This window comes from Cervus elaphus, chromosome 19 (assembly GCF_910594005.1).
Source record: "Cervus elaphus chromosome 19, mCerEla1.1, whole genome shotgun sequence".
Classification (NCBI taxonomy): domain Eukaryota; kingdom Metazoa; phylum Chordata; class Mammalia; order Artiodactyla; family Cervidae; genus Cervus; species Cervus elaphus.
The window spans coordinates 114,930,331-115,000,050 of record NC_057833.1 but is presented as its reverse complement, the minus strand read 5'-3'; the positions used below and the strand labels follow the sequence as shown (position 1 = coordinate 115,000,050).

The window sequence follows — 69,720 nt, the reverse complement described above, 5'->3', positions numbered from 1 at the left end:
AAAAAAAAAAAGATGAGGAGCATGAAAAGGTGTGAAAAATGCGAGGAGCATGAAAAGGTGTGAAAAATGCGAGGAGCAAAAAAAAAAAAAAAGAAAGACCAGGAGCATGAAAAGGTGTGAAAAATGCGACGAGCATGAAAAGTTGTGAAAAATGCGAGGAGCATGAAGAGCTGTGAAAAATGCGAGGAGTATGAAAAGGTGTGAAAAATTTGAGGAGCAAAAAAAAAAATAAACCAGGAGCATGAAAAGGTGTGAAAAATGCGAGGAGCAAAAAAAAAAAAAAAAAAAGACCAGGAGCATGAAAAGGTGTGAAAAATGCGAGGAGCAAAAAAAAAAAAAAAAAAAAAAGACAAGGAAAAAGAAAAGATGTGAAAAAAGAAAGGAGAAAAAAAAAAAAAAAAAGAAAGAAAGAAAGACCAGGAGCATGAAAAGGTGTGAAAAATGCGAGGAGCAAAAAAAAAAAAAAAAGAAAGAAAGAAAGACCAGGAGCATGAAAAGGTGTGAAAAATGCGAGGAGCAAAAAAAAAAAAAAAGAAAGACCAGGAGCATGAAAAGGTGTGAAAAATGCGAGGAGCAAAAAAAAAAAAAAGACCAGGAGCATGAAAAGGTGTGAAAAATTCGAGGAGCAAAAAAAAAAAAAAAAAAAGACCAGGAGCATGAAAAGGTGTGAAAAATGCGAGGAGAAAAAAAAAAAAAAAAAAAGACCAGGAAAATGAAAAGGTGTGAAAAATGCGAGGAGCAAAAAAAAAAAAAAAAGAAAGAAAGAAAGACCAGGAGCATGAAAAGGTGTGAAAAATGCGAGGAGCAAAAAAAAAAAAAAAGACCAGGAGCGTGAAAAGGTGTGAAAAATGCGAAGAACAGAAAAAAAAAAAGAAAGACCAGGAGCATGAAAAGGTGTGAAAAATGCGAGGAGCATGAAGAGGTGTGAAAAATGCGAGGAGCAAAAAAAAAAAAAAAGACCAGGAGCATGAAAAGGTGTGAAAAATGCGAGGAGCAAAAAAAAAAAAAAAAAAAAGAAAGACCAGGAGCATGAAAAGGTGTGAAAAATGCGACGAGCATGAAAAGTTGTGAAAAATGCGAGGAGCATGAAGAGGTGTGAAAAATGCGAGGAGCATGAAAAGGTGTGAAAAATTCGAGGAGCAAAAAAAAAAAAAAAACCAGGAGAATGAAAAGGTGTGAAAAAAGCGAGGACAAAAAAAAAAAAAAAAAAAAAAAAAGACCAGGAACATGAAAAGGTGTGAAAAATGCGAGGAGCAAAAAAAAAAAAAGAAAGACCAGGAGCATGAAAAGGTGTGAAAAATGCGAGGAGCAAAAAAAAAAAAAAAAAAAAGAAAGAGCAGGAGCATGAAAAGGTGTGAAAAATGCGGGGAGCAAAAAAAAAAAAAAGAAAGACCAGGAGCATGAAAAGGTGTGAAAAATGCGACGAGCATGAAAAGTTGTGAAAAATCCGAGGAGCATGAAGAGGTGTGAAAAATGCGAGGAGCATGAAAAGGTGTGAAAAATTCGAGGAGCAAAAAAAAAAAAAAAAAAAAAAACCAGGAGCATGAAGAGGTGTGAAAAATGCGAGTAGAAAAAAAAAAAAAAAAAAAAAAGACCAGGAACATGAAAACGTGTGAAAAATGCGAGGAGCAAAAAAAAAAAAAAAAAAAAAACCAGGAACATGAAAAGGTTTGAAAAATGCGAGGAGCAAAAAAAAAAAAAAGAAAGACCAGGAGCATGAAAAGGTGTGAAAAAAGCGAGGAGCAAAAAAAAAAAAAAACCAGGAGCATGAAAAGGTGTGAAAAATGCGAGGGGCAAAAAAAAAAAAAAAAGAAAGAAAGAAAGACCAGGAGCATGACAAGGTGTGAAAAATGCGAGGAAAAAAAAAAAAAAAGACCAGGAACATGAAAAGGTGTGAAAAATGCGAGGAGCAAAAAAAAAAAAAAAAAGAAAGAAAGAAAGACCAGGAGCATGAAAAGGTGTGAAAAATGCGAGGAGCAAAAAAAAAAAAAAAAAAAAAAGAAGACCAGGAGGAAGAAAAGGTGTGAAAAAAGAGAGGAGTAAAAAAAAAAAAAAAAAAAAAGACCAGGAACATGAAAAGGTGTGAAAAATGCGAGGAGCAAAAAAAAAAAAAAAAGAAAGAAAAAAAGACCAGGAGCATGAAAAGGTGTGAAAAATGCAAGGAGCAAAAAAAAAAAAAAAGAAAGAAAGAAAGACCAGGAGCATGAAAAGGTGTGAAAAATGCAAGGAGCAAAAAAAAAAAAAAGAAAGACCAGGAGCATAAAAAGGTGTGAAAAATGGGAGGAGCAAAAAAAAAAAAAAAGTCCAGGAGCATGAAAAGGTGTGAAAAGTGTGAGGAGGATGAAAAGGTGTGAAAAATACGAGGAGGATGAAAAGGTGTGGAAAATTCGAGGAGCATGAAAAGGTGTAAAAAATGCAAGAAGCATTAAAAGGTGTGAAAAATGCGAGGAGCATGAAAAGGTGTGAAAAATGCGAAGAGTAAAAAAAAAAAGGCGAGGAGCATGAAAAGGTGTGAAAAATGCGAGGAGCAAAAAAAAAAAAAAAAAGAAAGAAAGAAAGACCAGGAGCATGACAAGGTGTGAAAAATGCGAGGAGCAAAAAAAAAAAAAAAAAAAAAAGAAAGACCAGGAGCATGAAAAGGTGTGAAAAATGCGAGGAGTAAAAAAAAAAAAAAAAAAAAAAGACCAGGAACATGAAAAGGTGTGAAAAATGCGAGGAGCAAAAAAAATATAAAAAAGAAAGAAAGAAAGACCAGGAGCATGAAAAGGTGTGAAAAATGCGAGGAGCATGAAGATGTGTGAAAAATGCGAGGAGCATGAAAAGGTGTGAAAAATTCGAGGAGCAAAAAAAAAAAAAAAAAAAAAGACCAGGAGCATGAAAAGGTGTGAAAAATGCGAGGAAAAAAAAAAAAAAAAGACCAGGAGCATGACAAGGTGTGAAAAATGCGAGGAGCAAAAAAAAAAAAAAAAAAAAAAGAAAGACCAGGAGAATGAAAAGGTATGAAAAATGCGAGGAGTAAAAAAAAAGAAAAAAAAAAGACCAGGAGCATGAAAAGGTGTGAAAAATGCGAGGAGCAAAAAAAAAAAAAAAAGAAAGAAAGAAAGACCAGGAGCATGAAAAGGTGTGAAAAATGCGAGGAGCATGAAAAGGTGTGAAAAATGCGAGGAGCATGAAAAGTTGTGAAAAATGCAAGGAGCATGAAAAGGTGTGAAAAATGCGAGGAGCAAAAAAAAAAAAAAAGAAAGAAAGAAAGACCAGGAGCATGAAAAGGTGTGAAAAATTCGAGGAGCAAAAAAAAAAAAAAAGAAAGAAAGACCAGGAGCATGAAAAGGTGTGAAAAATGCGACGAGCATGAAAAGTTGTGAAAAATCCGAGGAGCATGAAGAGGTGTGAAAAATGCGAGGAGCATGAAAAGGTGTGAAAAATTCGAGGAGCAAAAAAAAAAAAAAACCAGGAGCATGAAAAGGTGTGAAAAATGCGAGGAAAAAAAAAAAAAAAAGACAAGGAACATGAAAAGGTGTGAAAAATGCGAGGAGCAAAAAAAAAAAAAAAAGACCAGGAGCATGAAAAGGTGTGAAAAATGCGAGGAGGAAAAAAAAAAAAAAAAAAAGAAAGACCAGGAGCATGAAAAGGTGTGAAAAATGCGGGGAGCAAAAAAAAAAAAAAGAAAGACCAGGAGCACGAAAAGGTGTGAAAAATGCGACGAGCATGAAAAGCTGTGAAAAATGCGAGGAGCATGAAGAGGTGTGAAAAATGCGAGGAGCATGAAAAGGTGTGAAAAATTCGAGGAGCAAAAAAAAAAAAAAAAGACCAGGAGCATGAAAAGGTGTGAAAAATGCGAGGAAAAAAAAAAAAAAAAGACCAGGAGCAAGAAAAGATGTGAAAAAAGCGAGGAGCAAAAAAAAAAAAAAAAGAAAGAAAGAAAGACCAGGAGCATGAAAAGGTGTGAAAAATGCGAGGAGCAAAAAAAAAAAAAAAAAAAGAAAGACCAGGAGCATGAAAAGGTGTGAAAAATGCGACGAGCATGAAAAGTTGTGAAAAATGCGAGGAGCATGAAGAGGTGTGAAAAATGCGAGGAGCATGAAAAGGTGTGAAAAATTCGAGGAGCAAAAAAAAAAAAAAAAACCAGGAGAATGAAAAGGTGTGAAAAATGCGAGGACAAAAAAAAAAAAAAAAAAAAAAAGACCAGGAACATGAAAAGGTGTGAAAAATGCGAGGAGCGAAAAAAAAAAAAGAAAGACCAGGAGCAAGAAAAGGGGGGAAAAAAGCGAGGAGAAAAAAAAAAAAAAAAAAAAGAAAGAGCAGGAGCATGAAAAGGTGTGAAAAATGCGGGGAGCATGAAAAGGTGTGAAAAATGCGAGGAGCATGAAAAGGTGTGAAAAATGCGAGGAGCAAAAAAAAAAAAAAGAAAGACCAGGAGCATGAAAAGGTGTGAAAAATGCGACGAGCATGAAAAGTTGTGAAAAATGCGAGGAGCATGAAGAGCTGTGAAAAATGCGAGGAGTATGAAAAGGTGTGAAAAATTTGAGGAGCAAAAAAAAAAAATAAACCAGGAGCATGAAAAGGTGTGAAAAATGCGAGGAGCAGAAAAAAAAAAAAAAAAGACCAGGAGCATGAAAAGGTGTGAAAAATGCGAGGAGCAAAAAAAAAAAAAAAAAAAAAGACAAGGAACAAGAAAAGATGTAAAAAATGTGAGGAGAAAAAAAAAAAAAAAAGAAAGAAAGAAAGACCAGGAGCATGAAAAGGTGTGAAAAATGCGAGGAGCAAAAAAAAAAAAAAAGAAAGAAAGAAAGACCAGGAGCATGAAAAGGTGTGAAAAATGCGAGGAGCAAAAAAAAAAAAAAGAAAGACCAGGAGCATGAAAAGGTGTGAAAAATGCGAGGAGCAAAAAAAAAAAAAAGACCAGGAGCATGAAAAGGTGTGAAAAATTCGAGGAGCAAAAAAAAAAAAAAAAAAAGACCAGGAGCATGAAAAGGTGTGAAAAATGCGAGGAGAAAAAAAAAAAAAAAAAAAGACCAGGAACATGAAAAGGTGTGAAAAATGCGAGGAGCAAAAAAAAAAAAAAAGAAAGAAAGAAAGACCAGGAGCATGAAAAGGTGTGAAAAATGCGAGGAGCAAAAAAAAAAAAAAAAGACCAGGAGCGTGAAAAGGTGTGAAAAATGCGAAGAACAGAAAAAAAAAAAGAAAGACCAGGAGCATGAAAAGGTGTGAAAAATGCGAGGAGCATGAAGAGGTGTGAAAAATGCGAGGAGCATGAAAAGGTGTGAAAAATTCGAGGAGCAAAAAAAAAAAAAAAGACCAGGAGCATGAAAAGGTGTGAAAAATGCGAGGAGCAAAAAAAAAAAAAAAAAAAGAAAGACCAGGAGCATGAAAAGGTGTGAAAAATGCGATGAGCATGAAAAGTTGTGAAAAATGCGAGGAGCATGAAGAGGTGTGAAAAATGCGAGGAGCATGAAAAGGTGTGAAAAATTCGAGGAGCAAAAAAAAAAAAAAAACCAGGAGAATGAAAAGGTGTGAAAAATGCGAGGACAAAAAAAAAAAAAAAAAAAAAAAAGACCAGGAACATGAAAAGGTGTGAAAAATGCGAGGAGCAAAAAAAAAAAAAGAAAGACCAGGAGCATGAAAAGGTGTGAAAAATGCGAGGAGCAAAAAAAAAAAAAAAAAAAAAGAAAGAGCAGGAGCATGAAAAGGTGTGAAAAATGCGGGGAGCAAAAAAAAAAAAAAGAAAGACCAGGAGCATGAAAAGGTGTGAAAAATGCGACGAGCATGAAAAGTTGTGAAAAATCCGAGGAGCATGAAGAGGTGTGAAAAATGCGAGGAGCATGAAAAGGTGTGAAAAATTCGAGGAGCAAAAAAAAAAAAAAAAAAAAAAACCAGGAGCATGAAGAGGTGTGAAAAATGCGAGTAGAAAAAAAAAAAAAAAAAAAAAAAGACCAGGAACATGAAAACGTGTGAAAAATGCGAGGAGCAAAAAAAAAAAAAAAAAAAAAACCAGGAACATGAAAAGGTTTGAAAAATGCGAGGAGCAAAAAAAAAAAAAAGAAAGACCAGGAGCATGAAAAGGTGTGAAAAATGCGAGGAGCAAAAAAAAAAAAAAAACCAGGAGCATGAAAAGGTGTGAAAAATGCGAGGAGCAAAAAAAAAAAAAAAAGAAAGAAAGAAAGAACAGGAGCATGACAAGGTGTGAAAAATGCGAGGAAAAAAAAAAAAAAAGACCAGGAACATGAAAAGGTGTGAAAAATGCGAGGAGCAAAAAAAAAAAAAAAAGAAAGAAAGAAAGACCAGGAGCATGACAAGGTGTGAAAAATGCGAGGAGCAAAAAAAAAAAAAAAAAAAAAGAAGACCAGGAGCATGAAAAGGTGTGAAAAATGCGAGGAGTAAAAAAAAAAAAAAAAAAAAAGACCAGGAAAATGAAAAGGTGTGAAAAATGCGAGGAGCAAAAAAAAAAAAAAAAGAAAGAAAGAAAGACCAGGAGCATGAAAAGGTGTGAAAAATGCAAGGAGCAAAAAAAAAAAAAAAGAAAGAAAGAAAGACCAGGAGCATGAAAAGGTGTGAAAAATGCAAGGAGCAAAAAAAAAAAAAAGAAAGACCAGGAGCATAAAAAGGTGTGAAAAATGGGAGGAGCAAAAAAAAAAAAAAAGTCCAGGAGCATGAAAAGGTGTGAAAAGTGTGAGGAGGATGAAAAGGTGTGAAAAATACGAGGAGGATGAAAAGGTGTGGAAAATTCGAGGAGCATGAAAAGGTGTAAAAAATGCAAGAAGCATTAAAAGGTGTGAAAAATGCGAGGAGCATGAAAAGGTGTGAAAAATGCGAAGAGTAAAAAAAAAAAGGCGAGGAGCATGAAAAGGTGTGAAAAATGCGAGGAGCAAAAAAAAAAAAAAAAGAAAGAAAGAAAGACCAGGAGCATGACAAGGTGTGAAAAATGCGAGGAGCAAAAAAAAAAAAAAAAAAAAAAAAAAAACCAGAAGAATGAAAAGGTGTGAAAAATGCGAGGAGTAAAAAAAAAAAAAAAAAAAAAGACCAGGAACATGAAAAGGTGTGAAAAATGCGAGGAGCAAAAAAAATATAAAAAAGAAAGAAAGAAAGACCAGGAGCATGAAAAGGTGTGAAAAATGCGAGGAGCATGAAGATGTGTGAAAAATGCGAGGAGCATGAAAAGGTGTGAAAAATTCGAGGAGCAAAAAAAAAAAAAAAAAAAAGACCAGGAGCATGAAAAGGAGTGAAAAATGCGAGGAAAAAAAAAAAAAAAAAAGACCAGGAGCATGACAAGGTGTGAAAAATGCGAGGAGCAAAAAAAAAAAAAAAAAAAAAAGAAAGACCAGGAGCATGAAAAGGTGTGAAAAATGCGAGGAGTAAAAAAAAAGAAAAAAAAAAGACCAGGAGCATGAAAAGGTGTGAAAAATGCGAGGAGCAAAAAAAAAAAAAAAAAAGAAAGAAAGAAAGACCAGGAGCATGAAAAGGTGTGAAAAATGCGAGGAGCATGAAAAGGTGTGAAAAATGCGAGGAGCATGAAAAGTTGTGAAAAATGCAAGGAGCATGAAAAGGTGTGAAAAATGCGAGGAGCAAAAAAAAAAAAAAAGAAAGAAAGAAAGACCAGGAGCATGAAAAGGTGTGAAAAATTCGAGGAGCAAAAAAAAAAAAAAAGAAAGAAAGACCAGGAGCATGAAAAGGTGTGAAAAATGCGACGAGCATGAAAAGTTGTGAAAAATCCGAGGAGCATGAAGAGGTGTGAAAAATGCGAGGAGCATGAAAAGGTGTGAAAAATTCGAGGAGCAAAAAAAAAAAAAAACCAGGAGCATGAAAAGGTGTGAAAAATGCGAGGAAAAAAAAAAAAAAAAAGACCAGGAACATGAAAAGGTGTGAAAAATGCGAGGAGCAAAAAAAAAAAAAAAAGACCAGGAGCATGAAAAGGTGTGAAAAATGCGAGGAGGAAAAAAAAAAAAAAAAAAAAGAAAGACCAGGAGCATGAAAAGGTGTGAAAAATGCGGGGAGCAAAAAAAAAAAAAAGAAAGACCAGGAGCACGAAAAGGTGTGAAAAATGCGACGAGCATGAAAAGCTGTGAAAAATGCGAGGAGCATGAAGAGGTGTGAAAAATGCGAGGAGCATGAAAAGGTGTGAAAAATTCGAGGAGCAAAAAAAAAAAAAAAAGACCAGGAGCATGAAAAGGTGTGAAAAATGCGAGGAAAAAAAAAAAAAAAAAAACAGGAGAAAGAAAAAATGTGAAAAAAGCGAGGAGCAAAAAAAAAAAAAAAAGAAAGAAAGAAAGACCAGGAGCATGAAAAGGTGTGAAAAATGCGAGGAGCAAAAAAAAAAAAAAAAAAAGAAAGACCAGGAGCATGAAAAGGTGTGAAAAATGCGACGAGCATGAAAAGTTGTGAAAAATGCGAGGAGCATGAAGAGGTGTGAAAAATGCGAGGAGCATGAAAAGGTGTGAAAAATTCGAGGAGCAAAAAAAAAAAAAAAAACCAGGAGAATGAAAAGGGGTGAAAAAAGCGAGGACAAAAAAAAAAAAAAAAAAAAAAAAGACCAGGAACATGAAAAGGTGTGAAAAATGCGAGGAGCGAAAAAAAAAAAAGAAAGACCAGGAGCATGAAAAGGTGTGAAAAATGCGAGGAGCAAAAAAAAAAAAAAAAAAAAGAAAGAGCAGGAGCATGAAAAGGTGTGAAAAATGCGGGGAGCATGAAAAGGTGTGAAAAATGCGAGGAGCATGAAAAGGTGTGAAAAATGCGAGGAGCAAAAAAAAAAAAAAAGAAAGACCAGGAGCATGAAAAGGTGTGAAAAATGCGACGAGCATGAAAAGTTGTGAAAAATGCGAGGAGCATGAAGAGCTGTGAAAAATGCGAGGAGCATGAAAAGGTGTGAAAAATGCGAGGAGAAAAAAAAAAAAAAAAAAAAGACCAGGAACATGAAAAGGTGTGAAAAATGCGAGGAGCAAAAAAAAAAAAAAAGAAAGAAAGAAAGACCAGGAGCATGAAAAGGTGTGAAAAATGCGAGGAGCAAAAAAAAAAAAAAAGACCAGGAGCGTGAAAAGGTGTGAAAAATGCGAAGAACAGAAAAAAAAAAAGAAAGACCAGGAGCATGAAAAGGTGTGAAAAATGCGAGGAGCATGAAGAGGTGTGAAAAATGCGAGGAGCATGAAAAGGTGTGAAAAATTCGAGGAGCAAAAAAAAAAAAAAAGACCAGGAGCATGAAAAGGTGTGAAAAATGCGAGGAGCAAAAAAAAAAAAAAAAAAAGAAAGACCAGGAGCATGAAAAGGTGTGAAAAATGCGACGAGCATGAAAAGTTGTGAAAAATGCGAGGAGCATGAAGAGGTGTGAAAAATGCGAGGAGCATGAAAAGGTGTGAAAAATTCGAGGAGCAAAAAAAAAAAAAAAAAAAGACCAGGAGCATGAAAAGCTGTGAAAAATGCCAGGAGCATGAAAAGGTGTGAAAAATGCGGGGAGCAAAAAAAAAAAAAAGAAAGACCAGGAGCATGAAAAGGTGTGAAAAATGCGAGGAGCAAAAAAAAAAAAAAAAAAAAGAAAGACAAGGAGCATGAAAAGCTGTGAAAAATACGGGGAGCAAAAAAAAAAAAAAAAAAAAAAAAAAGACCAGGAGCATGAAAAGGTGTGAAAAATGCGAGGAGCAAAAAAAAAAAAAAGAAAGACCAGGAGCATGAAAAGGTGTGAAAAATGCGAGGAGCAAAAAAAAAAAAAAAGACCAGGAGCATGAAAAGGTGTGAAAAATGCGAGGAGCAAAAAAAAAAAAAAAAAGAAAGAAAGAAAGACCAGGAGCATGAAAAGGTGTGAAAAATGCGAGGAGCAAAAAAAAAAAAAAGAAAGACCAGGAGCATGAAAAGGTGTGAAAAATGCGAGGAGCAAAAAAAAAAAAAAAGACCAGGAGCATGAAAAGGTGTGAAAAATTCGAGGAGCAAAAAAAAAAAAAAAAAAAAAAAGACCAGGAACATGAAAAGGTGTGAAAAATGCGAGGAGAAAAAAAAAAAAAAAAAAAGACCAGGAACATGAAAAGGTGTGAAAAATGCGAGGAGCAAAAAAAAAAAAAAAGAAAGAAAGAAAGACCAGGAGCATGAAAAGGTGTGAAAAATGCGAGGAGCAAAAAAAAAAAAAGAACAGGAGCATGAGAAGGTGTGAAAAATGCGAGGAGCAAAAAAAAAAAAAAAAAGACGAGGAGCATGAAAACGGGTGAAAAATGCGAGGAGCAAAAAAAAAAAAAAAAAAAAAAACCAGGAACAAGAAAAGGTGTGAAAAAGGCGAGGAGCAAAAAAAAAAAAAAAAAAAGACCAGGAGCATGAAAAGCTGTGAAAAATGCCAGGAGCATGAAAAGGTGTGAAAAATGCGGGGAGCAAAAAAAAAAAAAAGAAAGACCAGGAGCATGAAAAGGTGTGAAAAATGCGACGAGCATGAAAAGTTGTGAAAAATGCGAGGAGCATGAAGAGGTGTGAAAAATGCGAGGAGCATGAAAAGGTGTGAAAAATTCGAGGAGCAAAAAAAAAAAAAAAAAAAAAGACCAGGAGCATGAAAAGGTGTGAAAAATGCCAGGAGCAAGAAAAGGTGTGAAAAATGCGAAGAGCAAAAAAAAAAAAAAAAAAAAGAAAGACCAGGAGCATGAAAAGGTGTGAAAAATGCGAGGAGGAAAAAAAAAAAAAAGAAAGACCAGGAGCATGAAAAGATGTGAAAAATGAGAGGAGCATGAAAAGGTGTGAAAATTGTGTGGAGCATAATAAGGTGAGAAAAATGCAAGGAACATAAAAAGGTGTGAAAAATGCAAGGAGCATGAAACAGAGTGAAAAATGCGAGGAGCAAAAAAAAAAAAGATGAGGAGCATGAAAAGGTGTGAAAAATGCGAGGAGCATGAAAAGGTGTGAAAAATGCGAGGAGCAAAAAAAAAAAAAAGAAAGACCAGGAGCATGAAAAGGTGTGAAAAATGCGACGAGCATGAAAAGTTGTGAAAAATGCGAGGAGCATGAAGAGCTGTGAAAAATGCGAGGAGTATGAAAAGGTGTGAAAAATTTGAGGAGCAAAAAAAAAAATAAACCAGGAGCATGAAAAGGTGTGAAAAATGCGAGGAGCAAAAAAAAAAAAAAAAAAAAACCAGGAGCATGAAAAGGTGTGAAAAAAGCGAGGAGAAAAAAAAAAAAAAAAAAAAAAAAACAAGGAACATGAAAAGAGGTGAAAAATGCGAGGAGAAAAAAAAAAAAAAAAGAAAGAAAGAAAGACCAGGAGCATGAAAAGGTGTGAAAAATGCGAGGAGCAAAAAAAAAAAAAAAGAAAGAAAGAAAGACCAGGAGCATGAAAAGGTGTGAAAAATGCGAGGAGCAAAAAAAAAAAAAAAGAAAGACCAGGAGCATGAAAAGGTGTGAAAAATGCGAGGAGCAAAAAAAAAAAAAAGACCAGGAGCATGAAAAGGTGTGAAAAATTCGAGGAGCAAAAAAAAAAAAAAAAAAAAGACCAGGAGCAAGAAAAGGTGTGAAAAATGCGAGGAGAAAAAAAAAAAAAAAAAAAGACCAGGAACAAGAAAAGGTGTGAAAAATGCGAGGAGCAAAAAAAAAAAAAAAGAAAGAAAGAAAGACCAGGAGCATGAAAAGGTGTGAAAAATGCGAGGAGCAAAAAAAAAAAAAAAAGACCAGGAGCGTGAAAAGGTGTGAAAAATGCGAAGAACAGAAAAAAAAAAAGAAAGACCAGGAGCATGAAAAGGTGTGAAAAATGCGAGGAGCATGAAGAGGTGTGAAAAATGCGAGGAGCATGAAAAGGTGTGAAAAATTCGAGGAGCAAAAAAAAAAAAAAAGACCAGGAGCATGAAAAGGTGTGAAAAATGCGAGGAGCAAAAAAAAAAAAAAAAAAAAGAAAGACCAGGAGCATGAAAAGGTGTGAAAAATGCGACGAGCATGAAAAGTTGTGAAAAATGCGAGGAGCATGAAGAGGTGTGAAAAATGCGAGGAGCATGAAAAGGTGTGAAAAATTCGAGGAGCAAAAAAAAAAAAAAAACCAGGAGAATGAAAAGGTGTGAAAAATGCGAGGACAAAAAAAAAAAAAAAAAAAAAAAGACCAGGAACATGAAAAGGTGTGAAAAATGCGAGGAGCAAAAAAAAAAAAAAGAAAGACCAGGAGCATGAAAAGGTGTGAAAAATGCGAGGAGCAAAAAAAAAAAAAAAAAAAAAGAAAGAGCAGGAGCAGGAAAAGGTGTGAAAAATGCGGGGAGCAAAAAAAAAAAAAAGAAAGACCAGGAGCATGAAAAGGTGTGAAAAATGCGACGAGCATGAAAAGTTGTGAAAAATCCGAGGAGCATGAAGAGGTGTGAAAAATGCGAGGAGCATGAAAAGGTGTGAAAAATTCGAGGAGCAAAAAAAAAAAAAAAAAAAAAAACCAGGAGCATGAAGAGGTGTGAAAAATGCGAGTAGAAAAAAAAAAAAAAAAAAAAAAAGACCAGGAACATGAAAACGTGTGAAAAATGCGAGGAGCAAAAAAAAAAAAAAAAAAAAACCAGGAACATGAAAAGGTGTGAAAAATGCGAGGAGCAAAAAAAAAAAAAAGAAAGACCAGGAGCATGAAAAGGTGTGAAAAATGCGAGGAGGATGAAAAGGTGTGGAAAATTCGAGGAGCATGAAAAGGTGTAAAAAATGCAAGAAGCATTAAAAGGTGTGAAAAATGCGAGGAGCATGAAAAGGTGTGAAAAATGCGAAGAGTAAAAAAAAAAAGGCGAGGAGCATGAAAAGGTGTGAAAAATGCGAGGAGCAAAAAAAAAAAAAAAAGAAAGAAAGAAAGACCAGGAGCATGACAAGGTGTGAAAAATGCGAGGAGCAAAAAAAAAAAAAAAAAAAAAGAAAAACCAGGAGCATGAAAAGGTGTGAAAAATGCGAGGAGTAAAAAAAAAAAAAAAAAAAAAGACCAGGAACATGAAAAGGTGTGAAAAATGCGAGGAGCAAAAAAAATATAAAAAAGAAAGAAAGAAAGACCAGGAGCATGAAAAGGTGTGAAAAATGCGAGGAGCATGAAGATGTGTGAAAAATGCGAGGAGCATGAAAAGGTGTGAAAAATTCGAGGAGCAAAAAAAAAAAAAAAAAAAAAGACCAGGAGCATGAAAAGGTGTGAAAAATGCGAGGAAAAAAAAAAAAAAAAGACCAGGAGCATGACAAGGTGTGAAAAATGCGAGGAGCAAAAAAAAAAAAAAAAAAAAAAGAAAGACCAGGAGCATGAAAAGGTGTGAAAAATGCGAGGAAAAAAAGAAAAAAAAAAGACCAGGAGCATGAAAAGGTGTGAAAAATGCGAGGAGCAAAAAAAAAAAAAAAAAGAAAGAAAGAAAGACCAGGAGCATGAAAAGGTGTGAAAAATGCGAGGAGCATGAAAAGGTGTGAAAAATGCGAGGAGCATGAAAAGTTGTGAAAAATGCAAGGAGCATGAAAAGGTGTGAAAAATGCGAGGAGCAAAAAAAAAAAAAAAGAAAGAAAGAAAGACCAGGAGCATGAAAAGGTGTGAAAAATTCGAGGAGCAAAAAAAAAAAAAAAGAAAGAAAGACCAGGAGCATGAAAAGGTGTGAAAAATGCGACGAGCATGAAAAGTTGTGAAAAATCCGAGGAGCATGAAGAGGTGTGAAAAATGCGAGGAGCATGAAAAGGTGTGAAAAATTCGAGGAGCAAAAAAAAAAAAAAAACCAGGAGCATGAAAAGGTGTGAAAAATGCGAGGAAAAAAAAAAAAAAAAGACCAGGAACATGAAAAGGTGTGAAAAATGCGAGGAGCAAAAAAAAAAAAAAAAGACCAGGAGCATGAAAAGGTGTGAAAAATGCGAGGAGGAAAAAAAAAAAAAAAAAAAGAAAGACCAGGAGCATGAAAAGGTGTGAAAAATGCGGGGAGCAAAAAAAAAAAAAAGAAAGACCAGGAGCACGAAAAGGTGTGAAAAATGCGACGAGCAAGAAAAGCTGTGAAAAATGCGAGGAGCATGAAGAGGTGTGAAAAATGCGAGGAGCATGAAAAGGTGTGAAAAATTCGAGGAGCAAAAAAAAAAAAAAAGACCAGGAGCATGAAAAGGTGTGAAAAATGCGAGGAAAAAAAAAAAAAAAGACCAGGAGCAAGAAAAGATGTGAAAAAAGCGAGGAGCAAAAAAAAAAAAAAAAGAAAGAAAGAAAGACCAGGAGCATGAAAAGGTGTGAAAAATGCGAGGAGCAAAAAAAAAAAAAAAAAAAAGAAAGACCAGGAGCATGAAAAGGTGTGAAAAATGCGACGAGCATGAAAAGTTGTGAAAAATGCGAGGAGCATGAAGAGGTGTGAAAAATGCGAGGAGCATGAAAAGGTGTGAAAAATTCGAGGAGCAAAAAAAAAAAAAAAACCAGGAGAATGAAAAGGTGTGAAAAATGCGAGGACAAAAAAAAAAAAAAAAAGACCAGGAACATGAAAAGGTGTGAAAAATGCGAGGAGCGAAAAAAAAAAAAGAAAGACCAGGAGCAAGAAAAGGTGTGAAAAATGCGAGGAGCAAAAAAAAAAAAAAAAAAAGAAAGAGCAGGAGCATGAAAAGGTGTGAAAAATGCGGGGAGCAAAAAAAAAAAAAAGAAAGACCAGGAGCATGAAAAGGTGTGAAAAATGCGACGAGCATGAAAAGTTGTGAAAAATCCGAGGAGCATGAAGAGGTGTGAAAAATGCGAGGAGCATGAAAAGGTGTGAAAAATGCGAGGAGCAAAAAAAAAAAAAAACCAGGAGCATGAAAAGGTGTGAAAAATGCGAGGAAAAAAAAAAAAAAAAAAAAAAAGACCAGGAACATGAAAAGGTGTGAAAAATGCGAGGAGCAAAAAAAAAAAAAGAAAGACCAGGAGCATGAAAAGGTGTGAAAAATGCGAGGAGCAAAAAAAAAAAAAAAGAAAGACCAGGAGCATGAAAAGGTGTGAAAATGCGGGGAGCAAAAAAAAAAAAAAGAAAGACCAGGAGCATGAAAAGGTGTGAAAAATGCGACGAGCATGAAAAGTTGTGAAAAATGCGAGGAGCATGAAGAGGTGTGAAAAATGCGAGGAGCATGAAAAGGTGTGAAAAATTCGAGGAGCAAAAAAAAAAAAAGAAAGACCAGGAGCATGAAAAGGTGTGAAAAATGCGAGGAGCATGAAAAGGTGTGAAAAATTCGAGGAGAAAAAAAAAAAAAAAAACCAGGAGCATGAAGAGGTGTGAAAAATGCGAGGAGCATGAAAAGGTGTGAAAAATTCGAGGAGCAAAAAAAAAAAAAGACAGACCAGGAGCATGAAAAGGTGAGAAAAATACGAGGAGCAAAAAAAAAAAAAAAAAAAAAAAGACCAGGAGCAAGAAAAGGTGTGAAAAATGCGAGTAGAAAAAAAAAAAAAAAAAAAAAAAAGACCAGGAACATGAAAACGTGTGAAAAATGCGAGGAGCAAAAAAAAAAAAAAAAAAAAAACCAGGAACATGAAAAGGTTTGAAAAATGCGAGGAGCAAAAAAAAAAAAAAAGAAAGACCAGGAGCATGACAAGGTGTGAAAAATGCGAGGAGCAAAAAAAAAAAAAAAAAAAAAGAAAGACCAGGAGCATGAAAAGGTGTGAAAAATGCGAGGAGTAAAAAAAAAAAAAAAAAAAAAAGACCAGGAACATGAAAAGGTGTGAAAAATGCGAGGAGCAAAAAAAATAAAAAAAAGAAAGAAAGAAAGACCAGGAGCATGAAAAGGTGTGAAAAATGCGAGGAGCATGAAGATGTGTGAAAAATGCGAGGAGCATGAAAAGGTGTGAAAAATTCGAGGAGCAAAAAAAAAAAAAAAAAAAGACCAGGAGCATGAAAAGGTGTGAAAAATGCGAGGAAAAAAAAAAAAAAAGACCAGGAGCATGACAAGGTGTGAAAAATGCGAGGAGCAAAAAAAAAAAAAAAAAAAAAGAAAGACCAGGAGCATGACAAGGTGTGAAAAATGCGAGGAGCATGAAAAGGTGTGAAAAATGCGAGGAGCATGAAAAGTTGTGAAAAATGCAAGGAGCATGAAAAGGTGTGAAAAATGCGAGGAGCAAAAAAAAAAAAAAAGAAAGAAAGAAAGACCAGGAGCATGAAAAGGTGTGAAAAATTCGAGGAGCAAAAAAAAAAAAAAAGAAAGAAAGACCAGGAGCATGAAAAGGTGTGAAAAATGCGACGAGCATGAAAAGTTGTGAAAAATCCGAGGAGCATGAAGAGGTGTGAAAAATGCGAGGAGCATGAAAAGGTGTGAAAAATTCGAGGAGCAAAAAAAAAAAAAAAACCAGGAGCATGAAAAGGTGTGAAAAATGCGAGGAAAAAAAAAAAAAAAAGACCAGGAACATGAAAAGGTGTGAAAAATGCGAGGAGCAAAAAAAAAAAAAAAAGACCAGGAGCATGAAAAGGTGTGAAAAATGCGAGGAGGAAAAAAAAAAAAAAAAAAAAAAGAAAGACCAGGAGCATGAAAAGGTGTGAAAAATGCGGGGAGCAAAAAAAAAAAAAAGAAAGACCAGGAGCACGAAAAGGTGTGAAAAATGCGACGAGCATGAAAAGCTGTGAAAAATGCGAGGAGCATGAAGAGGTGTGAAAAATGCGAGGAGCATGAAAAGGTGTGAAAAATTCGAGGAGCAAAAAAAAAAAAAAAGACCAGGAGCATGAAAAGGTGTGAAAAATGCGAGGAAAAAAAAAAAAAAAGACCAGGAGCATGAAAACATGTGAAAAAAGCGAGGAGCAAAAAAAAAAAAAAAAGAAAGAAAGAAAGACCAGGAGCATGAAAAGGTGTGAAAAATGCGAGGAGCAAAAAAAAAAAAAAAAAAAGAAAGACCAGGAGCATGAAAAGGTGTGAAAAATGCGACGAGCATGAAAAGTTGTGAAAAATGCGAGGAGCATGAAGAGGTGTGAAAAATGCGAGGAGCATGAAAAGGTGTGAAAAATTCGAGGAGCAAAAAAAAAAAAAAAAACCAGGAGAAGGAAAAGGTGTGAAAAATGCGAGGAGAAAAAAAAAAAAAAAAAAAAAAAAAGACCAGGAACATGAAAAGTTGTGAAAAATGCGAGGAGCAAAAAAAAAAAAAGAAAGACCAGGAGCATGAAAAGGTTTGAAAAATGCGAGGAGCAAAAAAAAAAAAAAAAAAAAGAAAGAGCAAGAGAAAGAAAAGGTGTGAAAAATGCGAGGAGCAAAAAAAAAAAAAAAAAAAAGAAAGACCAGGAGCATGAAAAGGTGTGAAAAATGCGACGAGCATGAAAAGTTGTGAAAAATGCGAGGAGCATGAAGAGGTGTGAAAAATGCGAGGAGCATGAAAAGGTGTGAAAAATTCGAGGAGCAAAAAAAAAAAAAAAAACCAGGAGAATGAAAAGGTGTGAAAAATGCGAGGACAAAAAAAAAAAAAAAAAAAAAAGACCAGGAACATGAAAAGGTGTGAAAAATGCGGGGAGCAAAAAAAAAAAAAAGAAAGACCAGGAGCATGAAAAGGTGTGAAAAATGCGACGAGCATGAAAAGTTGTGAAAAATCCGAGGAGCATGAAGAGGTGTGAAAAATGCGAGGAGCATGAAAAGGTGTGAAAAATTCGAGGAGCAAAAAAAAAAAAAAAAACCAGGAGCAAGAAAAGGTGTGAAAAAAGCGAGGAAAAAAAAAAAAAAAAAAAAAAAAAGACCAGGAACATGAAAAGGTGTGAAAAATGCGAGGAGCAAAAAAAAAAAAAGAAAGACCAGGAGCATGAAAAGGTGTGAAAAATGCGAGGAGCAAAAAAAAAAAAAAAAAAAAGAAAGACCAGGAGCATGAAAAGGTGTGAAAATGCGGGGAGCAAAAAAAAAAAAAAGAAAGACCAGGAGCATGAAAAGGTGTGAAAAATGCGACGAGCATGAAAAGTTGTGAAAAATGCGAGGAGCATGAAGAGGTGTGAAAAATGCGAGGAGCATGAAAAGGTGTGAAAAATTCGAGGAGCAAAAAAAAAAAAAGAAAGACCAGGAGCATGAAAAGGTGTGAAAAATACGAGGAGCAAAAAAAAAAAAAAAAAAAAAGACCAGGAGCAAGAAAAAGGGGGAAAAAAGCGAGTAGAAAAAAAAAAAAAAAAAAAAAAAAACCAGGAACAAAAAAACGGGTAAAAAATGGGAGGAGCAAAAAAAAAAAAAAAAAAAAAAACCAGGAACATGAAAAGGTTTGAAAAATGCGAGGAGAAAAAAAAAAAAAAGAAAGACCAGGAGCATGAAAAGGTGTGAAAAATGCGACGAGCATGAAAAGTTGTGAAAAATGCGAGGAGCATGAAACGGTGTGAAAAATTTGAGGAGCAAAAAAAAAAAAAAACCAGGAGCATGAAAAGGTGTGAAAAATGAGAGGAGCAAAAAAAAAAAAAAAAAAAAGAAAGAAAGACCAGGAGCATGACAAGGTGTGAAAAATGCGAGGAAAAAAAAAAAAAAAAACCAGGAACATGAAAAGGTGTGAAAAATGCGAGGAGCAAAAAAAAAAAAAAAAAGAAAGAAAGAAAGACCAGGAGCATGACAAGGTGTGAAAAATGCGATGAGCAAAAAAAAAAAAAAAAAAAAAGAAAGACCAGGAGCATGAAAAGGTGTGAAAAATGCGAGGAGCAAAAAAAAAAAAAAAAAAAAAAAGACCAGGAACATGAAAAGGTGTGAAAAATGCGAGGAACAAAAAAAATAAAAAAAAGAAAGAAAGAAAGACCAGGAGCATGAAAAGGTGTGAAAAATGCGAGGAGCAAAAAAAAAAAAAAAAGAAAGAAAGAAAGACCAGGAGCATGAAAAGGTGTGAAAAATTCGAGGAGCAAAAAAAAAAAAAAAGAAAGAAAGACCAGGAGCATGAAAAGGTGTGAAAAATGCGACGAGCATGAAAAGTTGTGAAAAATCCGAGGAGCATGAAGAGGTGTGAAAAATGCGAGGAGCATGAAAAGGTGTGAAAAATTCGAGGAGCAAAAAAAAAAAAAAAACCAGGAGCATGAAAAGGTGTGAAAAATGCGAGGAAAAAAAAAAAAAAAAGACCAGGAACATGAAAAGGTGTGAAAAATGCGAGGAGCAAAAAAAAAAAAAAAAGACCAGGAGCATGAAAAGGTGTGAAAAATGCGAGGAGGGAAAAAAAAAAAAAAAAAAAGAAAGACCAGGAGCATGAAAAGGTGTGAAAAATGCGGGGAGCAAAAAAAAAAAAAAGAAAGACCAGGAGCACGAAAAGGTGTGAAAAATGCGACGAGCATGAAAAGCTGTGAAAAATGCGAGGAGCATGAAGAGGTGTGAAAAATGCGAGGAGCATGAAAAGGTGTGAAAAATTCGAGGAGCAAAAAAAAAAAAAAAGACCAGGAGCATGAAAAGGTGTGAAAAATGCGAGGAAAAAAAAAAAAAAAGACCAGGAGCATGAAAAGATGTGAAAAAAGCGAGGAGCAAAAAAAAAAAAAAAAGAAAGAAAGAAAGACCAGGAGCATGAAAAGGTGTGAAAAATGCGAAGAGCATGAAAAGTTGTGAAAAATGCGAGGAGCATGAAGAGGTGTGAAAAATGCGAGGAGCATGAAAAGGTGTGAAAAATTCGAGGAGCAAAAAAAAAAAAAAAACCAGGAGAATGAAAAGGTGTGAAAAATGCGAGGACAAAAAAAAAAAAAAAAAAAAAAAAGACCAGGAACATGAAAAGGTGTGAAAAATGCGAGGAGCGAAAAAAAAAAAAGAAAGACCAGGAGCATGAAAAGGTGTGAAAAATGCGAGGAGCAAAAAAAAAAAAAAAAAAAGAAAGAGCAGGAGCATGAAAAGGTGTGAAAAATGCGGGGAGCAAAAAAAAAAAAAAGAAAGACCAGGAGCATGAAAAGGTGTGAAAAATGCGACGAGCATGAAAAGTTGTGAAAAATCCGAGGAGCATGAAGAGGTGTGAAAAATGCGAGGAGCATGAAAAGGTGTGAAAAATGCGAGGAGCAAAAAAAAAAAAAAACCAGGAGCATGAAAAGGTGTGAAAAATGCGAGGAAAAAAAAAAAAAAAAAAAAAAAAGACCAGGAACATGAAAAGGTGTGAAAAATGCGAGGAGCAAAAAAAAAAAAAGAAAGACCAGGAGCATGAAAAGGTGTGAAAAATGCGAGGAGCAAAAAAAAAAAAAAAAAAAAGAAAGACCAGGAGCATGAAAAGGTGTGAAAAATGCGACGAGCATGAAAAGTTGTGAAAAATGCGAGGAGCATGAAGAGGTGTGAAAAATGCGAGGAGCATGAAAAGGTGTGAAAAATTCGAGGAGCAAAAAAAAAAAAAGAAAGACCAGGAGCATGAAAAGGTGTGAAAAATGCGAGGAGCATGAAAAGGTGTGAAAAATTCGAGGAGCAAAAAAAAAAAAAAAACCAGGAGCATGAAGAGGTGTGAAAAATGCGAGGAGCATGAAAAGGTGTGAAAAATTCGAGGAGCAAAAAAAAAAAAAGACAGACCAGGAGCATGAAAAGGTGTGAAAAATACGAGGAGCAAAAAAAAAAAAAAAAAAAAAAGACCAGGAGCATGAAAAGGTGTGAAAAATGCGAGTAGAAAAAAAAAAAAAAAAAAAAAAAGACCAGGAACATGAAAACGTGTGAAAAATGCGAGGAGCAAAAAAAAAAAAAAAAAAAAAACCAGGAACATGAAAAGGTTTGAAAAATGCGAGGAGCAAAAAAAAAAAAAAGAAAGACCAGGAGCATGAAAAGGTGTGAAAAATGCGAGGAGCAAAAAAAAAAAAAAACCAGGAGCATGAAAAGGTGTGAAAAATGCGAGGAGCAAAAAAAAAAAAAAAAAGAAAGAAAGAAAGACCAGGAGCATGACAAGGTGTGAAAAATGCGAGGAAAAAAAAAAAAAAAGACCAGGAACATGAAAAGGTGAGAAAAATGCGAGGAGCAAAAAAAAAAAAAAAAGAAAGAAAGAAAGACCAGGAGCATGACAAGGTGTGAAAAATGCGAGGAGCAAAAAAAAAAAAAAAAAAAAAGAAAGACCAGGAGCATGAAAAGGTGTGAAAAATGCGAGGAGTAAAAAAAATAAAAAAAAGAAAGAAAGAAAGACCAGGAGCATGAAAAGGTGTGAAAAATGCGAGGAGCATGAAGATGTGTGAAAAATGCGAGGAGCATGAAAAGGTGTGAAAAATTCGAGGAGCAAAAAAAAAAAAAAAAAAAGACCAGGAGCATGAAAAGGTGTGAAAAATGCGAGGAAAAAAAAAAAAAAAAAAAAAAGACCAGGAGCATGAAAAGGTGTGAAAAATGCGAGGAAAAAAAAAAAAAAAAAGACCAGGAGCATGACCAGGTGTGAAAAATGCGAGGAGCAAAAAAAAAAAAAAAAAAAAAGAAAGACCAGGAGCATGAAAAGGTGTGAAAAATGCGAGGAGTAAAAAAAAAAAAAAAAAAAAAAAGACCAGGAGCATGAAAAGGTGTGAAAAATGCGAGGAGCAAAAAAAAAAAAAAAGAAAGAAAGACCAGGAGCATGAAAAGGTGTGAAAAATGCGAGGAGCATGAAAAGGTGTGAAAAATGCGAGGAGCATGAAAAGTTGTGAAAAATGCAAGGAGCATGAAAAGGTGTGAAAAATGCGAGGAGCAAAAAAAAAAAAAAAAGAAAGAAAGAAAGACCAGGAGCATGAAAAGGTGTGAAAAATTCGAGGACCAAAAAAAAAAAAAAAGAAAGAAAGACCAGGAGCATGAAAAGGTGTGAAAAATGCGACGAGCATGAAAAGTTGTGAAAAATCCGAGGAGCATGAAGAGGTGTGAAAAATGCGAGGAGCATGAAAAGGTGTGAAAAATTCGAGGAGCAAAAAAAAAAAAAAAACCAGGAGCATGAAAAGGTGTGAAAAATGCGAGGAAAAAAAAAAAAAAAAAAAAAAGACCAGGAACATGAAAAGGTGTGAAAAATGCGAGGAGCAAAAAAAAAAAAAAAAGACCAGGAGCATGAAAAGGTGTGAAAAATGCGAGGAGGAAAAAAAAAAAAAAAAAAAAAGAAAGACCAGGAGCATGAAAAGGTGTGAAAAATGCGGGGAGCAAAAAAAAAAAAAAGAAAGACCAGGAGCACGAAAAGGTGTGAAAAATGCGACGAGCATGAAAAGCTGTGAAAAATGCGAGGAGCATGAAGAGGTGTGAAAAATGCGAGGAGCATGAAAAGGTGTGAAAAATTCGAGGAGCAAAAAAAAAAAAAAAAGACCAGGAGCATGAAAAGGTGTGAAAAATGCGAGGAAAAAAAAAAAAAAAGACCAGGAGCATGAAAAGATGTGAAAAAAGCGAGGAGCAAAAAAAAAAAAAAAAGAAAGAAAGAAAGACCAGGAGCATGAAAAGGTGTGAAAAATGCGAGGAGCAAAAAAAAAAAAAAAAAAAGAAAGACCAGGAGCATGAAAAGGTGTGAAAAATGCGACGAGCATGAAAAGTTGTGAAAAATGCGAGGAGCATGAAGAGGTGTGAAAAATGCGAGGAGCATGAAAAGGTGTGAAAAATTCGAGGAGCAAAAAAAAAAAAAAAACCAGGAGAATGAAAAGGTGTGAAAAATGCGAGGACAAAAAAAAAAAAAAAAAAAAAAAGACCAGGAACATGAAAAGTTGTGAAAAATGCGAGGAGCAAAAAAAAAAAAAGAAAGACCAGGAGCATGAAAAGGTGTGAAAAATGCGAGGAGCAAAAAAAAAAAAAAAAAAGGAAGAGCAGGAGCATGAAAAGGTGTGAAAAATGCGAGGAGCAAAAAAAAAAAAAAAAAAAAGAAAGACCAGGAGCATGAAAAGGTGTGAAAAATGCGACGAGCATGAAAAGTTGTGAAAAATGCGAGGAGCATGAAGAGGTGTGAAAAATGCGAGGAGCATGAAAAGGTGTGAAAAATTCGAGGAGCAAAAAAAAAAAAAAAACCAGGAGAATGAAAAGGTGTGAAAAATGCGAGGACAAAAAAAAAAAAAAAAAAAAAAAAGACCAGGAGCATGAAAAGGTGTGAAAAATGCGACGAGCATGAAAAGTTGTGAAAAATCCGAGGAGCATGAAGAGGTGTGAAAAATGCGAGGAGCATGAAAAGGTGTGAAAAATTCGAGGAGCAAAAAAAAAAAAAAAACCAGGAGCATGAAAAGGTGTGAAAAATGCGAGGAAAAAAAAAAAAAAAAAAAAAAAAGACCAGGAACATGAAAAGGTGTAAAAAATGCGAGGAGCAAAAAAAAAAAAAGAAAGACCAGGAGCATGAAAAGGTGTGAAAAATGCGAGGAGCAAAAAAAAAAAAAAAAAAAGAAAGACCAGGAGCATGAAAAGGTGTGAAAATGCGGGGAGCAAAAAAAAAAAAAAGAAAGACCAGGAGCATGAAAAGGTGTGAAAAATGCGACGAGCATGAAAAGTTGTGAAAAATATGAGGAGCATGAAGAGGTGTGAAAAATGCGAGGAGCATGAAAAGGTGTGAAAAATTCGAGGAGCAAAAAAAAAAAAAGAAAGACCAGGAGCATGAAAAGGTGTGAAAAATACGAGGAGCAAAAAAAAAAAAAAAAAAAAAAAGACCAGGAGCATGAAAAGGTGTGAAAAATGCGAGTAGAAAAAAAAAAAAAAAAAAAAAAAGACCAGGAACATGAAAACGTGTGAAAAATTCGAGGAGCAAAAAAAAAAAAAAAAAAAAACCAGGAACATGAAAAGGTTTGAAAAATGCGAGGAGCAAAAAAAAAAAAAAGAAAGACCAGGAGCATGAAAAGGTGTGAAAAATGCGACGAGCATGAAAAGTTGTGAAAAATGCGAGGAGCATGAAACGGTGTGAAAAATTTGAGGAGCAAAAAAAAAAAAAAACCAGGAGCATGAAAAGGTGTGAAAAATGCGAGGAGCAAAAAAAAAAAAAAAAGAAAGAAAGAAAGACCAGGAGCATGACAAGGTGTGAAAAATGCGAGGAAAAAAAAAAAAAAAGACCAGGAACATGAAAAGGTGTGAAAAATGCGAGGAGCAAAAAAAAAAAAAAAAAGAAAGAAAGAAAGACCAGGAGCATGACAAGGTGTGAAAAATGCGAGGAGCAAAAAAAAAAAAAAAAAAAAAGAAAGACCAGGAGCATGAAAAGGTGTGAAAAATGCGAGGAGTAAAAAAAAAAAAAAAAAAAAAGACCAGGAACATGAAAAGGTGTGAAAAATGCGAGGAGCAAAAAAAAAAAAAAAAAGAAAGAAAGAAAGACCAGGAGCATGAAAAGGTGTGAAAAATGCGAGGAGCAAAAAAAAAGAAAGACCAGGAGCATGAAAAGGTGTGAAAAATGCGAGGAGTAAAAAAAAAAAAAAAAAAAAAAGACCAGGAAAATGAAAAGGTGTGAAAAATGCGAGGAGCAAAAAAAAAAAAAAAGAAAGAAAGAAAGACCAGGAGCATGAAAAGGTGTGAAAAATGCGAGGAGCATGAAAAGGTGTGAAAAATGCGAGGAGCATGAAAAGTTGTGAAAAATGCAAGGAGCATGAAAAGGTGTGAAAAATGCGAGGAGCAAAAAAAAAAAAAAAAAAAAAGAAAGACCAGGAGCAGGAAAAGGGGTGAAAAAAGCGAGGAGCAAAAAAAAAAAAAAAAAAAAAAGACCAGGAACAAGAAAAGGTGTGAAAAATGCGAGGAGCAAAAAAAAAAAAAAAAAGAAAGAAAGAAAGACCAGGAGCATGAAAAGGTGTGAAAAATTCGAGGAGCAAAAAAAAAAAAAAAAAAAAGACCAGGAGCATGAAAAGGTGTGAAAAATGCGAGGAGAAAAAAAAAAAAAAAGACCAGGAGCATGAAAAGGTGTGAAAAATGCGAGGAGCAAAAAAAAAAAAAAAGAAAGAAAGAAAGACCAGGAGCATGAAAAGGGGTGAAAAATGCGAGGAGCATGAAAAGGTGTGAAAAATGCGAGGAGCATGAAAAGTTGTGAAAAATGCAAGGAGCATGAAAAGGTGTGAAAAATGCGAGGAGCAAAAAAAAAAAAAAAGAAAGAAAGACCAGGAGCATGAAAAGGTGTGAAAAATTCGAGGAGCAAAAAAAAAAAAAAAAAAAGACCAGGAGCATGAAAATGGGTGAAAAATGCGAGGAGCAAAAAAAAAAAAAAAAAAAAAAAAGACGAGGAACATGAAAAGGTGTGAAAAATGCGAGGAGCAAAAAAAAAAAAAAAAGAAGACCAGGAACATGAAAAGCTGTGAAAAATGCGAGGAGCAAAAAAAAAAAAACAAAGACCAGGAGCATGAAAAGGTGTGAAAAATGCAAGGAGCATGAAAACGTGTGAAAAATGCGAGGAGCATGAAAAGTTGTGAAAAATGCAAGTAGCATGAAAAGGTGTGAAAAATGCGAGGAGCAAAAAAAAAAAAAAAAAAAAGAAAGAAAGACCAGGAGCATGAAAAGGTGTGAAAAATTCGAGGAGCAAAAAAAAAAAAAGAAAGACCAGGAGCATGAAAAGGTGTGAAAAATGCGACGAGCATGAAAAGTTGTGAAAAATGCGAGGAGCATTAAGAGGTGTGAAAAATGCGAGGAGCATGAAAACGTTTGAAAAATGCAAGGAGCATGCAAAGGTGTGAAAAATGCGAGGAGCAAAAAAAAAATACAAGGAGCATGAAAAGGTGTGAAAAATGCGAGGAGCAAAAAAAAAAAAAAAAAAAAAGACCAGGAACATGAAAAGGTGTGAAAAATGCGAGGAGCAAAAAAAAAAAAAAAAGAAAGAAAGAAAGACCAGGAGCATGAAAAGGTGTGAAAAATTCGAGGAGCAAAAAAAAAAAAAAAAAAAGACCAGGAGCATGAAAAGGTGTGAAAAATGCGAGGAGAAAAAAAAAAAAAAAGACCAGGAGCATGAAAAGGTGTGAAAAATGCGAGGAGCAAAAAAAAAAAAAAAGAAAGAAAGAAAGACCAGGAGCATGAAAAGGTGTGAAAAATGCGAGGAGCATGAAAAGGTGTGAAAAATGTGAAGGCTCTTGGTCTCGGGTGGTGATTGCATTACTATCCTTTCAGGCACTCCCCAGGTCCGAGCCTCCCTCCCTGGGGTCCACTGTGAGCAGACACCACGACCATCTTCTTGGGGGTGGCGGTGGGGGATTCAAGGCCCAGAGAGGCCACCCCAGCTCCACCTCCACTGCACTCTGACATGTAAACATGGATGGGCTCCTGCAGGAAAAATCAGATGTGACCATGGAATTCTTTGAGTCTAGAGAGTGCTGTGGGCTGTGGAGATCATGGCAGCATGCTGGGCCCCTGGAACTTATTTCTGATTTTGCCAAGTGCTGGTGAGAAATGAAGAGACCAGCTCCTGCCCACTACTGCCGGGGGGCAAGTATATGTGGGGGACATACCCCAGCCTCTGCCCCTGAAACCTGAGTAGGCCAGATGGGTGCAAGGGTCCAGTGAAGCCGGACATTAACATGAATCAGCCATGGATTTACATGTATTCCGCATCCCGATCCCCCCTCCCACCTCCCTCTCTACCTGTCCCACTCCTTGTGTCCCCATGGACTGAAGCTCACCAAGCTCCTCTGCCCGTGGGATTCTCCAGGCAAGAATATTGGAGTGGGTTGAGATTGTTTTTATTTTTTCTTACTGATTTTTTAAGTTGCTAGTTCTCAGTTTGCTGTATGTTGGTTGCTTCTTATTGAAGCAACATCTTTTCTCTGTTGGTTACTTTTCTTATTGAATTGTTTTTGAAGCATAACACCACATAGTGACAGCATAGCTCAAATGTGTAGCTCCATGAATTCTCCAGAGTGCCTACGTCGGTGTCACCCACCCAGGTCAGAGCACTGCTGGGTCCTAAAGTCCCTTTGCACCCCTCCAAACACTGTCCACCATCTGACCAATTAAAGAGTGGACTCTGTTAATACCCTTTCTACCAGTGTATTGCCTTGCTTACCAGAGGGATGGGCCTCCTGGTTGTGGCATATTATTTTATTTGCTAATAATTTAAGGTTTTTTGCATCTGTCTTCATAGAGGAGAGTGGTCTATGGTCTGGTGATCTCCATTGTTTTTTTTTGCTGTTTATTGAGTTATGGTATTCATGTTGGGCTGGCTCTGTAACTACCTTTCAAATATGACTTTGTATTGATAATTAATCCCAGAAGCTGTGTTAGGGATAAGAAAAAGCAGCAAAGAAATGCCCGTTTAACTCTGGGCATCGAGTGAAGGATCCATCCCATAAGCAGAAGCCTGCAGCCTAGGGCAGGTCAGGCTAGGAGCTCAGGGACTAGGGATGTCCGAGAACAGAGTGACAGATGCATCCTGCCCATTGGCTCATGCACTGACTCGTCCCCAGGCAGAGGCCCAGAGCTTGGCCCATGGGATGGAACCTGTGATTCTGACTTCATCACTACGTCTGTGGTCCACTGGTCCAGCTGGGTAGGGCTCTGGAGGGATGGTGACCTGGTTACTGGACCCTTTTTCATCCCACCTCCCAGCAGGGCCTAGGGGAGGGGCAGGTAATGCATAGCCCCTCCCTGGAGCAGAATAGCCTAGAGACTCAGAGAGGCAGGGGACTGGCCCTGTCCCCAGCCCTGCCATCACAGGAGGTGTCACAGAGGAGGCTCACCTGGGGACATAGAAGGGACAGTGCTGATGGTGCCTAGGGCCTGGGTACATGTGAGGCTCAGAGAATGGGGTGCCCCGGAATTGCAATGGGAGGGGCCAGGGTCATGGGTTGGCCAGTGGGTAGGGACTTTGTGTGGCATGATGGGGTGGCCTCCCCAGGGTCTTCATCCTGCCTGTGTGATGACAGTCCTTCTGTGCAGGAGCACTGGGCCTCAGAGGTGGTGGGAAGCACAAGGCCTCTGTCCAATGCTCTGTGGTGCAAGAGGAGGAGGATTCAGAGGCTGGTGCTAGTCTATGGCCCAGGCTTTCCCTCAAGGAGTCCCACCAAGCAGAAGGCATGGCCAGGCAGCCTCAGTTTGGCAGCTGGGTTGTCTCATGCTCTGAGGGGATATGCCCAGGTCATGGGAAACATGGGGTACTAGGTGCAGTGTTCTCCAGCTTCCATCCCCTTAGATGGCATATGCACGTGAAGAGCTAGAACAATCCATGATCAGGGAAAGCCAGCTTGGACAGATGCCAGAAAACACAGGAAAAACCCAGCCCAACTCCGGAGGAGGAGAGCACAGAGGTAACCCCGTGCTGGCACCGCGAATCAGAGGGGAAACTGAGTTAGAGGGCAAGGCTCCGGGGCTGCCCACTGGGCACAGATTGCAGTGCTGCAGGCTGAATTTCTGGTTGGCTACACACAAAGGAATAAACTGTTCATCATCTCATTACAGGGAGGCATTCAGCTCAGCCCAGAGCCAGGGGAGTTAGCAGAACTAGGACATGGAGGGTAAAATAACAACCTGTGCTGGCTTGTGTTCATTATTTTTATTACTTCCATCCTTTCACACAGCACTGTCACTTGGACTTCAGGTGGCCCTGGAGCAGGCAGGGCAGACCAGCTCCCATGACATGGCTGAGGCCTGGGAGGTACAGGGGGCTTCCCCCACCCAAAGGTCCCCACCCTGGGTGGCTGGAGAGCGTTTTCTGACACTGCTCTTGTTTTTTGTTTGTTTAATAGAGTGTAATTGATTTACAATGTTTTGTTAGTTTTGGGTATACAGCAAAGTTATATAAACAATCAGTTATATGTATCTTTGTTTTAGACTTTTTTTCCCACGTAGATCATTACAGAGTGTTGAGTGGACTTCCCTGTGTTATATAGGAGTTCCTTATTAGTTATCTATGTTATATATAGTTGATTGGGATTGGTCTTCCCTGGTGGCTCAGATGGTAAAGAAACCGCTTACAATGCAGGAGACCTGGATTCGATCCCTGGGTTGGGAAGGTCCCCTGAAGGAGGGAATGGCAACCCACTCCAATATTCTTGGGGAATTCTATGGACAGAGGAGCCTGGCGAGCTATAGTCCGTGGGGCAGCAAAGAATTGGACATGACTGAATGATTAACACAAAGATGCAGATTGGGATTAACTGCTCTTGTTTTTAATCCTCTCCACATCCCAAATCTGGCTGCTGAAGGAGAGCACCTTGGAGAGCAACATGGACCCTGAACCTCCAGAGGACTTGCCCTGGAGGCCTGAGACAAGAGGTGACAGGAGGTGAATCCTACGAGAAGGAGGGTGTGTGGCCTCAGCTACCCCATCTCTGCCCCAACAGCCCCAGAAAACCCACAAACCTGGCTGGAGGAGTGGGTGCACCCTCCCTGTGTGGTAGAGCACAGGTGCTGAAGCTTCTTGCCCCTTGCCAGCTTCCACGGAACCCCTGGGAATCCCCAAGGGCTGGCACTCTTCATCTTCCCAGGCTGGAAGATCTCAGGAGGCTCCAGAGGAAAAAGCAGAGTCCCCAAATAGGCCCACACCCAGCAGTGGAGGCCTGAACAGAGCTCAGATTTCAGTCATGAGCGTGACGGTCTCTCTAGCTCCTGTCACCCGGGCCGGCTTTCTTGGGCCTATATCCTCTCATGGACCTTCCCAGCTACCTCCTGAGTAGTCAGGAACAAGGTCGCCTTTGAGGTTCCCGGCTTCCCCAAGGTCCTGCCACTAAGTGTGCTGGACCCCAAGGTCTCCCTCCCGCCCCACCCCAGTCCTCTCCATGACACTTCCCAGCACCTACTCGGGGTGGGACGGGCCTTCAGCACTTGTCCTGCATTTTCATCCTCATGGTGAGCCTGAGGGTGAGGTAGAACTGTTGCCCTGTTTTATAGATAAGTATACTGAGACCCTTGAGAGGTTGAAAGGGGTGGAGCATCAGGAAGTGTGGCCTCTGAGATTCCAAAGCCTTTAGACATCCCATGACACTATCTCTTTAAAAAGCAGACCCAACTGTGCTACGTCTCCACCCCAGACCTCTCAGTCCCCGAGGAGCGACTCTACACACTCACATGCACATGCATACATGCATGCACACACACACACACACACACACACACACACATACACACAGGCGCACGTGCCCGCACACACGTACCTGCAGGGAAGCCCACCTTCTGCCCACCTGCAGCCGACCACTCCCCAGGCTCTGGGGAGCTAATTACGTCACAGGGAATTGCAGTGTGAGTCTCACATCACCAGGGGTGTCCCCAGTGCAGGGTCTGAGACAGAACACATGTGGCAGAGCTGCAGGCCAGGCCCAGCTGCAGCAGATGTCCGCTGCAGCTGGAGGGCCACCAGGCGTTGGGCCATGTGTGGCTGGTCAGGGTCAGGGCCTCGCCTGAGGGTCAGCACAGGCCTTCCAGCCAGTGCTGGCCCAGCTGCTGCTCTGCTCACTGGGGAGCGCCCCTCCAGGGCACGGGGTATGGGAGGCAGTGTTTCCTCGTCTGTACAGAGGGAAGAAGATCAGCACCATGACCCAGTGAACGGAGCCCATGCAGGTCAGGGCATCACACCGTGTACCCGGCTTGGAGGCAGAAGGAGTACTGCCCTCAGTAAGCTGACAGCCTGCGGGGCAGAGGGGGGCACTCTTGTGCCTGAAGCAGCAACCATTCAGAGCATGGGCCAGAGAGGTGAGTCCCCTACTTCTGTTAGCAGAGAGAAGGCCAACAGGTCAATAAGGAACATGCTTGCCAACTCTGACCAGCAGGTCCGTGAAGGGGGCAGATGGGCCAAGGGGACAGGGTTTGCTGGGAGGTGATTCACGCAGGATGGCTGGGAGTGCTCAGGAAGGACCTCTCCTGAGAAACGACAGTTGAGCTTGAGAGAGACAAAAAGCCAGACAGGTGAGGAGACAGGGAGCCCAACAGAAATATAAATGCAGGGACCTGAGGCTGGAAGGATGGATAGGTGGCAGCGTGGTCCCAGGGAAGTAAGTGGCTGAAGAAGGAGAGGAGTCAAGAGGCCATGAAGGGCCCTGAGGGCCATCAGAAAGGATGTGGAATTTATTCTGCTGGCAACAGGAAGCTGCTGGGAGGTTTGCATGAAGGAGTTTCAGGGTCTGACTGTCATTTGGAAAGCTCACTCTGGCTAATGCTTGTGTGAAGGAGGGTGTTGGGGGACCCGAGGGGAGCAGGGAGGCCAGTGAGAGGCATCTGCTCTGGTCTAGGACCCAGATGCTGCTGCTATCCCCTCCCCCCTTTCCCCTGCCCTCTTCCCTCTGTGTCCCCTCCCTTTCCCTTTCTTCCCCCTCCCAACCCACCCCTCCCCGCAACTCACCACCCCCTGTGAGGAGGCCCAGGCCTGACCCCTCAGATAGGCTCTCAGCATCCGGGACTCTGCTCACCCCTATATGCTGACAAGACTAATACTTGACCCACAGGGGCTTCCTGGCAGGTGGGATCATCCACACCTCCAGTAAGTAGAATCTGGGCTCCCCCACCCCCACTCCCACCTGCTCAGCCCCACCCACTGGGCCACTCTAGGCCTGGCGGCTCAGTCTCCTCTCAGGAGGAAGGCAGTTGTACTCTCCTAATCCACAGATGTGCAGCCCTTTCATGATGAATTAGGCCAAGGATCCCTAATTGTCGGTAGTTGATTTTGGTTAAAATGGAAACACCTCCTGTGGTTTGCAGGCGGGAGCTGAAGTGGAGGTTGTGGGGTTGTTTGCATAGACATGGAAGGTTGATGCTTGAAATGGGTCCATGGGCGTGATAGCAATTTATAACTATGAGCTGGGCTGAGGGTGATTTAATTAAGGCCAAACCAGCCCCGTGTCACTGGAAGACAGTGCCGAGCCTGTCCTTCTTCTCTTTTCTCCAGGACAGGTAAGAACACAGTGTTGGAGTGCACCAGTGTTCCATCTGCTTGCAAAGCCAGGTTCCAGGACCTCATACCTAGACTGCATTCCAGCCATGGTGAGGGAGACGGGGACCCCCAGGGTGCTGCCCTGGGGAAGGTCCAGCATGCACAGCAAGCACCCAAGGGCCCCCCACGGGGCTGCTCAGCAGGCCCTCATTGGCAGCTGTGCAGGGCTGGGACTCACACCCCAGTCAGTGTGACTGTGACACCTTTGTCTGGTGCTGGGGGAGAGGCAACACCCTAGTTCGGCCACCTCAGAAGTGCTTGGGTGATGGCTGATGGGGAAGGAGATTCCTCTGGCCACAGGTGCCCCTGGCACCTTGAGACAGATCCCACAGAATAACTAGGATTGTTAGCTCAGAATGAAGGCTGCCAGCAGTTAACTCAGCCCTTTGACTGCGGGGGAACCCCTAGCAGATGCTGATAACAAAGACACAAAGGAGAGCAAAGGGCACAGTACACAAGATCCAGAAACAGACTAATACAGGGCACAACTGATGGAGCTGGCCGGGAGTCCCCAGTGGGGTCATTGACCACAGTCCCACCGAGAAGGAAGCCATGGTCTTGCCTGGTCTCTTTCTGTCCTGCCCCTCAGAGCATGGGGCCAAGCAGAGATTGGAAGGATCCCTGCACCTGTGTGTGGCTGCCTACCACCCCTCCTTTCTCAGGGAAGAAGGGTGGGGGAGAGGCTGGCCGCCTTACCCGCTCCTGGGCGCTGGGGACCAGAGGCGGAGGGTATAAGCTGTGTGCAAACATCCCGCCTTCTCCCCAGGATATTTTCTTTAATAAAATACCATGGAAATGTCAGCTAGTCTAAACAAATAGCCAGGCTTTACAGAGGACGAACAGCCTGCATAAAGCACCCCCAGGGCCCGCTTTCCGGGGTGGCTTTGCAAAACTGTGTGCCAGGAAGGAAGCTCAGAAGCCTTCGTGGTGGGGCAAGCCTTTAGGGCCCAGACAGGTGAGGTTTACAGGGTTCCCGGGGAGGAAGGGGCAGCCGGACTGGGGCCTGGTGTGGGGGTGACTGTCCCAGGTGGTCCTGAGGACCTGGGCTCCCATCAGACCAGGGATCCCTCCTGAGGACCCTCAGGCAAGGCTGCACCCTGTGGGCAAGGAGGTGGAGGAAGGGACTGACGGCAGAAGACCCTCAGGTTCAGTTCCTCCTCTCCCCCTACAGGAAGCCCCATCTTCCTGGCCCATTACACAGATCTCTTAGATGTTAGGGGAGGCACCCATGGAGTCTGATCCTGAGGGGCCTCCCAGGATGAGGTGAGCCTCCCTGCATCCACTGGACTAGGGGACCAGGAGGCCCAGAATGGAGGAGAGAACTTACAACAGAGCAGTTAAGTGATGGAGCCACCAGATCCCCACTCCTCATCTGTGGAGCAGGGCAGTGATTTCCACTGCATGTGCCATGAAGAGGAGGCAGACACAGGGCAGGGCACTCAGTCAGTGGAGGTTTGTTCCCCCCTCATGATCCCTCCACAGTGGGCACCAAGATGGGTGCTTCTCAAGGCCGAGGACACCATCCTCAGGCCTCCAGGAAGGGATCCAATGTAGCAGGTGATATTTTCCAAAACTGGCCACAAAAGTGCTCTTGTTCCACATGCTCTCTCAGAAATCTGCCACTCCCCTGCCAACAGGGAGTCCATTTCCTCTCCCTTTGAACTTGAGTTGGGTGCTGAGCATAGGAGGCTGGGCACCCACATTACCTGATCCACCTCTGGTCAGACAAAACCCGGCAGAGCCCTTGCCTGTTGGCGAGGCCTGACTCAGAAGACCAGGCCCCCTGACCGTTCTGTCCCTCCTACCCTTGGCCCCAGGACAAGACTGAACTTGAATTCCTTGGCCTAGAATTCCTTGACAGTCAGGAATACAGCCCCACCTGTCATGAACCCTTAGAGCCATGCCACTCACCATCCAAGTTCTGCTTCATTTAGTCCACGAAAGAATACCATGTTATCAGCCCTGTTGTTTTTCACATGAGAAAATGGAGGCTCCAAGATCGACTGACTCCCTTGTCTAATATGTCCCAGTTTGACCTTGGGAGAGGCACACTGGGGAGTGATTCAAAAGTCCCCACTTAGGATCACTTCCCGGTGCCCCCATGCCAGCCACCGCCCCACACTGCTGGGGAGAAGCAGCCACTTTCGGCCCCTGGTGCCCCCATCAATCAATATTTTTAATTACTTACATGATTGACTAATAAAATTCTCCACCAACTAATTGATTTTGTGGTCAAGCAAGAGCCTCTGTTTTTATTAAAAAGCTACTTAGATGAATTTTTTCCCCCACTGAAATGGGAGGCTGTATTTCTTTTGGTCATTTTGGAAGAAGAAAAATGGGAGGGGACAGCGACAGGAGGAGACCCAGAGGCCAGGAAGACTCCAGGCCCAAACCAAGAGGCCTTGGGATCCATGAATCGGCAACTGGCTCACTTCTGTGTCCTGCCAAACACCCAGAGGCTCCGCAGTGGGTCAGGTGCTGGCCAGAAGACCCCTCAGGCGCCTACTTTACCCAACTCAACTTGGCCAGAGCCATTTCTATTGTTTTTATAAGTAAACTATAAACTTTCCTCTGAATCTTAATGGAAGCATTGGCTTTTCAGTTATAAAGGTAACTCACGCTTGGTGCACAGATCAGAAAAGACAGGCTAATCTAGCAAAACAACAAAGTGATGAGAAGGCTCTCACCCTGGAGACTCAGCTGAAAAGGAAGTTGATGGAGATGCTGTGAGAAGAACTGAAGCACTGATCCCCACATTTCCAGGGGTCCAAAGCCCCAAGGAACCATCACCATAGAAACCACCCAGAGCCCAGGGTCCAGAGAAAGCTGCTTATGGTTACTGCATTAGCAGACTTCTGGTTTTTGATTTTTTGTTTTACTGCATTGATTTTCGACTGGCTTGGAGTTGTCCTGTGATGTGTTTATAAATGACTCCAGTGTGGCCTGTCCTGTAGAGGAGCCACTGCCTGTGACCTGTCCCTGTGGTACAGGCCAAGGTCACCATTCCTGGGCAGCATGCCAGGTGGGGCCAGGGGCTCAGCATGGGCAGCTAGGGTGAGTGAGCATGGAATGTTTTGTGAAGGAGTGGCAGTGAGTGGGCTGAGGCTGGGAGAAGGGCACTCACTCACGACGCTGGGCAGCACTTTCTGCCCCAGTCCTCAGACTCCTCGCCTGGTGTGGGGCTGCTTCTGCAAAGGGCTCCCAGGCCTGGCCACTGTCAGTTCTCCACTAGGAGAGGCACTGCAGACTGGGCTGTAGCAGCAGCTCAGCTCAGGCCCTTGGGCCTGCCTCTGCTCATTGCATCCACAGTCACAGTCATCCTCCTGTTCCTGACCTTTGTTGTTTTTGTTCAGTCACTCAGTCATGTCCCACTCTTTGCAACCCCATAGACTGCAGCATGCCAGGCCTCTCTGTCCTTCACTTTCTCCTGAGTTTGCTCAGACTCATGTCCATTGAGTCAATGATGCCATACAACAAGAGGATGAGATGGTTAGATGGTCCCTGACCTTACTCTGACTGCATCTTCCCTTAACTGCTACATACCTAGCAACCAGAATGGTGGATGGCACAGAGTGGGTGCTCAGTTACCACGTAACAGGTGAATGCTGAATAAATCTATTTTAACCATGGATACTTGTGATGGCAGTCAGATGGCCCTGCTGAGCTGGCCTTGGAGCCAGGAGACAATGACCTCCATGCCTGCCCTCTGAGGAAGGTCATGGCAGACAAACAGCATGGCAGGCAGTGTTGCCCCTCTGCCCCTTGCCAACCCAGTGTGCAGAGGCCACTTTTCCGTCCTCATGGACAGAAGCAGCAGCACCACAGAGGGGACAAGAGACTCTACACAGGCTGTCTGAAATGGGAGTCTGGTTCTCTCCAGGGGAAGCTGCTCGGGATCACCTAGAAGTCCAGCCCCACTGAACCAAAACCCAGGTGAACTGTCCTCCCCTGGGTGTAAAGTCCCGAGACGCACTTGGTAGCCATGAGGTTATCACTAGCCCACCACTGTGCCTAAAGGATCTAGATTATGTCTGGAACCTAACTTACTTTTTTTTGGCTATGGACACTGAATTTGAAAAAATAAAAAGCAGTATTTGTGATACACAGTACAGCAAAGGATGCTGAAAGGAGGTATGTCTGTATTTAGGTCCTTTGCCCATTTTAAATCAAATTTCTTTCATTTTTTCTTTTTTTTTTTTTGCTTTTGAGTTGTAAAAGTTTGTTGTATATTTTGGTTATTAACCCTGTAGCTGATACATAATTTACAAATATCCTAACTTACCTTTAAATTAAATAAGATACACTGGTTTTTCTTACACAAAAAAATAACATCTGCTCAAAGTAGAAAACAGATTTTTAAAAAGTCATAAAGGAGAAAAGCTCAGTTGTCCTCCTCCAGAGTGCTAATGACATATCAGAGATGCAGCAGCTCCAGAGGCAGCTGACCCCTCCTTCCTGAATCTCGGGATGTCTGAGGGATGCGCTCGCATCCAAGCTGTCATGCCCTCCACACTGCTGTCTGCCCTTGACGGGGTGAGTCACTCCCTCCTGGCAGCACTCCTCTCCCTGGCTGGGACCCGCAGAGCAGCAGCAGAATCCCGGCTCACACAGCTGGCTTGGAGTCTCACCTCACCTGCCACCCACCCTCCTTGGTTCCCTGGCTGGCCTCACCCTCTTGTCCTGATGTGTGGATTTTGGAATGTCCCAGGAGCCTCCATTCTTGGTAGCCTCCTCTCTTCCCCACTCCTTCCATGGTGAGCTCATTCAGGCAATGGCTTCATGCATCTGTGCACTGATGTCACCCACAAAGGTCACTCTGACGCTCTGGAAGGCACCTCCAGGGTAACTAGCAGCACTTGCACAGCTCTGCCTGGAACTCTCCCGCATAGCAGCAGGTGGCAACCTCGTCCTTCCAGTGCTCCATTCCAAAGCCTGGGAGCAGAGCCACCATGACTGTGCTGTTGTCCCCCATGGTCTATCAGCAAACCCGCCAGTCCCAGCCACAGTGGCCCTCAACTCAACCGTGGCAGATGCTCCTGACTGGTCTCCCCAAGCTGCATGGACACCCTGGGGCTCAGCAGCCCACCAAGCAGGTTGCCTTGGTCCCCACCAAAGCAGGGCCTGAGATAGGACTTGGGGTGGGAGTTGGTTGGGGAGGTGATGGCAGGAGGCAGGAGTAAGAGAGGAGAAAGTCCAATAGAAGGGTGGTCATCATGGGGACCGGGGGCTGCTGGGCCCCCCGAGAAGCTTTCAGAATCATCCACTAGGAGGATGTAAAGTTGGAACTCTGTCTATCCTCCCCTCCCCTGTAAGGACTACTATAACTTTATCTCCCAGACCCCCACTCTGCCTTGGGAAGGCCCCAAGTTACTACTTTTCCTTTTGTAATCAACAAGTTCATCTGCTGCTGATCCTCGTCTGTATCAGTTATCATTACAATTGTTGCCAAATGATAATTTTTCTAAGTTCTATCTATACTTCTTAGCTGACATTCTACTGTGAAGGCTAGCCTTTCCTTTTTTCTTTACTAGGCTTCTCAGGTGGCTCAGATGGTAAAGAATCTGCATGTCATTGCAGGAGATGCAGGTTCAATCTCTGGATTGGAAAGCTCCCCTGAAAAAGGAAATGGCAATCCACTTCAGTATTTTTGCCTGGAGAATCCCATGGACAGAGGAGCCTAGCAAGCTACATAGGGTTGCAAAGAGTGGAACATGACTGAGCAAGCATGCAATCTCATAGGATGCATGGAGTTTTTTAATTCTAGTGGTTATAATTCATTTTTGTAATTACTTATTTTGATGCTCAAAATATCCCAGTTGGGTCAATGGGAGCCTTCAAGTTGGCTCCTGTGTCCCTTTGACACACCCCATCATAGTTTGATTACTTTCTTACCTTCTGTCACAGCAAGCTATTCTAAGCCCATTTAAAAAATTATGTATTTATCTGGCCATGCTGGGTCTTAGTTGTGGCATATGGGATCTAGTTCCCTGATCAGGGCTCAAACCCTGGCCCCCTGCATTGAGAGCACAGAGTCTTAGCCACTGGACCACCAGGGAAGTCCATCTAAGCCCATTTTTAAGTTCCCTGCCCCAACCCTGGAATCAATCATTTCTCCAAGGAGCCTTGGTTCCTGGTTCCTTTTAGTGGGGGCTGTATTTAGAAACCAAGATCAGGGAACTGCATGTTGTGATGGGGTGTTTGCAACATTTTTAAGTATTGAAAGTATCTACGATTAGCAAGGCATGGATGAGGAGCACTCTTGTCCTCAGTCAGTGGAAGAGGGCCTGGGACAGGAGTGAGAAAGGGCACTTGGCCATGCCTGTCATACCTGTTTGATGGTGATAGGTGTGCACATGCACACAAGTGTGCCATTTATAGGAACCCCTTTAACCCAAACTAGCACACAAGTACACGAAAGCAACACATTGGAAACAATCAGTGTCCATGGACACAAAGTTAACTAAGGAAATTGTAGTACTTCCTTCCTAAAATGAACCAAATTTAAGTCCATGAATTATTTTTGGAGAAGCAGAAATTTACAAAATGCCATGTATAGTCTGATTTTTTTAAAATTTAAGATAAGAGATGTGCATCTTACAAAGGTGACTGTGTTTCTGTAGAGAAAACTAAAAGGACACACTCCAATCTCATAGGCAACATTATCCTTCTGAGTTATGGGGAAAGACCCTGGAGGTTGAAAACATAGGAGCAGAAAATCATACTTTGCATTTCACACACTTCTGAACTATGTTAAGGGTTTATAGCAGCCATGTATTTCCTTCACAATTGAAAAAAAAGCTGTAAGGACTTCCCTTCCCTGGTGGTACAGTGGATAAGGCAGGTAGATACCTGCCAATGCAGGAGTTCAATCCCTAGCCCAGGAAGATTCTGTATGCCTAGGAGCAACTAAGTCCATGCACCACAACTGTTGAACCAGTGTGCCTAGAGCCTGTGCTCAGCAACAAGAGAAGCCACCGAACTGAGAAGCCTTCACACCTCAACAAAGAGTAGCCTTGGTTTACTGAGACTAGAGAAAGCCCACACAGCAACAAAGCACATTAAAATAAGTAAATGAATAAAGAGAAAAATGCTCTAAGTGATAATAGGTGAAGAAGAGACAGCCAGCTCCCCATCCTATAAGACTCACCAGTATTACTGAATACTGCTGCTGCTGCTGCTGCTGCTGCTGCTAAGTCGCTTCAGTCATGTCCGACTCTGTGTGACCCCATAGACATCATCCCACCAGGCTTCTCTGTCCCTGGTATTCTCCAGGCAAGAACACTGGAATGGGTTGCCATTTCCTTCTCCAATGCTTGAAAGTGAAAAGTGAAAGTGAAGTCACTCAGTCCTGTCCAACTCTTAGCGACCCCATGGACTGCAGCCCACCAGGCTCCTCTGTCCATAGGATTTTCCAGGCAAGAGTACTGGACTGGGGTGCCATTGCCTTCACCATTACTGAATACTAAAGTAGCTTTAAAAATAAATGAAAAAGATGTTCATCAGAAGTGGGGTTAATCAACTTGGGAAATGGGAGAAGGAAGAGAAAAAATATTGACAGTGTTCACTCATACATGCCCTGGAGCAGAGGAGGGGTCTTGGCTGTCTGTGAAGTAGCCCCAAAGGCTGCCCCAGCCCGAGGCTGTCAAACATTTCAGATCGCAGTTCCTCCAGCTCTGATCCTGGCTCTCCACCCTCCTTTAGCAGGTAGCTGGCTTCCCCGGAGAAGTGCATGAAAGGAAGGAATGAGGCAGCCATGAAGCTCAGGACAAGAAGCCTCGATCAGGGCTATGCTGGTCTCCCCTGACTCTTAATTGTAGAGAGAGAGAGGGTGAGTATCACATGTGACTGTGAGGATGGATCCTGGAGCCAGACTTTCTGAATTCACATCTTGGCTCACTGCTTACTAACTTGAGCAAGTTCCCTCAACCTCTCTGTGCCTTAGTTTTGACACCTGTAAAACGTTCCCCACGGGATTGTTGGAAGATCAGATGAGCCAATATGCTAACTGCTTAGGATAGTTGTTGGCATGTAATGAATACTCAGAAATGTTATTTGTATTGTTATCATTCTTGGTGGTTACAGCGAACACACCCCTATCTCAAAATGTAGTGGGAATGCAGGTAGGGTTTCACTGTCACCTGTGATGCTGGCTGATACTTTGTCATAGTGGTGTGCATTAGCCAGCAGTGCTTTCAGCTGCAGAAATTCCAAACACAACAGCTTAGACAAATAAAGCTTGGTTTTACCTCAGATTACAAGAGGCCTGTGAGTTGACAGCTGCTGGCCTAGGTTCAACAGCTCAGCCATGTCAAGCCCTGTCTCCATAAGGACTTTGCCTCTTTTTCATGTGTTCTGCCTCAGTGTTACAACATGACTGCCACAACTCCTGGTGTCATATCCACCTGCAAGGCAGGAAAAAGGGAAATGGAGAGAAAATTAGAAATACCAGCCACCTATGGCTCTTTAATCAAGAAAACAAGTCTGCCCAGAACCCCCCAGCTGACTGCCAATTATATCTCATTTACTAGAACTGTATTATTTGACCACACTTAGTTCAAGACAGGCTGGGAATTTAATTAGCTTTCCAGCCGCAATTAGTGCAGATCATAAGGGAAAGGAAGGTAAGAATGACCTTGCCGAGTCTGCCACTATTTTCTTTATCCCATGAAAGGAATATCCGTGACCATGTTCAGTGAATCAGGAGTGGGTAGTGAAGTTCACCAAACGTTTTCTCAGCAGCAGAACCCTCTTCCGCTCTTGGGTTCCATCTAAATAGAGGCCCACCTGTTGTGAAACAAGAGGCAAATATTGAGCCATGGGGACCACCTGGGAGCCCACATTTTCTTGAGACAGCAAAGCTGAGAACCATGCAGACCAGGATCCGAGGCTTCCAAAGAACTCCTTTCCAACTTTCAAACCCAGACATCCTTCTGCCAGAAATGGCCATCACTACCAGCCTCAGGCCGGTGAGGAAGCCAGAAGCAATCGGGTTGCTGAACCAAGCCCTTGGCAGCAAAGGCATCTCTGCTCATTTCCTCCCGGACTTGTTAACCTGTTTTCCATCTTCCGGGCTCTCAGGAGCACTGGGCAGGCCAGCTGGAGAGTAGGCGACTCCCATGTGTGACTGCCCTAGTTTTCCTTCATGTCCTCTGAGCAGGCCAGGCTGATGCTATCTAGTTCCTGAGACCCTGCAGTGAACTCAGCCCTCAGATACTGCCTCTTGATAACAGTTTCACCTTTTCCATCTCTTTTAACAAATACCAACTCCTGGCCAAAGCCCAAACTCCTGGCTGAAGACCAACTGCTGGCTGACAGCTCCTTGCTCCTTCCCAGAAGCAAACCTGGTCTGAGACGGCCTGGAGGGTGGGGCAGGGAGAAGCAGGCCAGGTGCCCAGGACTCCCTGCCTGCCCCAGGCAGCTCAGTGCCTTCTCTGGGCCCTGGTTCCCCACAGCAAAAGGAGTATATTAGATGCTTCCTGGGGTTGCTGCTCTCTGCATGCCTTCTGCAGGCTCCCCTGGCTCACCCATCATGGCACCTGGACTCTGCCGCTGTGCCAGCCACAGATTCTGTGACCAGCCACGGGCCACCTTCAGCAAAAGGGTCCTTGCCATGGTCCCAGGCCTCAGCGGAAAGGCAGCTCGTTATTTCTGAGTCTGTGGAAAGTGCACTTTGAACACATTTGCATCAATGCAGGACACAATATCTCCCCCAGGAGGCCAGAAAAGAAGGAAAATTCAATTTGTCAAGACATCCAGCCCTCGCATCCTGCTCTTCCTACCTGCTTTCTTGGCCCCTGAGAGGCAGCAAATCCTCTTGGGCCCGGACAAAGAGGAAGGGAAGCAGATGCTGTTTCAGACGGCATTTTTCCTCAGTTCAGTGGTAGGTTTATACTTTCACAGATACGATTTTGCACCACCCTCCCACCCATCACACAGAGCAACACTTCGACTTTCCAGGGCACTCTCCCCACCCCCCACCACTGGTGCCACCTGAGTCCCTCTCCCAGAAGGACACAAGGTCCCTCCCTGCCCACCTCCTGCTCCTGCTCTACAGCCTGTGAGGTGGTGTTCCCAGGCACGCCATTTGTCTGATGGAGAAACAGGCTTGGGAAGTCCAGCCCCACAGCGGGTGTCTGACCGGGGCTGGTCTTGCAGCCTGGCACACTCGGCATCCCCTGGCTGCACCCTCAGCTCAGACCCATGCCCCCTGAGTCTCTGTCCTTCCCCTCACTGGCACCTTGGAGCTCACTCAAAACGTCTTGGGTTGGTCTCTCCTCCCCTCTGTGAAGCTTATCAGCCCTTTTCTTTTTTTTCCCCAGCTTCTCACAAACCACATGAGACAAGGCTATAGATACAACATGAGATTAAAGGCTGAACCTCATCCAGGTCAGGAAATTCCGAAGGCAGTTGCCCAGTTTATCTCCAGCCCTGCTGATACCCCCAGGGTAACTAGTCTGCTAGTGAGGTGGGGGGCCGGGGGCAGGCATGAACTGCAGGGGCACCCGGGTCCTTGGAATTTCCCGAGGACCAGATGCCCTGACTCCCCACCAGCTCCCAGGGCTGTTGCCCTCTCCCTGTCTTGGGCCTGGTTCCCACTCCCTCCCTTGATGTTGTGTCCTGAGTGTGTCCCTCTGCAGACACACTGTGTCTGTTCCCACCAGATCCAAATATGCTTACTTCCTCGTCCTTCAGACAGGCCTCTGTTGGACTCACTCTACACTGACCGTCCCAGTTGCTAAGTCAGTGCTCAGCCTCAACTCTCGGTAACCCAGCACTTTGGTCCCATGCTGTCCTTGGCTGGACTACAAACTCCCTGCCTCACTCCCACCCCTTGGTCCTCTCCTCACCTACCCCCACGCTCACTCCTGTCCTGTGGCCTTAAATACTGTACACACTGCCTGACCCAACTGCCTGCTCAGCCCTCCGCCTCAAGGTCGGACAGGCATCTTGGGCCTGTGAACCCCAACCGCCAGGTTTCCCCAAACCTGCCCCCTACACCCCACCCCTTAGATGTAGGAACTCTTCCCTCACACCCTACGTCTATTATTATGGTCACCTTTCATGTAAACTGGGGACCTGACACCTCTGGCCATCTCCCTGCTACCCTCCACCTTCCCTTAAACCTATCACCCACCTGGACCCTGTTGAAATGTGCATTTGCTCAAAGTCTTAAAATCCCCCTTTGCCCAAGTTCAGGGTCAAAAAAAAAATGCTAGCGTGACATCCTTCCATCCATCTTTTTCCTGCCCCTGCCTCTTGCCCCTCTCACTCTATTCCAGCCACCCTTGTAACTGCCATCCAAAATCCAACTCTGCCCCTGGAATCCCAAGGCTCAGTCTCCCCCTTCTTCAAGTCTTCTCAAATAATTCCTTCCCTCCTATCCTATTTTAAACTGCATCACCTCCCTGGCACTCTCTATTCCCCTTTGTGTGAGTTAGCTATTGCTGAGTAACAAGTTAGCCCAAAACGTAGAAGCTTAAAGACAGTATTTGCATGTTTATCTTACAGTTTCTATGGGTCAGGAATATGGGTGTGGTCTTGTTATTCCTCTGGGTCTCTCATAACTTCAGGCAAGCTAGGTTGGGGTCCTTTCAGGGCTGGGTCTGCATAAGGCTGTCTTATGAGGCTGTGGGCAGTAATTGTCTCTTCCCAGGCTGCCCTCAGTCCCTGGCACATGGGCCCTCCTGTGCTGCTCAAAACATCAATGTGAGCAAGGGGAAAGGGAGGGCGTGCCAGTGAGACAGACTCACAGACGTTTGTTTGTTTTTTAATTAAGTAATTTGGCTGTGCCAAATCTTTAGTTGCAGCATGTGGGATCTAGTTCCAAAATCAGGGATTGAACCTGAGCCCCTTGCATTGGGAGTGCAGAGTCTTGGCCACTGGACTGCCAGGGAAGTCCCCTCACAGGCATTTGTAACCTAGTCTTGGTAGTGCCAGCCCATCACTCTGCCTTTCCTAGTCATTAAAAGAAAGTCCCAGGTCCAGTTCAAACTTGGAGGGAGGGAGCTGCACAAGAGTGTGAGAACTCAGAGGTGTGAAGACCTGAAGCCCTGTCTGAAACTGGCAGTCATACGGTTTCTGCTGGTTTGGCTTTCTCATATCCTTCCTTCCCATCTGACGTACTCTCCTGTTCATTATCTGTCTCCTTGAATGCCCTGCAAGCTCTTTGAAGGCCAAGCTTTTCTGGGTTGTTGAAGGCTGTGTCCACACTGTTGCAGCACATAGCCAGCATTGAATAGATCCTTATTGGGTTGGTGCTTCAGGAAGTTCCTGACAATACAGAATAATAACAGCCCTCCACTCTCAGTGACTGTCCTTAAATTTTCCCAAAGTCAGCCAGTGACAGGCACTGAAGGCTGATTTCTGTAAGGGTGAAAGAGGCTAGGGTGTGGGACCCCAGGGCTGGAGTGTGTTGACTACCATGGCCATGGCCAAGGAATGACAGTCCCTATGCCCTCCCTGAGACTCAGTCTCACCCTTGTGAAATGACACTCAGTCGCAGAGCCTGATCTCAGTTTCAAGAGCTCTTTAAAGGAGTGAGGCTAATTCATTCTTTGACATATGGATTTTCAAATATTTTAAAAATTCAAAAATCATAATTTGGTAAAAAATATTTTTGGGTGACAATTTAGGATTATCTACCAAAGCTTTAAATGCACACACTCCTTGATCCAGCAAGTGCAGAGCCTGTAATTGTTGATTTTTCACTATATTCACACATAAATGCAAAGATGGGTGTACAAAGATGTGCAATGAAACTTTGTTTATTGTAGCAAAAGAATAAGAATGATAAATGTCCTCAAGTGAGGGGCCAGATAATTAAACCTGAGCATGTCCACCTGTGGAATAGCACACAGCTATTGGGAAGGCCCAGGAACCCACATGTCCTGATGTGGATGCAACATCATCTCATTTACTGAGTTAATCAACAGCTATTTGAGCATCTACTATGTTCCAAGTATTATTCTAGGCACTAGGGACACAAAAGAGCAAACTCCCTGTTCTTGGAAGCTTACATTCATGTAAACCCATACATGCACGTGCAAAGCACACCAACAAATATAACCATGCAAACATAACAGGATTCTAAAGAAAGCCCAGTGGAGCAGGGAGAGCATGGGAGACTGCTTCTTAGAGCATGGCCACTGAGGAACATCTGAGCCAACATCTGGGCAAAGTGAAGGAGAGGTCAAGGGCAAGCATCTCCCAGATAGAAGGGACAGCCAGTGCAGAGTCACCAGTACCAACAGGCTTGCTATATTTAAAGAAGAGCAGTCGTGGGGTGGGCGGGGCACTTCCCAAGTGGCTCAGTGGTAAAGACTCCGTCTGCCAATGCAGGAAACAAGGGATACAAGGGCTCTATCCCTAAGAGGCGACGAGCCCCTGGAGGAGGAAATGGCAACCAACTCAAGAATTCTGGCCTGAAGAATCCCCATGAACAAAGGAGCCTGGTGGGCTGCAGTCCATGGGGTCGCAAAGAGTTGGACACGACTGAGCAATTGAGCACACACCTACAACAGGCTGGAGAAGCCCAAGTGGAGTGAGAAGGAGGAGAAGAGGGAGGGGAGGAGGAGGCAGGGGGAGGCTGAGGTCAGGGAGGTGGGGTGAGCAGAGGTTGGTGGGTGAGCATCAGATGGGTGACAGCCACCCATCTGAGCTGGCTGTGGACTACTTACCCTTCAGGATGCAGGCTCAGGGGCAGGTGATCTGGTGCAGCTGCTGAGATTCCACCCTGGTGGGGTTGGGACCTCAGCTGCCTGCTCCATGCAACGGGCTGAGTTTTTCCCCAGCACCCCTCTGGGACTATGGGAAGGGGATGAAACAATGGTGGGAGCCTGAGAAGGAGGCCACTGTGACAGCCTGGAGAGGACAGCAGCTTGGACCAACGCAGACGGATGAGATTCTGAGTATGTTCTGGAGACCCAGCAGAACATGCCGTTGGGTCAGATTCAAGGTATGAAAGAGAGAAGGGAATCACTTGTAACTCTTTGGTCTTTGTCCTGAGAAACTGAGTGAATATGAACCCTTTTACTAAGATGGGAATAAGTGAAGGACAAGCAAGATTTGGGGATGGGAAAAGTGGAAATTAAGAGTTTGTTTTTGGGAATTCCCTGGTAGTCTAGTGGTTAAGACACCATACTTTCAATGCTGAGGTCACTGGTTCAATCCCAGTTTGGGGAACTAAGATCCTGCAAACCACATGACACAGCCACAAAAAAAAAAAAAAAGTTTACTTTTGATGCATTAAACCTGAGATGCCCTCTGGGGGCCATGCAGAGAGTCCATGGAGGGCAGGCAGCTTAGTGAGTGGACTTTAGTGGGGAGGAGAGGCTGGGAATAGATGGGGGATGGAGGAGAGTGTTGGGGGTGGGGTGGACTGGGTTTCAAGCTGGGTCTGGATGCGGTCACTGAGGAGTCAGTGTGGGCTAAACTGACGGCCCAGGTTGGGGATCTTTTGTGAACACATCCATGTTTAGTAATGGAGACAAGGAAGGCACACAGATGAAGAAGAGGAGGAGGTGTATCCAGGAAGCCAAGTGAGGAGAGGCCTGGGGATGGGGGCGGAGGAGGGGGTGCGGGTGTGCAGGCAGGTGGAGGAGCAGTCCAGTGCTGCCAGGAGCTGAGTGTACGTGGACAGCAGAGGGTCACTTCTGGCCCATTGGGTGGAGGTCCTTCAGCTTTCAGGCTTAGACAAAGCCAGAGTCAGGGCAGGGCGGGGCCCACAGGGGTTGCAGGGGGCTGCAGGGACCACAGGGGCCAGAAAAGGAGGTGGTTACAAAGATAACACCTGTCAAGAGAGCCGAGGGAATTCCCTGGCAGTCCAGTGGTTCAAACTCCATGCTTCTACTGCAGGAGATACAGGTTCGATCTCTGGTTGGAGAACAAAGATCCTGCGAGCAATGAGGCCCCTCCTCCCCCCAGAAAAAGAGCCAAGGAATAAGGGATAGGCACAAGGTCTTGGAGTTTGGGTTTGAAGATGAGGAGCATTCCAGCATGTTCTGACAGGGAGTGATCCAGGAAGCCTGAGAAGTGGGTTCAAGCTGCAGCAAGACGATGCACAAGGCTCAGGAGCTGTGACTGAGTGGGTGGTGCAGACGGACTGGAAAAGGCTGAGTAGGTCCTTCTAAGAGATCTGGAGGCCCAGGGAGGTGGCTGTGAGGGCTGCGGAGGCACAGAAGACAGGGAGCGAGCAACCAGGGTGGCTGAGACCACTGTTGTGGAGAGAGGGTCCTGAACACAGACAGCTTCCCTCACCTCCTCCAGCCAGGCGAGGACTCGGGGGAGGCAGAAAACTGGGCCACCCAAGGTCGAGCTTTGCCGGGTGAATAGGAACATTTGGGGGGCAGTGTTGGGAAGAGGAAGAGAGATGTCCGTGGATTGTCCTTATCACACTCAGTTCCCAGAGCCCTCGCCCATACCCTGCTCTGTTTCACCCCCACCCTAGGGCAGGCACCACTTTGAACCCTTTCTGCACTGATGACAGGGGGTTTGCAGCTGAGGAAGGGCTCAGTAATTGGACAGAATCTCTGGGAGGGGCCATGGGGATTAGTGACAAGGAGAGAAATGCGGGGGTCAGACCAGGAGTGGAAGAGGCTCCAAGGAGCCCAGGACCCTCACTTTCTGAGGACTCAAGTGCTCCCTTTTCTTCCATTGACCTTGGAGATGGCTGCAGTCCCTTCTGAGTCTCAGATCCAATAGTTTGATCCAGAATTTGGAGGGAACTCCAACCAGGGGTAGGAACACACCCACCCCAGCCCTCTGGGGTCCTCATAGCAGCCCTGCCTAGCATCACAGCCACAGCCCACTCTGCCCCGTCTCAGAGACCCTGAGGTCCATGTCTTCCTTGACCTGTTCTGAGAATGAGCAGGAGGCCACAGGACCCTGTGTGTGCCCAGCACTGTGCTAGGCCTCATGGGGAAAGCAAGGGAAGGAGGAGAGGGTGTGCCCCTGGCATCCAGCACTCCTGAAGCTGAGCCCTTTGCTGCCTGTCGCTGCCAGGTGAGTGTCACCTGTGAACAGGTGCACAGGCCTCAGGTGGTGGTGCACACTCACCCATACCAGGCAGTGGAAGACCAGGGCATGGGCCTGGGTGCTGGGTGCAGACAGCTGTCTTTGCAGCCTGGCCAGCTCCTCCCTTGTGTTGGGGTCCAGGGGAGCCCAGCTCAGGGTTGTTTTGTCTCACACAGGTGTCACAAATGTAGAGTGCAAGCTTGAGCCTGCAACCTCCACTCTATGATTTGGCTGGGAGGAGCTGAGCACCCAGGGTCCCCCTCAGGTAGGTGGGAGGAAGCAGCCATGGTACAGGCCACCGGTCCCCCCCATGTGCCCTCGATCCAAGCATCTGCCCTGGCAGCATCATCTCATGCCGGCTGTTTTTCCTAATGGAATCACAGCTTGCCAGACAAAGCAACAACATTCATAAAATGCCCCAGGCATAACAAATCTTCCCTTTGAATGGGTCATTTGCTGAAGGAGATGCCACTGATGACTCATTCCATAGATCAGAGAGTCCTGGCATTACAGACAGCTGAAGCTGAGGAGTCTTGAGAGAGGATTATTGCTGGTCTTTGTGCCGATGGGCCTACGGAGCCAAAGGGGACACAGGTGTGGCCTGTTCAGTGTTAGCTCAGACTCACTTCAGGAGCAGTAGGGAGGCATTTTTGGACTCTGTCCCTAACTCCTGATGGTGGACCACATTGGGAACCTGCCCCCTTGACCCAGACTCCCCAGTGTGACCTCTGGACCAGGATGTCGCAGGCTGCAAATGACCACAGCAATATTTCTGTCCTGCCGGCTCTTCCAGAATCCTGCCACCACCACCCCCATCCAGAGATGGATTCTGTTTCCCCTCTCCTAGAAATTGGGCTGGACTTTGTGACTGCTATGATAAATAGAATGTGACGGAGGGATGCAGGGGGACTTTGGAGACAAGGATACAGAAGGTGATACGACTTTGACCGCCGTATTCTAAGGAAGCCCAGCTCCTACAGGGCTGTATGTCTGTGCCCTGGTGGACAGTTCCAGTGAAGGCAGAGGGTCTGGGCTAGCAACCAGCACCACACACAGTCATGTGAGGAAGTCCATGTGATTCTACATGACACAAGTCATGTGATTCCAGTCCTGCTGTGAGCCACCCTAAGCTAAGCGGAGTGCAGCAGAGACAAGATATGCCTGCTGAGGACTGCCCATGTTATAGACTCGTGAGCAAAAGAAATAACGGTGTTGTTTTAAGACAGTTTGGGGATGGCTTGTTATTGAGTAATAGACAGTGAGAATGCTGCCCTTGATGATCTCTTGGACTTCCCTGAATTTCTCTGACCCAGGGATGCAGCACCTGCTCTGTGGATGACCGACTGAGAATATGGGTGGACACAGAGTTCCTTGTCCTGGGGGAGCTCTAGTACATTTGGGTCAGTGAGAGCTACTCCAGAGGGTCTGCCATATGTGGGAGAGGAAGTGTCTCATTCCTGGAAGTGGTTTCTATTTATATTTTTTTAAGATTTTTTGATGTGGACCATTTAAAAAGTCTTTACTGAATTTGTTACAGCATTGAAAGTGGAAGTGTTAATCACTCAGTTGTGTCTGACTCTTTGCGACCCCATGGTGTAGCCTGCCAGGCTCCTCTGTCCATGGAATTCTCCAGGCAAGAATACTGGGGTGGGTTGCCGTTTCCTTCTACAGGGGATCTTCCCAACCCAGGGATCAAACCCAGGTCTCCTGCACTGCAGGCAAGTCCTTTACTGTCTGGAGCCACCAGGAAAGTTCATATTTACAACATTGCTTCTGTTTTATTTACTTATTTTGCTTCAAGGCATGTGGGAATCTTAACTCCCCGACCAGGGAGCAAACCCACACTCCTTACATTGGAAGGTGAATTTGTAACCACTGGACAACCAGGGAAGTCCCTGGGGGTTTCTGTTTAATGGGAAATGTCTTCTTGGTAGCAAAATGTTTGGTACTAGTTTTGATATTTGGTCATTTTCCCAAAGGTTGTGAGGTCTGTGAATCCCTCCTGTGATCTTAGAGCTGTGGCCTGCAGAGAAATTGCTTTTTTTAAGCCTCCACTGAAACCCAGTAGTGACAGAGCTGCTGTGAGAGCAAAAATGCACTAAGCAGTGTGAGTCAACAGGGTGTCAAACAATACACTGAAATTCCCTGGAATAAGTTTCACCAAATGGGGGTCTGTGATTTTGTTTAGAATTCATATTGTGTGATTACGCCTACAGCAGTAATGCCCACAAAGTCCTTTTCACTAGAACAACACTGACCTGTTTTTATGTGAAGGGACAAGCAAGCACTCAGTAGCCCATTGCTTCCATCTCTTTGGCTGGATGGAGGTGCCCTGTATGGGTCACCATGGGGTTCCTGATCAAGGTCACTGCCATCAGTGTGGACAGAAAACATCACTAAGACAGCGGGAAATGTGGGCTATAGTGTCCTCATCCATTTCACACTTCAGTGGCCCACACACATATCCAGCAATTCTCTGCCCTCTATCCCAGCAACCTGGGAACCCACATCCCAGGAGGGCCTCAGCTCCTGGAATGCACTGAGCAGACTTCCCCATCAGCATCCTCTCCTGAGTCTCTGACCGTTGATAAATACACCCCAGTTTGTGAATTCATAATGAAAACTAAAAGCATACAAATAATTGGAACTGGAGAAGGAAATGGCAACCCACTCCGGTATGATTGCCTGGAAAATCCCATGGACAGAACAGCCTGCAAGCTACTGTCCATGGGGTCACAAAGGGTCAGACACGACTAGTGACTAAACAACAGCAAAATCTGAAACACCAAAAGCACCCCCCCAAAAAAAGTAAAATTAATAGTGCTCTATGTTCATTACCAGGACCTTCTTTCCAGTCTGCATCAGTTTCCGGTGACTGCATGGCTTGTTATTATCTCACGGTTCTGGAGTCGGAAGTCTGAAATCATGGCTGGTTCCTTTGAGGGCTGTGATGGGAGGATCTTTCGACGGGCTCTCTCCTCAGCTTATGTCTCTTCACCTCACCTTCCCTCTGGGCCTGACTCTGTCCAAATTCCTTCTTTTTATAAGGACACCAGTGATATTGGATTGGGGCCCACCCCAGTGACCTCATTTTAACCTGATTACATCTGTAAAGACCCTGTTTCTGAATCAGATCACATTCTAAGCTAACAGAGTCAGGACTCTAATATATGGATCTGGGGGGACACCATTCAACTCCTGATACAATGAAAATCGTATTTGAGTTTATGTTTCTCCCTTTAGTAGGACTGAGGATGACTGCACAGTAGCCTAGACCAGCATCAGGGTGATTTGGCAGGCAGAGGGCAGAGGGCACTGCCCTCAGGCCAGGAGGCCAGCTTTACCCTGTGGCCTTGGCCAGTCTCAGTGGAACCTCAGTCTTTCTGTGATAAGGCTTAGACCGAGTGGTCCCTTTGGGCCTTTCTGTCCCTGAGATTGCTCAGGGTCACTTGTCCCTGGCTTTAGTTCACATGAGGCATGGAGGCCTGTGCTGGGCCCACTCAGTGTGGGTGTGAACAGAAGTGTGGCGGACACCGGGGCACTCAGCCAGGCTGCTCAGGGTGGATGTGCTAAGGAGACACCAGTAGGCCTCCCGGGGAAGGGCCAGGTTCTTGTGGGATCAAGAACAAGGAACCCTAGTTTCTCTTTCCCGCAGACTTTCCTCACTGCCAGCCCTACAGGAATTTCCCTTGAGGGCTGGATGGTCAGAGAAGAAGATGACACTCCTGAAGGGCAATGACTAGGCTTAATGCTAGAGCAGAGGGCTGGGCAGTGCATGATGAGAGGCTGGTGCCCCTTCCCCCAACAGCTGCTGCAACTCCAGAGTAGAGAGTGTGGCTGAGGGACCATGGGAGGCTTGGCAGGGAGGGGCTGAGGAGTAAGTAAACACTTTGTCTTCCTTGCTTTCGCCTCTTCCGGGGCCTCAACATCAAGGGCCAGATGACAGGATATTCCTCTGCCCCCCGCTCCACCCCCCAGGGGCAGCCTGGCTGGCCCTGACACCGGCTGGTCCAACCCACTGCCCAGCCCCCGCCAAGTGTGGCTGGTGCACACTGGGGCAAAACTGAGCAGGCATAGCCCTCACCATGGAGGAGTGGGGATGATGCACATCTCACCTAGCACAGCAGGGAAGCCAGCCCTGTAGCTGCAGTGAGGCCCATCTGTTTCCGGGCACGAGCCCCAGCCTGGAGCTCCCTCAGGGAAGCACCCCAGGAATGCCCAACAAGGGCTTAAATCCAACAGCAGATCCTAAGTCTGGGACAGTGGGAATAAATAGTTGCTTAGGCAAGTTTCACCCTAAACCAAGACTTGGGGACAGTAATTCTTGCAGAGCAAAGATGGCTGTGTGATTGCTTACTGTCAGGAGGTTTGCCCAGGCTTCCAGGGTTGGGGTGCGGGTCCCACTGCTCTGGTCTTGGCAGCACCTGGCTCAGCCTGCCCTGCCCTCCTCTCCCTAGGCCGCCTCCTGTAGGCCTGGAGGAGCTGGGCATAGGGGTGAGGACCAGTGAGACCATGGCCCAGGCTTCCAGAAACACATGGGCCACGGGTCTGGAGCTCACCAGTGAGGCAGAGGAAGGGGAAGAAAGGACAGACAGCTCAAGTGGGTTGTTGCTCCTAGCAGCCTGCAGGGCTGCCCTGTGCCCCCTCAGTTCCCCTCCCCAGCCCTGCAGGCAAGCATGGCCGGGTGGCCCCATTTCTCACCCCTATCGATTATGCTGGCAGAGCCCTGCAGCACAGGATGTAAATCATCATCCTTGGGGTATTTAACCCAGGGAGGGTTAGCTGGAGGTGGCATCCCTTATAAATCCTGCATCTGATATTTTTATATTAATTCCTAGAGTAGCCAGATTACTTTTTATTCCACTGACTATTTATTCCACTGACTTCTTCATTGACTAGGAGACATTTCTGAACAGTGCGTATCTTGTGGAGCATCAGTCATTTAGTGGGGTGCTTCCTCTGGTTGCAAGTTTTTTCATTAATGTAAAAGGAATGAAAATTCCTTTGCTTCAAAGACTCGGTCTTTGGAAATAACAATGCACAGGCCAGCCAGAGTCACTGCTGCCAGCACCACCACTGCCATGTATATGCGCTGTCTGGAGGGGCCTGTGAGCCTCTGACTAAGGGGCAGAGTCCCCTGGCATCCTCTCTTTCCTCTTTTTCCCCAGTCCCCCTTGGCCATGCACAGGACCTGAATTAGCCTCTGTCAAGGGACCATGGCTTGGCAGAGACCAGGTCCCCGAGAGCCAAACACGTGGTCATCAGGATGATGGCAATAACCGTCTTGCTCTGAGGACCCAGTTGAAGACATGGGTGTTAGGGGAAGAAAGCTGTCTGCAAATACAGGTGTGTCCCTGCAGAGGAATGGAGCAGGCATGTTCTGGGTGATGGTGACAGCCCACTTGCTTTGCAGATGAGAGAATCATGTTTGCTGGAGACTCTCTGAAGCTCCACCCCATGCAAGAGTTGGATGGCAGTAGAATCCAGCCAAAACAAAGAGATGACCACCCTTTACCTGCACAGTGAGTGTGCTGGATCACCCAGTGGACTCAGTCGGGTCTGAGTCTCCCATGAGGGACCCAGCTGAAAAAAACGGGTGTTAGGAGGAGACAGCTGTCTGCAAACACAGGTGGGTCCCTGAAGAGGAGCAGAGAAGGTGAGTTCTGGGTGGGCTCCCAGCAAAGCCAGGGCCATGGGCATCAGCCAGGGGCAGATGGAGGCTGCAGAAAGGGAGGAGACACAGAGGAGGGGAGGCTCACTGGGAACAGGGCGTGCGAGCAGCAGAGTGAAGCAGGCACCTTCCATTTTGAGATCCTCACCTGTGTCTCTCCCATTGCACCATGCTCTGGGCAGCTGATCCCCACCCAGTGGGCCGGGTACCAGCGGCATCAGCAGCCCCAGGGATCTAGTCCCGAGGACAATGTGTCACCCTACCCCCACACCCAGAGTTAGAACCTGGGGGGCAGGCTCACAGTGTGTTTGACCAGCCTTGCACTAGAATTTGGAAACCAACAGTGAAGTGAGGGCAAGAAGCCCAGAGAAGGAACAGCTGGGTTTGCACCTCAGCAATCTGCCTGGAAAATGGGGCACTGCTCCCACCCAGGCGGGTGTTGTGACCCTGAATGAGTTAGAAGCTCCAGTCCAGGGCTGCCCCCATGTAGGTTCTCCACAGCCATGAGCCATTCCCACTGTGCTCACTCAAGGCCGGCCTCCTCTTCTAGGAGAGATGATTCAGGCCTCAGAGCTTTGCCTCCCAGGGAAACCTCACTCAGCTTTTCTTCCAGGGGTCAGACATGCATAATTCAACCTTTAGGATTTTGAGATTGCTGATAAATTACAGATACAAATGGGTAACCAGGCAAAGCCCCTCTGCAGCCTGGGTATCCACCTGGGAAATAAAACAGAGGTCACTCCCTCCTGCCCCCCACCATAGGCAAGGTCGCAGGAGCCCCCAAAGACGAAGGCTGCTTGCATTTGTGGGCAGCTGCTTCCAAGACAACCGTGAAGAAAACAAAAAAAGGTTGTGAATGGTGTTAGAGAATCAGCTGTATCCAAGCGTCTGGATCCTGTAAGGAAACAATTATGAGGCAGGAGCGAAGCTTTAGAAGATCATAGGTGCTTCATCCAAACTCTTCTCTTCCATCCCTGAGGTGGACTCCTGATGAGGGTCTGGGCAAGTCCCAGGAGCGAAGGAGGTAAGCTCGGGGCCCCGGGGCGGGGGTAGGGAGGAGAGCAGGCACCCAGGTGCCTGCTCAGTCCCGGCCTCTCTGCATCAGTCTCCCTGTTCATTCATTGCCTGACACAGCCATGGATGAAATGACGAGGACAGGGAGTGATCTGGCCATTTAGATAAATACATCTTGTAGACCAGCCATCAGGTTCCTGTGGGTAGGAGGGGGTGGGGGTTGGGGAGGGGAAGGAGAGTTGCTGTGAGTGAGGAGGATGCTTCTAAGCTTCTGAATCAGCTTTCCACGAGACCCCAGGGATCTGGGGCAAAGAGAGGGTCTGAGACAGGCCTCTGAGGGCCATTGCTAGGGGGTGGGAGATGGAGGGGCGGAGTGGGAGGGCAGAATTATCCACAGACGTGGAAAAGCCGAGGTTCAGTTTCTCAGTTACAGCAGTTTCTCAGTTATAGGAGTGGTTGAAAATGTGGTTCCGGGTGTCCTCAGAAGTCACCTAAGGGAAACGAGGGGCCCTCCCTGAAATCAGTGTGGAGTCTTGGTGTATTGATTGATTAGAACCTTTCTCCTGCCCCCGGGAGATGTCCTGTGTGGAGAACAGCACAGACACAGTGGTCCCTTCTCTCCCATCCCCCACCACCTGAGTGCTCATCTCACAGCTGTACTAGGAGGTGGACTGCTGTGCCCACAAAGTTCACATGGGCTTCCTTTCAGTTCCATCCATGTGGTTTCCGTGAGCCAGGTCCTAGGCCTTCCTGTGTGCCCCCAGCCCACCCACACCCACGTGTGGTGGAAAGACAAGCCCAAGTTCTGCCTGGCTCAGCCAGGGGGCCTCCCTGTGTGGCTGAGTCACAGCACAGACAATCTGTGGTGAGTTCTTCCATGGTAGCCTCATTCAAGGACAGGTTACAATTCGCAGAGGTTGCAACTGCATCCACCCCTCACAATGCAGCCCCTGTCTTGGGGGGCAGGGCAAGGGCTGAGCAGCACACACAGGGTAGTAGAAGCAGCCCCACCAGTGGCTACTTGGTGTCCGGGCTGGAGCTGGGCAGAGAGCAGCCGCAGGGCTCCCTGGAGGTCCTGGGACAGAGCCCGGGATGGGCAGGTAGGGGCCTGTCTCTAAGCCAGAAGGGAGAAGCTTCCAGACATGATTGCATCTGACCTTCTCCTCATGTCTCCTTTCTCTGGCGTAGGGCCTGCAGTGAGCCCAGCTCCTTCGTATTCCTGGGCTTCAGCGTGGGGGAACTTTGTAAAGTTTCCAACCCACAGAAAATTGCCAACCTCTGTAGGCTTGAGGGGGACCCACGATCTCCACACAGAGCCCTTCTCATTCCTGTGGACCTCTGTGGAGAGAGGAATTGGGGGTGGGGAGTGGGAGAGCTGCTCTGAGTGAGGAGGGTGCTTCTATGCTTCTAAATCAGCTTCCTGAGAGACCCTCACCCCCAACCCTGCTGGCCTGGAGCACTGAGGTCTTCAGAACCTTCCAGAACCTTCCTCAGTTGAGCAATCCCAGCCCAGGGCCAATCCCCAGGGAACCTGGAGAAAGAGAAGCTCCCCTTGTTGAGGATCCCTGTATCCTTCTGTTTAAAGGGTCAGAGGGAGGAGAAGGATTCTGAGCTTTTAAGAGAAGGTCTCTCAACAAAACACTTCCTGATGCTCATCTGACACTAAAAACCTATTCAAGTCATAAACTTCTCCTGTGGAACACGTCTCAAGAATGTATTTATCTAAAGGGCATCTGTGTTTGGTCTCAAACTCAAATGCTCCAAATGTCAGGCCCTGAATGATTTATTTGGGGCCTCCTGTTCCCTCCCTGTGAATTGTCTTCTGGCTCCAGCCCTGCTCCTGTCACCCTTTCCACTGATGTTTACAGACTCAACAGGCTTCTGTTCACACCAAGGAGGCAGCCCAGAGGGAGTTGGGGGCAGAGGGGTGTGAGTGTGCACCGGTAAGGACTGATGCTGTCACAGCAGATGGCCCTGCCCTACCTCCTGCCTCCTGAATGCACCTTGTGCCTCTGCCCAGGCTGTCTTCTTAGCTTCCAGGGCCATTCCTCACAGCAGGTCATCCAACTAGCACCCTGAGTCCTCATCATGTCCCCATGGAGAGGGCCGGGAGATAAATCCAGCACAGTTAAACCAGGAAGCAGGACTTCCCTGGCTGTGCAGTGGTTAAGACTCCATGCTCCCGATGTAGGGGATATGGGTTTGATCCCTAGTTGGGGAACTAAGCTCGCACATGCTGCAGGGCATGGCCAAAACAACAACAAAAACAAAAACAAAACAGGAAGCACACTGCGTGTGTGTGTGTGTGTGTGCTCAGTTGCTTCAGTCGGGTACAACTCTTTGCGACTCCATGGACTGTAGCCTGCCAGTCTGCTCTGTCTGTGAGATTCTCCAGGCAAGGTTGCTGGGGTGGGTTGCCATATCCTCCTCCAAAGATCTTCCCAACCCAGGGATCAAACCCACGTCTCCTGCGACTGCTGCAACGCAGGCAGATTCTTTACCACTGAGCCACCAGGGAAACCCAGGAAGCATACTGGGTTCCCTTCAAATTGTTTAGATGGAGCATCTGAGTATTGGCTAGGGAGAGTGGTATCTTGGAGCCCAGACTTCTGAGTGACAATTAAGAGTTGAACAACAGAGGGGGCCAGAGGCAGGCAGGAAGACAGAAGGAACAGCCAGTGGAGGTCAGTGGCCACAGAACACGTAGGGAGTCTGAGACCATTGGAGGCAGGGTGGCTCGGGAGCAGAGGGAGGTAGGCCCTGGAGAGGGGCTAGATGCTGAGCTCCCAGCCCCAGCAAGCAAGCCCTTGGGTCTCAGGCTGCTGCACAGAGTCCCCTGACAGCCCTTCATCACAACATATTAACATGCATGAGCTCATCAGCCCCTTTCCAAAGAGGCCCCTGAGAACAGGGCCCTCCAACGCCCACTCTGCCTACAGGAGGCAGGGGTTTCAGTAGACGTGGTCAGGCTTGGTGCTGGGTCTGCAGGGGAACAGAAGATTCCCCAGGACGAGAGAGAGTGTGCCCAGGGGGAACCCCAGCAAGACTGCTGCTGTTGAGGGTGGGGGTGGGGGCTCTGGCACTTTCAATCCACCAGGAAACAGAGTGGAAGCTGCTGGATCAGACAGCCCACTGGGACTCAGCAGGCTCTGGTTTCTCTGCTCTCCCCACAGCGGGGGAGGTTTGGGCTAGGAGCCTGCCCAGCCCCCCAGGAGCCCCAGGGTAAAGCCGGGAAGGTGTTTCTTAGAGCATCAATGCCCAATAAGTACATAGCCATGTATGACTACTTAATTTTACATTATTGTAAATTCAGTTCCTGAGTCGCACCATCCATATCTCAAGTGCTCCACAGCCACACTTGGCTAGTGGCCCTCACATTGGATGGAACAGAGGAGGAAGTTACCACCATCACAGAACATTCTGTGGACAGCACTGGGGATGAAGGCCAGGCTGGCCAGCTTCTCAGCAAACAGGGGTGCTGAGGGGTGCCCACCTGGGCTGGGTGAGGTGTCTACAGCAGAGCTGGGAGCTACCTCCCAACCATGCACCTAGGTTCAGATAGCCACCTTTAGGGAGGTGTTAGAGAGGAAGCAATGGTGGCACCCTAGATCTACCCGAGACAGCACTCCCCACCTCCCCTGGCCACCTGGGGCTGCTGCCATCACTGAACAAGGTCTTTAGGAGCACTTCCTGGATTGGGGTGGGGAGAACGGGGGTCAGTCAGTGCCCTGCTGCTCGCGGGCTTGTCTGTAAGCACAGGTGGCTGGGGGAGCCACACAGGTTATGCCCTCCCACAGGCAGGTGGCCAGCCCCCCTCCCCCTCCTTTCCAGGGATGGCGGCACCCCCACACACACACTGCCTCAGCACCCGCAGGCCTGAGATGGATGTAGAAGCAGCACACCGTGCCTGGAGCTGCACCCACCCCATCCTGGGCAAGGAGGCCTCAGAAGCCATTACAGGACATTAAGTCAATGGACTTCCTATTTGTCAGCACACCAAGAACACAGCAGACATTTTCCACTCCTAAAGATTGCCTGGGTCAGAGCATTCACTCTGCCAATCCTGCAGGCTGTAACCCTCTCAGAGACCAGAACTGCACCTTCTAGAGGGGTGAGGTGAGGCTGCCAAGGAGGTGCTTCATGGGGAGACAAAGACCCCTTATCCCTGCTGGGGCAACAGAGGAAACCCCAAGGCCCACCCTGTCACTTCCCCCACTCCCTGTGGGCAGCACCATCCCCAGAGCTCTGTCTTCTTTGCCCAAAGTCAACTCCCCGGGACATCCGCCCTGACAGACACCCTGCCCCATGCCCCTCCCCATCTGGGGTCACTTGTGAATGCTCTGTGTGTCTGTACCTTATGTGTTGGTGATTGTCCTTGAGAAGCACCCCAAAGGAAGGGTCTTGGCTTAGCTCACTGTAGTTTGAAAAGGGTGCTGGGAAAATAGTGCCCAGCAAGTATTTATTAAATAGATGAACTTTTCAAGAAGAGTAAATGGTAAATGTGCAGATCAGGTGAAATACAGACTCGGATGTGAATTTTTGAGCAAAAACAAGGCTCAACTTCATGCTTGTTGATCATTTTAGGTTACATGACCAGGGAGGGACATTCAAGGCCCCTCCTTGTAGACCCTGGCTAAGCAACCCTGCCACAAGGCAGACCTCCCTGGCTTTGTGATTCTGCCCACCTGAACATGACAGGTAGCATATGCTACCTGTCACCAGTTTTGTTTTGTTTTTCCACTGTGGGCCACAGAACAAATCGAGAGGCATCATCCATCTTACCTGAAGGTTTTGTCATTTCAGTCTGGAAACTGGAGAATTCATAAATAGGTTTTGTGATGGTAAAGGTAAGCTTAATTTTTCATTCACCTCTAGCTAATAACTGATGGAGAGGTTCGCCTTTGCTTCTAGAAGCAAAAGGGAAAAGAAAAGGCTTCCCAGTGACAGGATAATTTGTCAGAAAGTTATGAATGAGCACAAGCAGGACTGTATAGGAAGTGTGTATTGAATGACATGACATACTGGCTTCTAATTGCTGCTGCCTTTCTGATCAATAATACATGTTTTCAAAAAACCTTCTGTTTGCATTTACACAATGGGCTGTAACTACTGCAAAGGATCCATTAAGACCTATTTTAAAAAGTGCATTCGTAAAAACTTGTCTAAATCTGCATTACAAGGCAGATTATGAAACTGCCCTGGGAGATGTTTTTTCTAAAGAGCATTCAGGTCATACCTGTTGGACTGGCCAATTCGAGCTCCCTGTTACTGCTATGGCTTGCTTGTAAGCTAGGTCAGTCCTTCTCTTTGGTGTCCTTGAGGCAAGAGGCAGGCACTGCCAGGCCTGAGGCCCCATTAGGTTCCAGTGGTCTCCAGCCAGTGGTACCCTTGGGCTGGGGACTTGATGTGAGCAAAGCCCCCAAAGCCTGGGTGAGGTATGAGCAGAAATCAACCCACCACTCCCGAATGTGTAATTACATGCTCAGATAAGTGCTGCGGTGGCAAAGAGGACTCTGGGGTTCTAGGGCTCTCTCTCCTTCCACTGAGAAAGCTGTAGGTCCTGTGGGGAGGGCTGGAGACAGGCATTGGCTCCTGCAGGCTGGTATCATTGGCTGCCAGCCCCATGCAGGTGTGACTTGTTACCTGTGCAGGTGGGAAGCCAGAGCTGGGGCAGCAGACAGCCCGTTTTAGGGGTCACCTGTGTTCTGTGCTACCTGAGCTAGGTCCACCGACCACTCTTGCCTCAGCTCAGCTTCCACAGCTGACGGGAACCAGTGATAACAAGGACAGCTCCTGCCCATTGCCTCGGATTCACCTGTCCTCAGGCACCTAAAGGGAGAGAGCTCTGCTTTCCTGAGGCCCAGAGATGTTGCAAACATGCTGAGGTCACACAGACCAGAGAGAGATGGCTTCGATACAACTCAGAGCCTACCTGCAACCTTCACACCAGGTCACTGCCCCCAGCCTAACATCCAGACAGCACCTTGGACTTTAGAGGACCCCTGGAAGAAGAGCCAAAAAAAAAAAAAAAAGCTCATTTTCTAGACAACCAGAAACAGTGCTGATTCTGTCAAAGCTTCATTTGGGTTCAGCCTCACAGCACTGCCAGGTAGTTACTGTATTATTACTCCCATGTTCTAGTACATGATGAAGACCCCAAGGCCCCAGTGATGCAGCTAGCCTGGTTCTTGTGCTGTGGGGAGGAATGGAGAAGAGATTCTTCCAGAGAAGAGGGAGGGAAGCAGGCAAGGGAGGAAAAGGAAGAACAGAGGAAGGGAAAAGAGCAAGGTGGGGCCAGAAATTCAGAGGAGAAAAACAACTCCATTGGGGTGGCCCATGGAAGGGTGACTGGGGCAAAGAGTTGATGTCAGGCCTCCTGGTGGAGATGGGCCTTGTCTGGGACTCATGGGGGTCTCATAGATATGCAGGACCCAAGGCCAGAAAGCCCAACGCTTCACCTCTGCCCTCTCCTAGATGATTATCTGGTCAGGTCTCTGGGCATACACATGGGGGCGAGTGTACATCCGTGTCCTGCACATGACACAGGTATATGCTCATGCATACATGTGTACATACACAGACGGGGATAAAACTACACATAGGAGGCTCCCTGGACTTTTTTCTAAGAAGAAGGCAATACCCCCACCATAGTCTTAGATGTCCTCTCAAGACCCCCAAGGGTGGTGGTGGGGAAGGAGTGGAAGGGCCTGAGGGGATCAGGCAGGAGCACAGTGTCCAATGGGCCCTTGAGGTGGTCACCCAGAGCACGACTGGACATCCGGCCTGACCAGTGTCAGCCAAGGCTTGGCTGGGGCAGTTCCACAAGGGTGGGGCCAGTTGGAAAGAATGCACCAGGCCACCCCCCTTCATTCTGCATCCTCCTGTCACAGAAGTCTGTGTGTAACAAAGAAGTCTCTCTTGGGATCTCCCTTCCTAACTCAGGTCCCTTCGCTGTGCACAGGCCTGAGCAGCTCAGCCTTGGTGGTTACTATTAGCACCAGAGGTAGCTCGCCCACACCCAGGGGAATCCCCCACAGCCAACTCCAGCCCCAGATGTCCAAGAGCCTGAAGCCCTGGGAGGGTGAGGCAGGCAACATAAGGTCTGGTGGCCGCAGGGTGGCTCTCCTGAGCTGATAGCACTGTGCCCTGGCCTTCTGCCAACAGGCTGGCTTGGACATCTCAGGGGGCAGAGCCCCCAGCCAGCCTGTCTCGGCAGCTCCTCCTCCTCATGGCGAGTGACTTCACTTTGACTTCATATCTGCAGTGATGTGCACAGCTCTTACTCAGCTCTGAGCTCAGCCAGGCAGGAGGGCGCAGCTCTGTGCACAGCAGGAAGAAAAGACCCTGAAATAGGGGCACCTCAGGCCTAGGGACCTGGGATCCTCCCACCCCAAGCTCCCATGTGCATCCCATTCCTCTGTGCCCTGGTGGGGGCCAGACCTCAAAAGGCAGCTGGGAGGTGGGAGGAGAACAGTGGACTTTTCCCACAGGAGCCTAGTACTCACCTCCCCCCTCACCCCAGGACCTCCCATGTTAGGGACCCAGAGTCTTCCCTCTTTAGTATCAGATGTGTTTATAGGCATCATTTCTTGGTGCAAAAATTAAATTCTTTTGGGCTCCAGTTCCTTCTTGTTACTTGCTCTGCTACCCTGTCAGCCCCACATCCTAAGAACTCTAATGTGTGGTGGGGGGGAAAGGGTATTACCCTCCAAGCATTCCGTTAACGCTGGCTCCAGGTCTCTTTGAAAGGTGTGCCCGGTCAGATCCCTGTTTTCATTGGCTGGACCAGTCCTAAAGAGGGGTTCACAAACTAACGCTAGGACACCCCCAGAGGGACTACAGAAGCCACTCACCAGGCGCACCCCTGGAGTGCACAGAAGGCGCCGGCTCAGGGTCCCTCGCGGGGGCTCTTCCCCTCCTCCCACCTTCGGCCGCCAGAGAGGCCGCGCACCCACCGCACCTCCCCCCTCCGCGAAATGGCGGAGGATGCGCCCGTGCCCGGAGCCTGGAGGCGGGGCACCTGCCTGGTCTGCAGGTCCCTTCCGGCTCACTCCCAGCCAGTCCGCCCAGAATCCGCATCCCCGCCTGGTTTCCCTGCCCTCTCTGGGCGGCAGGGAAGGTCGAAGCGCAGAGACAGCGAGAGGGCGCACAGGCTGAGGAAGAGTGACTGTGCGTGCGGAGGTGCACGGCTTGGGGCTGCGGCTGCCAGGCCGGTACCCGGACCCCGCACCTCGCCCCTACTCGTGCCCCGCCCGGCCTGCACCCCGCGTCCGGCTCTGGTCTACTAACCCTCGCCCTGGGGTAAGCGCACCAGGGATCGCCTGGGGAGGTACCCGGCGCCCCGCCTTTACTTCCGCACCCTGGCCCCGCCCCCCCGCCACTCCGCCCCCCCCCACCACGCCGCCCTCACTGCCCCGCCCCGCCCCTGCTCTCGCCTCGTGCGCAGCCCGCGCCCTCCCCTCCTCAGTCATGTGCTCCGAGCCCCGAGCACAGCTGCGGAGAGTGCCCTGGAGCCCGCGCCCCGACGCTCGGTGCCCGCAGTGTTCACTGCGTCCTCCGCTCCAGGACGGGCGGTGCTGAGCGCCGCACCCCGCTGCTGAGCCCCCCAGCCCAAGGAAGCGTCCCTCTCGCCGCAGCCGCAGCGTGCATCGGCGATGGCGAAGGCGACGGCCAGCGCCGTGGGGCTGAGGTTGCTGCTTCTGCTGCTGCCCCTGCTCGGGGAAGGTGAGTTCTGTCGAGGACTGGTGCCCGCAGCGGCCGGGGTGAAGTTGGAGCCGTGCGGTGGAGTGGACGCGTTTGAAAATGCCTTTCTGTTCACGGCGGGCAGCGGGCCAGGCAGTTACTGGCCACTTGGGCTCCACTGGGAGTGGGGTGGTGTGGCGGGCAGCGCGCCTCGGGCCCCAGGCTGGGTGGGTCTCGGCCGGAGCCGGACACGGGCCAGGCGCCTGTGCCCAGGGCCCGAGTCGCAGCCACGCTCGCCTGCCTGGTTGCGCCTCGGGCCACAGCAGCGTCTCGGGGCGAACCAAGCGGATCTTGTTGGCGTTTTGGTGCAGGTAGGGGAGGACGGGTAAGGTAGCCCTAAAAAGCCTGCCACTGGGGCAGGAGGAGTTGTGTTTCTGTAAACGATTGCTCCATTTTGGTTTCCTTGTCACACTCCACGTCGGTGCGTTTCTCCTCCAGCTCTGATATCCTCTCTCAGGTGAGAGCGGAGGGGATCTGATCTTTTTAAAACGGTTGCTTTTCCTTGTGAGTTTTTGCCACCCTACTTCTTAAAAATCCCCCAAGCCTGTGGTTTTTAGGGAGGCTGCCCTCGAGGGCCCGCTCAGGCTGGCCCAGCGCCACCGGCCCTGGCTCCAGTCCCACCCACTTCTTTAGAGTCCCCTGTTGCTGCCCCACAGGGGTACCTGAAGGTGCAGCCTTTGGCACCGTTTGACGGTTCGGGGCCAACATGCACCAAGCGCTTTTACCATCCTGGAGTGGAGTAGGGCTGTGTGTTGTCAGCATCAGTGCTGGGAGGATTCGAAGTGGCTTTGCAGAGGCTGGTCACTGCCCCCACCTCCAAAACTCTCAACAGATGAATGAACCCCAAGGCTGTGGAATCTGCTTCTTACCCCCTGCCCCCCGTGGCCACGAATTTTAGTTTCTCTCAAATTGTCCCTGATTTCTTTTTCTTAAATACTTATGTGTATGTACTAAATTTCCCTCTGAGAGTAGCCCCCACCACCCTTCCCCACCTTTCCCTTCAGCCTTTGGGAATACAAGAGGCAGTGAGTGGTTCCCTGCTTCTGGCCCTGGGTCCTGCACAGACGGTGGGTTCACAGGCCTGCCCAAGGTTTCATTTGTATGACTGGATCCTAAACTCAAGAGTCAGATACTTACACTAGGATGGGCCCCCAGCCCATCACAGGAAAGGCAGGGGAGAAATCCTTCCCATGCCCCGGGGAAGAATGGGGGAAGCATTGGGAGTCTGGGGTCAGGGTGCTGTGAGGCGGAAACAGACAGAAGAAGGATGAAGACTCCGCAGAAGTAAACACAGACAAGGCCTTCAGAAGATCTCTTGTAACTCTGCGTTGCAACTTTGTAGTAATGGGCGGGTGATCAGGTGAGAGGCCGAAGCCAGGGTGGACTTGGTGGCCTCAGAACCTAGAAGAGGACTTCCCATGCCTCTCCTGTGCTTAGCCAAGGTGTCCAGCTGAGGCTAGGAGGACTGGACTGGGAGCGGGGCTGCTAGCATGGACCTGTGACACTTGGTAGGAATGCAAGTGGCTTTTTCACAGCCTGGACTTAAGGAGTTGGGTGGTGGGAGAAAGGCCCTCCAATCCAGGGAAAGCAGGTCTCCTGCCCCACCCACTCTTCCAACAGGATGAGTAAGAAACTGATTGACGACACTGAGAGTGGAGAGGTGGCCCCGCGGTACTCAGGAGGAGACAGCTGGGCGTTTGGAGAGGCCTGCGGGCACACTACTCAGAGTGGCAGTTCTGGAGCTCTCTCAGTGTGGCGCTCCAGACTGCTGCAAGTGAGCCAGGGCCACTGCTCCGGGACTCACCCAGGCTGGGAGTAGCCCGGCCTCAGGGCGGCCCCTTGTGGATGCAGCCCTTCAGTGGCCGTGCCTCTTACCTGGGGTATGGGCTGGGTCTCTAGGGGATGAAAGCCCTCCCTGCTGGCCTAGACCTACCTCCCCCAGACCGGAAGCTCTCTTCTGTGCTGGATGACTGATGAGAGGCAGGGTAGGGAGGCAACCAGATGGAGCGGCAGTGGCCTGGACCCCAGTGTTGGGGAAGGAAAGCACTGCCTCAGGGCTGGCAGGGATGGGCTAGAGGGCTCAGGGGTGCTCAGACCAAGGTCATAGGACATCACCAGACCCCTAGTGTGTGCCCCTCTCCATGTGTACACACTCTCATTGTGTAAGAATTCACACGCCTTCAGAAAAAGGCGCCATCCCAGACACAGACTCCCAGAGTAGGGCAGTACTCCTCACCCACACTCTGGTATCTGTGTGAGGGCACACATGGGCACACACACACACTCTTGAATCCATGCTCACACACTCTCATGCTCACTCTTGGTGATCACCGAGACACCACTGCCCTTTCTCAAGGATATGTGATCATGAGGCCTGTGGACACACTCACACCCATGCTCGGCCCCTCACACTACACCCTTATCTGGGAAACCCAGCCCCCCTCCCTGCTACTCCCACACATTGCGACCCCTGCGTGTATACACAGGGACACCTGCTCCTCCCTATTCACACTCAGGGGGCACAGCCTGTCCACCTGGGGCATCCTGGACCCATCTAGAAGTTGTTCTCAGAAGAGTGTGTGGCGTTTTACTGCTCCAGTGCAGGTACAGATGTCCCCGTGGCATGGATGAAGAGACTGATTCCCAGCTTCCAGGGCTCTCCCTGAATGTCTCAGGCTGACTGCTCACCCAGCACCTTCTCCCTGCTCTTCCTCATGAGGCCTCGCACCTCCCATCTTCCTGGCCTGGCTTCTGGGTTCCTGTTTTGCTCAGTACCTCTGCCCACAAGGAGAGACCTGCCCCCTGTGCCTGCACGCCCCTGGGGCCTCTCACTCCCAGTACTGGCCATGACTTCCAGCCTGCTCTCCAGGCTGTGGGCCCTGCCCCTCTGCAGTTGGACCTGGGTGTGCCACTTTTGCTGGGACCAGCAGGTGCCAGCGCAGCCCCTCAGCCAGGAAGACTGCTCTGCCGACCTCTTTGTTTCTCTTTCTGCCCCTTCCCTCTCTGGCCAGGGACGAGTGGTGGTGTGCTTCATCAGGCTCACCTGGGTCCCCCTAAGCCCTTCTGGCCTCTGAGAGCTGCCTGCGCTCCACACTGACTGTCCTGGGCCCTAGCAGAGTCCAGCCTTCTGAGGGAGCAAGGGGCTGGGTCAGCTGGTAGGCTCCTAAGAGTAGGGTCTGCAAGCAGAGAGCAAATGGGGAAGTTTATTGAGACCATTGCAAAATTGCCTTTATTCTGCAGAATTGCATTAAGGATGGCTAAGTAAATCACTGTTTCCTTGGTGGTGTGAAGAAAATGGGATTCTTTTACCTAATGGGGTGCTAATGGCCTTTTAGCCAGGGGAGGAGAAAACAAATGAAAAATTATGGGATCTGTTAACCTGAAGTATGGGGTGCCAAGTGGAAGTGGGGGGGGGCAGGAAACTGCTGCCTTGCCTGAGGGCTTCTCCCCCTGTGACCCAAAAGAGGTGCCCTCTGCCTATTGGTCTTAACTGGATAAGGTGATGCCAGCAACAGCCACCCCAGGGGGCCCACAGCATGCTGATCCTGTGCTCAGCACCGCCTGTCTGCTACTCACTGTATCCTCCTGAAACCCTGAGGGATGTGGCCTTGTATTCCCATTTCATAGGTAAGAAAACTGAGGCTCCCACAGCCCGTGTACCTGAGCCCGTGAAGAGGACTTCATGACTCTGTGGCCCTGGTCCTCTGGTTTTCAGCAAGCCCCTCCTCTGGGCCAGCGGTGGTGGGGACCTGCAACAGGGCTCAGGAGGAGTCCGGGGATGGGTGTGGGGAAGGTGGCCCTGAGTCTGCTCACCCACTGGTCACCCTCTGGTGGGGTGCTCCAGGGGCCCGAGGGACAGCCTGGCCTGGGTCTGGGACGGAAGTGTGCTGCCATGCTCCCCAACACCTGAGTCAGGAGCCCGCAGGACTCTGGCTGATTCTCAGATGGGACTGCTACTGTAGCTGATGTCTGGGAGTCCTACAGGTCCAGGAACTGCCTCCAGGTGGGATCCTGTCATAACTGGCCCCAGGGGAGGGAGCGTGCTAGTGGTGTAGGCTGAGAGTGTGACCCTTGTACCCGCCTCTGCCTGGGGACCTAGAACCTGACAGAAGCCACTGTGCTGAGGAGTGGGGGAGGGCAGGGGCTGGGCTTCAGGGCACATGGGTATGACTGTGTCTCCTTACCTGGACTCCAGGACATTCTGGGAGAAGAAAGTGCCCACTGGGCTCCCCAGGAAAGAGGCAGAGCTGGAGAAGTGCCCCCCAACAGCGGTATTGCTTCCTTCTATCCTGAAGAAGTGGCTAGTCTCCACTCTGGAGACCCACCCCCTTCCTGTGGATGTGGGGGAGGACACTTCCTCCTGTGGGGGTTGTGTTCAGGCTCCAGTCCCTCATCTTCTCCTCTTCATTTCTTTCTCTTCTTCCTCCTGGTTTCTGCAATTGTTTTTCTGAGAGAGTGACTTAATAGTAACAATAACAGTACTGGTGAGCAGCCCACATACACGCTCCGAGGGACCACCTGCCACCCAGGCAGCTTCTCCAGGACTAGGGGTGCACCCGGGGAGAATGCAGAAGGTGACTTTGACCTCAGAGCTATCTCCATGTAGGAGAAATGGGCAGTAAAGGAAGCGCCAAGCTGTCATTTATCTCAAATGTGTGTGTGTGATATCAAATGGAAGTGCATGGCAGAAGGCAGGCTGTGGGGCCGGGTGGAAGCAGGGATGGTGGGCTGCCAGGCAGGAAAGGGGCCCTTCTGGGCTTGGGCCACAGGGTGTGAAGGCGGTGGAGGACATCCCCCTCCCTCCCTCCCTCCTGCCTTCTCACTTACTTCCCCTGGGTCTTCAAGGGCAGAGTGCTATGCTTTATGGGTGGGCATGCTTCAGCTCCTGGAAGACTGGGGGGTTGGTGTGACTCAGAGAGATCACCCAGGGCCATGACCTGGGTAGTCTCAGAGGGGCTTGAAGGGGTATGAAGACTCAGGCCTCCAGAGCCCACATGGCTTTCCCTCCCTACCCCAGAGCAGCGGACTGGCAGCGCAGGTCCCCCTCCCTGACCCCCGTGTTCCCATGCTCAAGGGAGGCTGTGGCTCCCAAGACAGAGCTCCGCCATACCTGAGAGGACCTGAGGGTATTGTCCTCTTTGGGCTGAAGCCCTGGGAGCCCCTGTGGACGGGGCCCACTTCCTGCCTGGCTTCACCTCCCAATCCTCCCACCATCCGCCTTCCCAAGCTCTGGACCAGACGAGACCTGGGCTTCCATCAAGCTCTGGCCTCACAGCTGGGTAATTGTGGGAGCCCCTGGCACCTGTCCCTGAGGCTGGAGCCTGAAAGCCAGTGGCCCTATCAGCTGTCCACTGCAAGACCCTGGGCAAGGTAGGGTGGGGCGAGAGAGAGCAGGGAGGTAGAACTGATACCCCCTAGAAAGCGTGGTTGTGGGTGTGATGACGCCAGCAGGAGCTTGGGGAAGGCAGATCAGGCACCACCTGGGCCCTCAAGGAGAGCAGGTGGCCAGCCCTGAGCAAACACCTCTGTTTGCTTTTGCCTGGTGAGCGGCTCCACAGAGTATAGCAGCCAAGGCACCACTGTAGAAAGGTCACCTGTGCACCTGGACAGGTGTGTGCCCACCTGTTGGTCCGGCCGATGCAGGCTCTCCATGACATCAAGGATACCTAGTGGGACTGGGGGCCTCTGTGGCAGGCAGGGATCAGTTCTGGGACCCACTCAGGGAAGACACCCCTGCCCCTGCAGACCCACGTCCTGGGGGCCCCAGCCCACTGCCCCCAGATTCAGGTACTGGGACTTTACTTTATCCCCATCTTAAGCCTTCACTCTTCTGACCTGGGAGCTACTGTCTGGGTTCCACAGGGCCCTGGGCTCCAGAGAAGTATCTAAGGGGCAGGGTGGCCGGGAGAGGGAGGCAGAGCTCCAAGCTGTGCCCTGATTACCAGCTCTGACTGCCCTGTGATTGAAGAAACAATTTGGCTTCTGAAACAGTCAGAACCTCTCTGGTGAGATAATGGACATCAGAACTGGTTCTAGTCCCCCATTCCTGCCTATGGGATTGCCAGAAAACTCCAGTGGTTCTTAGTCTTAGCAAAAGGGGGAAAGAAACCATGTAAGTTCCTAAGCTTTAATTAACAAAAAAAAAAAAAAAGGAAAAGAAAAACTATAAGTTCCTAAGCTTTAACTAACAGCCTGGAAAATGCTTGGGAAGATATATGTTCTGTGTGCCAGAACCTGAGAGTGAGACAGGTGTGGGGGTGGGGGGCGATCTGGGGTGCACAGCGTGGTGGTGGGAGTCCGAGTGGAGGGAAAGAGTTTATGGAGTTTCTTTCTCAAGTTTTTCTACCCCTGAAACAGTCAAAGACACAGATACGGTGAAACAGGGAAAGACCCAGAAGCTGGGGGGCTGGTTCAGAGTGTGCTTTCTCCTTCCCTCCTCCCCTATCCTGCCTTTCCAGCATTGCCCATGGTGCATCTGATGCTCTTTTTTTTTCTTTCTGGGAAGGAGAAAGGATGGAATCAGCACTCCATTCCGCCACCTCTTGGCCATGACATGGGTGCAAGGTGACCGTGTACTCTGTGCTGTGAGCACATGCTTTGCCACTGGGTTGAGCCTCCTCATCAGATTGGCACCTGCAGGGGATCTTTACAGGAGATCACACATGTGACTCCACAGAGCCTTGAGAAGTTTCCGCTGGGACCCTCTTGAATCTTCTTCTGCAGCCACCTATCCCCTGTACCTATGTGAGCAGGAAAGACTATG

At 46.6% G+C, this 69,720-nt stretch overlaps 1 long non-coding RNA gene and 1 other non-coding gene across 2 annotated transcripts; one reads left to right on the top strand and one right to left on the bottom strand.

The window, feature by feature from the left end:
• Window positions 1-39,113: 39,113 nt before the first annotated feature.
• On the bottom strand, window positions 39,114-62,571 carry LOC122676068. The gene is made up of 6 exons (XR_006335410.1): window positions 62,505-62,571; window positions 61,921-62,006; window positions 60,148-60,217; window positions 40,152-40,303; window positions 39,766-39,921; window positions 39,114-39,231 (listed from the first exon to the last, which is right to left on the bottom strand). It is a non-coding gene; the product is annotated as an uncharacterized LOC122676068 (long non-coding RNA).
• On the top strand, window positions 45,628-45,700 carry TRNAE-UUC. The gene has a single exon. It is a non-coding gene; the product is annotated as a tRNA-Glu (tRNA).
• Window positions 62,572-69,720: the final 7,149 nt, after the last annotated feature.